This window comes from Scleropages formosus, chromosome 3, assembly GCF_900964775.1.
Source record: "Scleropages formosus chromosome 3, fSclFor1.1, whole genome shotgun sequence".
Lineage (NCBI taxonomy): Eukaryota > Metazoa > Chordata > Actinopteri > Osteoglossiformes > Osteoglossidae > Scleropages > Scleropages formosus.
In genome coordinates this window covers 30,300,052-30,371,077 of record NC_041808.1, presented here as the reverse complement: position 1 = coordinate 30,371,077, position 71,026 = coordinate 30,300,052, and the positions used below count along the sequence as shown (strand labels likewise).

Genomic DNA, 71,026 nt, shown 5'->3' with positions numbered 1-71,026 from the left:
GAGGCAGCCACAAGCGCAACCCCAATCCTGACCACCACCCCGTCCTTGCCCCCAAGCCCGTGGATGACGCAGTCGACCCCCAAACACTGCCCCGGTCAACCAGTTCCCGGTTCCCCCTTTCCCCCCCTTTTGTCTTCCCCTGCACTGCCCTAAATAAAAGGCGCCGATAGGCGAACACCTGACCTATTCTGCCTCCTCTGTTACAGTGTACCTTGATGATATTCTGATCTGTTCTTGCACAAGGGATCAGCATATACAACTAGTGAGCCAGGTTCTGTGGAGACTGCTAGATAACCGCCTCTACGTAAAAGGAAAGAAATGTCTATTCCATCGGAAGCAGGTCACCTTCCTCGGGTTCATCTTGAGGGGTGATGGAGTTGCTATGGACCCCAAGAAAGTCCAAGCAGTTCTGGACTGGCCTCGACCCACATCCGTGAAGTCCCTGCAGCGTTTTTTGGAATTTGCCAATTTCTACCTCAAGTTCATCAGAGATTTCAGCTCGGTGGCCACCCCCATTACGGCTCTGCTGCGGGGAAAGGGAACGAGACTGGGGTGGACAGGAGGCACACTGAAGGCCTTCCAGACCTTCAAGGAACAGTTCACGATGGTACTGATCCTACGACATCCAGACCCCTCGCTCCCATTCATGGTGGAGATAGATGCCTTGGAGGTAGAAGTCAGTGCAGTACTGTCCCAATGAGAGGGTACACCACCAAAGCTCCTCCCCTGTGCGTATTTCTCACGTAAGTTAACCCCAACAGAGCGTAACTATGACATCGGTAACCAGGAACTGTTGGCCATCAAGTTAGTTCTGGAAGAGTCGCGACACTGGTTGGAGTGCACCGAGCACCCTTTTCTCGTGCTCACGCAACAGCAGAACCTCGAGTACCTGCAGACTGCGCAGCATCTGAATCCACACCAGGCACGTTGGGCACTATTCTTTACCCGGTTCAGGTTCACCGTGTCGTATAGGCCAGGAATAAAGAACACCAAGGCCAACGCCCTGTCCCAAGTCTACAACAAAGATCCAGGCCCGAGGGTACCCAAACTCATCCTACCCGAATGGCTGGTGTTGGCACCTATCCGATGGCAGTTTCAGCAGGTGCTCCAGGGAGCCCAAGAAGGAGGTCCAGGGCCAGCGGACAAGCCGGCAGGTAAGAAGTATGCTCCTGACAGTCTTCAGCCATCTCTCCTTCAGTGGGTGTACGGCTCCCCAATGGTGGGACACCCAGGCTACCGATGGACCCTCTCCCTCCTCGAAGGGCGGTACTGGTGGCTGTCCATGTGGGAAGACATACAGGAGTACGTAGAGGCATGCAAGACGTGCACCCAGGCTCAGGCCTCAAACCAGAAGCCCGAGGGGTTCTTCAAGCCCCTACTAGTCCCGATGCGGCCCTGGTCCCGGATATCGATCGACTTCTTCATGGAACTCCCAGTCTCCCAAGGTAATACCATCATCCTCACTGTCCTGGATCAGTTTTCAAAGGTCTCTCAGCTAATCCCGTTACCGCAGCTTCTGTCCGACTTGGAGACAGTGGAAGCCTTGTTTCATAATGTATTCCGCCTCTGTGGTCTCCTGGAGGACATAGTGTCCAATAGAGGCCTGCAGTTCACGTCGCTGATGTGGAAGACATTCTGGAGAAAGTTGGGAGTGTTTGTGAGTTTGACATCCGGATACCACCCACAGGCCAATGAACAAGTGGAAAATCTACACCAAGACCTGGTTAGGTTCTTAAGGAACTACTGTGGCCAAAAACAACATCAATGGGCCTGGTTTCCTCCGTGGGCAGAATACACCCATAATTCTCTCCCACACACCTCTACCGGACTCACCCCGTTCCAATGTATCCTAGGTTATCAGCCTCCCCTATTCCCCTGGCCCCCCGAAATCACTGAAGTCCCAGCCATAGATGCCTGGTACCGGAACAGTGAAGAGACATAGCAAGTGGTGACTGCTCATCTGCACTGAAGTGTGCACCAATACAAGCAGCAGGCTGATCGTCACCGTCGCCCTGTCTCCTTCCGTCCTTGCCAGTGGGTCTGCTTATCCACCAGGGACCTGAAATTACAACTCCCATCCAAGAAGCTCATCCCGCAGTACATCGGCCTGTACAGGATCATCCAACAGATCAACCCTGTCACGTATCGATTGCACCTGCTGCTGAATCTCGAGGTCTGTCTTTCCTTCCACATCTCCCTCCTCAAACCATATACAGTGTCTTCCCTCCAGGTTCCTCGTGGACCAGCACCTCCCCCACCTGTGCAGGTGGATGAGGCTCCGGTATATGCGGATTGCAAACTCCTGGACTCCCCGTGCTGTCACGGTCGTCTATAGTACCTGGTGAATTGGGAAGGGTATGGCCCAGAGGAGCACTGTTTGGTGCCAGCAGCGGACGTCCTGGACCTCGACCTTGTGTTGGCCTTCCACAGGGACCACCCGGCTCTCCGGCACCAGAAGTGCCCGCCCAGGCCCAGAAAGGTGGCTGGAGCCACCCGTGGGGAAGGGGTACTGTCACGCCCACACCCACTGACTCAACGACAGCACCTGTTGCTGATTAGCACGGCCTGGTATAAAGGCAGTGCCATCACAGCAACAGGTGCGGAATCTACAATGCCCGTCCTTTGGCTTGTGCATTCAGCGTTTTGTTTTCCCAATACTCTATTCCCTGTTCAACACTCCTGCTTCTCCTGGTTTTTGACCTTGGATTGTTCACTGGTTTCTTGAGTATTGCTTTGCCCCTGAAACGACGTTCGCATCTCGGAAGATCCTCACCTGTCCCCGACCTCAGTCTCTGCTCCCGTGTTTTGGCACCAAAACAACAGCACCCCCACTTGGGTCCAAACCCTACCTCCCATCTCCTGTCCGCGACTGTTACAGTATGCACCTTTCTGGGGTACTGATTATTTTTGTAAATTGAGCGATACCAGTTAGTTATATAAGATCCAGAAACTGCTAGGGCTGGGACTGAGTGCCGCATTGTGCAATTGGATCCTGGATTTCCTCACCAACAGACCCCAGCGCGTGCGGATTGGCAGTAATACCTCTTCCCCACTGATCCTCAGCACTGGCACTCCACAGGGAAGTGTCCTGAGCCCAGTGCTATACTCCCTGTTCACACATGACTGTGTGCCCAGTCACAGCTCCAACACCATTATAAAGTTTGCTGACGATACCACCATTGTGGGTCTGATCACCAACAACGATGAGACAGCTTACAGAGAGGAGGTGAGGCTCCTGGCAGAGTGGTGCCAGAACAACAACCTGTCTCTAAATGTCAGTAAAACTAAGGAGCTGGTGATTGACTTCAGGAAAGAGGATACAGTTCAGGCACCCATCTACGTAGGAGGGGACATGGTAGAGAGGGTCAACATCTTCAAATTCCTCGGGGTCACCCTCACTGCCAAACTCACATGGACTGAGCACACAGCATCGACCATCAAAAAGGCCCATCAACGCCTCCACTTCCTCAGGCTTCTGAAGAAAGCCAGGATGTCCACTACAGTCCTCATCACTTTATACAGGTGTGCTGTGGAGTCTGTCCTCACAGGGTGTATTACATCCTGGGGTGGCAGCTGTTCCATACAGGACAGAAAAGCCCTACAGCAGGTGGTCAAAACAGCTCAGGAAATCATCGGCACACAGGTACCAGCAGTCAAGGACACCTACACCACACGCTGCCTCAGAAAGACGATGTGCATCATGAGAGATCACAGTTACCCTGCATGGGCACTTTTCTCTTCCCTGCCATCTGCAAAACTGCTTAGATCTATTCGAACCCACACAGCTAGGTACAGGAACAGTTTTTACCCCACTGCTGTAAGACTATACAACTCTAACCAATGTGCCACCTTTAGTAAGTAGAGTTGGACTGCTCCACCCAAGCACATTGGTAAATTACACTGTCACTTTAAGCATTCTCATTCTCTCGTTCTGAATTCTCTGACTGCTACCATTATTGTTACGACTGTTACCATTATTTATTGTTATTGCTGTTATTGCTGCTATTGTTATTTACTGTCATTGACACTGTTTTGTTTGTCATTGTTTTGCCTGTGCAGTATTTCTGTTATCCTTGCCCATAGTCTGTGGAGAAGCATTCAGGAAGATTTTCATGATACATATACATGGTACTTGTATCTATGACAATAAACAATAAACTTGAAACTTGGAACTTGAAGATATACAAAAAACAGCAGAAAAGTGCCAAACGCACCCGAAAAGTTTCAGCTTTTCTGTAACACAACCACACTATGCATACAATTACAGCTTAATGAAAATTGAATAAATAATAAGTTTTTTAGCATGGACAAACAGTTAAGAAAACTGAGTTAGGGACTGAGTGAGCAAGTGATCAGACCTACAGTTAATTTATTTAAAATTCATTACAGCTTTATCTGAGGTTTTACATAACTAAGGCATTGAATAGAATTTGTGTCATTACATTTTTATTGATCATGTTAACACACATTATTAAAGGACTTCTGGTTCCAAATCTGTTTGTGAGCAGAAGACCCAGAGTTCTGTCTTTTAGGGTAATATGGTGAAGCTTCTGCAGTGCATCTGTAGCTGGTTATTTATTCTCTCTCTCACCTCTAGAGGTAGACTTATGTTGGTGCTGTTCATAATGTCTTGCTGGATGCTGTTCAGCATGGACATCTGCAAAGCCTGGGCCTACAGACAATGAGGACAGGTAGAGCAGGTCAACAACATGCCCTGTTGTATTCCTGGTTATCCCTTTCTTACCACTCACTTTGCCATTAGTGACTGAACACTCACCTGTTGAGGCGTAAGTGAGTCAATTTGCGAGTTTAAACCTGTAAGTAACAAAACAGTGAGGAATGGGATGAAGATATTAGGGAAAATGAGAGAAGAACTGTAATTTTCAAAGAGTTTTGTAACACAGTCAATTTTTAATCACAGTTGCAACAATCAACACTGATGTCACACTTACTCATGCACACAGTTGTCCCAAACTGCCACTGAAGCCCAGTTGAAGAGAGAAAACCCCGTGAACAGTAGCACTGGTAACTGCCCACAGTGTTGGTACATACTGCATTGGCGCCACATGTGGCTGGGTTTTGGACACACTCATCAATGTCTACAAGAGATGTGAGAAAAAGTCCTCGTCAACTGATCCATATCCCATGTGAATTACAGTAGGAGCACACAAATGTCACAGAGTATGAAAATGCAGGATGAAGAACATATACACTTCACAACTCCCAAGCAACTAATAAATCAGGTCCTGGCTATTTAGTCTCACACAGAGCTGGAGAAACTCGGACCTTGGCAGGGGTTAGTGGCACTGGCCATGGATCCCGCTGGACTGACGGAGTATCCCACATAGCATGTACAAGTGTAGGACCCTACAGTATTTTCACAGACCGCCTCAGGACCACAGATACCTGGATCTGTTTCACACTCGTCAATATCTGCAGAGAGAAAGGAAGGCAAAACAGCAGAAAGTAGGGAGCACAACCCATGTAACAAGCTATAAACCAATCAAGAGTGAAAGAAGGGCTGGACATTCTCTAGCCATTCACTTTATCTTGGAATGACACTAGAGGTTTTGAAACAAAAGCCTTGATTAAGGCATCTCTCTCGACACATCCACTAAGGAAAAATACTCAGATTTCTATCCTGTATTTTTCAAAACACATACTGTACAATCCTGCCAACAACAACAATAGCAATAATAACCTTTATTTTTGGTAACTGGTCCCAAAAATGGACTGGTGTCCCATGCAGCACGTATCCTTCACTAGTCTTGAATTTAAAGTTTAAAATTTTCAAAGACAGATTTCTCCTTACCCTGGCAGCCGAATGAGTCAGGGGTGGGCAAGTATGTGTCAGGAGCCATATACCCCTGTTGGCAGAAGCAGGCCCCATTGACGCATTGCGACAGGGGACCACAGACTGTTTCATTGCAGACACTATGCTCTGCAGACAAGATAGAGCACACTCGGTCAGTCAAAAAGTCTACTTTAAGCCACATGAGCAGACGACATCTATTTCCCAGAGATATATTGTATTCTGAATACTCAGAAACCATTATCCATGGCACTATGTTAACAGTTGCCCAAGCCTCCCACTCCTCCTGAACCCCAGATGGTAACTACTGGGGTATATGTCTAATCAACTGGTCACAAACACTGAACAGCCTGCAGTTTTTTTGTGGAGTAACAATGCATCATACTCACTGATAGCAAAAGGACAGTAGCATATCAAATTAGGAATATTATACACGTAGTAGCCACCTGGACATGCCAGAACTTCTGTATTTGCAAAGGTGAGGTAAGAGCAGCTTCCTTGCCACATTCCACGGACATTTCCTGTTTTTATCCCCTCCCCCAGGTTTGGGTGAGAGAAGGTCAGATACAGGGGACAGTGCCCCCCACTGTGATACGAGGGAATACAGGTTTCTGACATGACGTCACCCCCAATCCCTGTGAAGCGTAACCACTGTCCTTTAAAACTGGACTCGCATTTTGGGAAACCAGGGAAGCGAGTAGAGTTGAAGCCAATGTTCCTCCATGGGTCTGACAACTCTTTGTAACTCACACAAGGGTCTACATGTGTCAGGTGAAACAGAAAGAAAACATGAATGAGGCAATGAACTCAGAGTTAAACAAGGACTTGTACTAGAAAATGTAAAGAAATTGGCAACAAAGAGCATTTGTCTTTAAGTTACATATTTTTCCTAGTTTCTTACATTGTATTAATTCTTTCCTTTTCACTTTCCAGTTCCATTTAAAGTTATTTTTGAAAACTATGTTCAATCTGTCTGTTTCATTGAACTGTGCTTTTCTCTGAATATTTATATTATCTAAATTATGAAAATTTCTGTGACTCTGAATCTGTTAATACAACAGTTTAGTAATGATAATTTGTTGATCTAATTACAAAAGTGCTTGCAGTTAATATTACTGTTCAGCTTAACATTGATGCCTCAATGACTGAATAAGCACATTTAACGCATTACGAAGTCAGGATGAAGTGTTGTGAGGTGGGGTGCAAATTGTGGACCTACATTTTCATCAGCTGTGGCAGATTTCAAAATGATAAAATGCTTTTCATTCTCTAAACTTTTTCACATTTTACAATTCTGCAATATTTTAAGTTTTTTATAGATGTAAAATCCATTTAACGTTAATATTCAATGATGCATACAATATCTCTAGCAGATCCCTTTTAAAGATATTACTTTTCAGAAAAGTAATTGTACCTATAATACCAGTTCTCTCAAAAAAACCAACCATCAAACTTCTGACATAAAAACATATTAACAAGAAAACTTTTTCCTTACCGATGCAGTATCCCAGGTGGAACAGGAAACCTGAAAGTTAGCAAAACAATAAGGTAAACAGAACTGTCCAGAGAGAAAGAAGAGAAATGACAGAAAGGATTCTGTTTCAAGTACTAAGCTGAAGCAGCAGAATGTACAGTCAGTGTTCCACTCCAGCCCAAATCAAAAAAGTGTAAAATTTGGAAAATGCAGAAATTTAATACAAACAATTGTGTTATTAAACAATTGCTACTTACCAAGTAAAAAAAGGAGGTGATAGGGATTCATGTGCACAGATCCTTTGTTACTGGACAAGAACAAGGCCAGCAGTAAACTGCTTAGTGAGACACTTTGAAACACCTGTTCATGTGAAGAATGTTGTGCAAAAGGTAATATTACTGTATTTGCATGTTTCGTGGTATCCTTCCTGACAAGAGCAAGGACAGCAGGGAATCATTTGAGTGCTGCCAGTTTCAAGGTCAACTGACAAGCAAAGTTTAGAAAATAGGCTCAGTCAAGGTCCTTTGGAGGTCACCCGGCAACTTCGTAGAGCCATTTCACATTTCTTTCTCAGTCCCTTCCAAAGAAGGGCAGTTGACATTATGAACAAGATCAATTAAGAGGCTCCTTTTTAAAATACATGAACTACTCTTGTGCCCATAATCTGCTGTGAATATCCTTGTTGTATGATGTGGAGGAGTGGTGAAGCTGTAGGCACAATGACATTGCCTTTGGGTTAGTCTTTAACAGATCTTTTATGGCGCTCTCAGGAAACCAAGCTGATGGACTCAAGTGTGGGAGCCTTATTCTGATAGGGAGCAGACAAAGAACATTGTCAGGGACAGGCAAGGGTCGGTCAATCTTCGTATGTTGTTCAGGGGATCACAGAAAAGCCAAAGTCTTGGTCACAGAGCAGAGGGTCGATGAGAAAGAAAAACCAAACAGTAGGAGCACAAGATGGGGAAACAGAGAAAGAGACTTCACTGAAGACCATTCTGAGCTGCAACTTCTCAATATAAGGCTCCAGAGTCACGTGTTTTTGAGCTGCCTCTTTATACCCTGCCTGCTGAATTGCTCACAGGTGCAGTTGTCAGGCATGCAGTCGGGGTGTGACAAGATCATCGTGCCCCTTGACCTTACTGATTTTTCACCAGTCCAGCTCAGTTAAAGACAATGGTCATATATCAGTATACTGTGTGTGTGTGTGTGTGTGTACACTAATTTCTTATTTTTCCTTTAAATGCAGGCTTCTGACCAAAAGGTTAATTTAATATCTTCATCACAGCAGACCAGTCACGTGGAGATTTGAGACAGTTAGAAAAATGCTCCAAAGTTGTCTCTACCCGCTCTTCTGTTATGTTTGTCCCAAGGCTGGTGCTTGATTTACACTAAAATGAACTATAAAAGGATTTCTGTGTTTGGACTCATCACCCACCCTTTAGGTTCACAATGGTACAAGAACACTAAAACCCACCCACACACATACACACACACACATACTGTCTGAAGCTGCCTTTCCCAAGTCACGGGGAACCGGAGCCTAACCCGGCAACACAGGGCGCAAGGCTGGAGGGAAGGGGACACACCCAGGATGGGACACCAGTCCATCACAAGGCACCCCAAGCAGGACTCAAACCCCAGACCCAACAGAGAGCAGGACCTGGCCAAGCCTGCTGTGCCACCACACCCTCCTGCACTAAAACCACCCATTAAAAAATTAAGAAAATTTATCTTTGTAAATCTCCAGAAATTGTGGACCATTGTAGGGCAGAGACAGCCACAGAGCAGGAATCAGGGAAAACACTGCAGTGGTACAGTAACAAAGGTTTTATTTAACTATTAAGCAAGTTCAAAAGACAACTCAAATCAGTGTCTTGAGTCCAGTGACCTTCGAAATACAAACCAATAGGGAAACCATCACCAGGTTCTCAGCTCAGCAGACCCTTCAAACACAGACTCCCGCCAGGTCCTCATCCCAGTTGCCTTTATGGTCCCTCGAATCAGCAAGTCTGTTATTTTTCTGCATGATTTTTTTTAAAAATTAGATGTTATGTTCTTGAGATATGTTTGGGACAATAAAACGCCTCAAACAAAACTTTAAAAACCTTCCAGAAAGATGGGAGAGGCCTTTTTACCAAATACAAGATTTTGTTAATGGGCTACAGCAATTAAATTAACAGTTGCCTCCAAGGTAGGCTGGAAACTCTGTAGGTCAGTGTGTGTCCTACAATCTTAAATTTTTCAGAAATTTCATAAAACTGCAATTTATAAATTATCATGGTGAATGTCAAGACATGTGGATAGAACCAAGAGCAGTTTATTGGATGCTGCAACCAAGAAGCTCTTGCAGGATGGAGCAGTGCTGAGGTAGGGAACAATGCATTGTAGGGTGCTGGAGCAGAGACCAGGTTCTGTACAGGGATAAGGATGAGCAAGGTCTGTTTTCATTAGTGGGGTTTAATTCCGAAATTCTGTCAAGGGACAGACCAAATTGTGGTCAAGGTCAGAGGCGAGGGTCAAGTCCATTGTCCGAGGAAGAGCAGGTGTCAGGTTCAAATCGTTATCTGAATCAGAGTCAACGGACTGAGCCAAGCTCAAGCATATGGTTTGCTGAAAGGTTTTGGGACTGGAAAAGATCAGAAGGGAGAGATATATTCTTTAACCACAATCTTTCTGCAGTTGTTGGACTTCATTTATTCCACTTCCTTGATTATGCAGAGGGGGCATAGTGGTGCAATGGGTTGGACCAGGTCCTGCTCTCCAGTGGGTCTGGGGTTCGAGTCCCGCTTGGAGTGCCTTGCAGCGGACTGGCATCCTGTCCTGGGTGTGTCCCCTCCCCCTCTGGCCTTACACTCTGTGTTGTCAGGTAGGCTCCGTGACCCCGTGTGGGACAAGCGGTTCAGAAAGTGTGTGTGTGAGTAAGATTATGTGCATGTGAGGTGGATGGATCTTCTATGTTTGATTGTCTGGAGGCATAACACAGATTAATACATTTAAATGTCTTATAAAGTTGTGTCTGCCCTCCTGTGAATTGGAAAAAAAAAATGCACTTTAACATACAATTAGGTTTAAGGAAATTTAATTACATGACATGTAATTATGAAAGTAACATATGAAAATAACATTTTCATAGCAAGACCAACAAGAGGTTTTCCAGATATTCCAGAATTCACTGGGGTTTTTCAAGTGGAGGTAATTTAAACATTTCAGCCATTCACATTTTTACAGAGGGAACATCAGGTGTAGACCACAGCATTAAAATACATTTCTTTGCCAAATATATAAGAGCAGTTAGTCTACATACCATAATATCATAAAGAAAGGAGTTAGGGTTGTGATTTAACAAGAGAAGAGTTGGGGAGAAATCACGTTTTTGTCAAAGGTTTTTTGGACGGTAGCATGAACTCTAGTCAAGGCAGTTGGTATCTTATTCATTCTGTCGTCTCCGTGCCGTCTAATGCTTGAGCTGATAGCAAAAGAACTCCACTTGACTTTTTGTGCTGCTGCTTTGGGGGCTGCCTCCAGAGTCAGTACTTTACTCTTCAGCTCTCTTTGGACTGTTATATGCCAGGCCTCTTTGGTTCTCCTACAATTTTTTTTTTCCCCAGGGGTGTCCAACGTAGTGCTACTCTGGGTAAAGAGCTTGGTCGCATATGGCTAAGAGTGTCACTGCTATGGTACCCATCCCTGTCCCGTTCCTGATGTCTTTGTTGGAAATGGTGTTTGGCCAGAAGATCTTGAGGATACACCACAGGGACTTGGTCTAGAATACCACAAGTTTCCACACAATAGTGGCCGTGGTCTTCCTGCCATACGGGAGGATGCTTAGGATGCTGATCTTGAAGATTCTGATAATGACTCTGATAATAATGAGAAAAGTAGATTAATCAATTTAGAGGATTCAGTCTCATTAATCTGTTTTACTGAGTCTTTTAAAACTCCACAATAGTGTCCAATCTCTCTCTCTCTCTCTCACACACACACACACACACACACACACACACACTTTCTGAACTGCTTGTCCCATATGGGGTCACAGGGAACCAGAGCCTACCCGGCAACACAGGGCGTAAGGCCGGAAGGGGAGGGGGGACACACCCAGGACAGGACGCCAGTCCGTCGCAAGGCATCCCAAGTGGGACTCGAACCCCAGATCCACCGGAGAGCAGAACCTGGTCCAACCCACTGCGCCCCCTTAGTGTCCAATCTGAACAACAAATCAATTCCAAGTTTTTATGAAGCAAAAACCAAGATAAGCTAAAGATTGTTCAATAAAAATAAACACAAAAAATAAAGAACACAGAACTACATTTCTACTTTTTTCTTCCTTTGAGTACAAGTTGATGTTTAAACATGTTGACTCAAATGTCCAGTCTTTCTTTACTGCTTTGGAGTTGATTCCTGTGCATCCACATTCTTCTCTTTGTCACTCAGGTGTTGATTGACCTGTCTTGAATACAAATTTGAATTGTTTTCAAGTCACATTCCTGGCTTATACATGTACACTGTGAAGCCAACTGGAGATGCTGTTTCTCTTTGCTCCCTCTGATACTTTAACAGCACAGGATGTTCAGTACCACAAAACGCACACGGGTCCTTACCACAGAGTCACTGACAGAATTTGCACAGACGGAGGGGTGTCGACTCATCTGGCCTCTCCACTCTGCACAGGCGTGAGAACCATGCCACCTGCTTCTCTCGCACCTGTGTGTCAACAACCATAGGTAGCATTAAACTGTGCATTCTACATCATCCAGAGGGTTGTGAGTTCAAATTCAGTGAGGCTGATGATAAACCCTTAAAAACACATAAAATTTAGTTGCTAAGTCTGAGCTCCCCCCAAAAGCAACCCACAATTTTACCAATTACTGTAATTAGGCTGGAAATTTTAATTAGAGGTTACAGTAGCAGAGCCCTGCATGGAACTTGCACTGTAAATCTTCAGTTTAACATGACTTACTGTATATGCAGGAGAATCTCCATCAAGTAGGAGGAGCTACCTCCTTGCTGAACGAACAGTGGATGGTGAAGATGAAGGTCCCTTGCTGCGAATTGAAAATGACAAAGCGGTACTGCAACAGAGTGCTGCTCTGGAAGAATCCCAGGATCCAAGCACAGCCAAAGATGATGGACTGGACCAGGATTTTGAAAACAATCAGTCTGAAAGATAATTCTGGAAAACTAGTTTAGTATGTGGCCGGTCACTGTGGTCACTACTCATTTAGTTGCACGAGAACACACCAAATACATACACACACTTGGTATCCTTTGCCTGGGAAAAGCCACTCTTCATACTGCTTAGTGTTGGCTGTAGGGTCCAGAGAATTACACAGAACAGGACGCAGTTAACCTGCACAAGTTGGACACAGCAGATATGTTCAGTATTTACAAATGTATACATTGAACATTTCTGTAAACAGTGAGTTATAAATCTCTAGTAGGGATACTTACACAAAGAATGACACATACTGGACCTAAGAAACTCTACATGAAGCCCTTTTCAGTGTTCAGCCAGCACCTGAAACAAACAGGATACTTTTTGAAATTCCTTGTGTTTGTGTGTAAAATATACATCATCGCCACAGCTCCGCATTTAATGCTGCTGACCTCGTTCGTATATGTCTTATTTATCGGCTTCAGGCCTTTATCTACTTTATCATCTACACAATAAAAGCTTAATAGAACATATCTGTCTGTATATTTTTAGGGGTAAGATTCTGCAAAAATCTTGAGCTTCATTGAAAAACCTATATAATGACTGTAAATAAAAATAATTCTTCAGAAGAAACTGAGGAATCTTGACAGTTTCATCCCAGAAACGTGTAACATTCCCACCCTTTATTATTTATCACTGAGACTCTGGAATACCAGACACAAGCTGTATACACCGTAAACACTTTAAAATCATATAAAATGATGGTGGTCTCACAATCCTATTCCGTTTCCATGCATTTTGCAGTCAACCAAAGGCAGTACATTCACACACGTTCTCTGAACCGCTTGTCCCCTATGGGGTCACGGAGCCTACCCAGCAACACAGGGTGGAAGGCCGGAGAAGGAGGGGACACACCCAGGACAGGACGCCAGTCCGACACAAGGCACCCCAAGCGGGACTCGAACCCCAGACCCACTGGAAAGCAGGACCTTGGTCCAACCGACTGCACACTGCTCCACTGCGCCCCCCGCACACTACATTCAAACAGTGTTAATTTTACTTCACAACAGACAGAAGTGACAGAAAGCAGAAAAGTGAAGGAAATACCATTAAAAATCATAAACTGAAAAATGTAAGTAATTTAAAAGCCTTGTATCACAAATGTTACACGAGAGGAACAAGTGTACTAGATGCATCATAATCCAACAAATACTTCTCTGGCTTTTAATGCTGCATTTTCATAATTTTGTATGTATATTTAAAACAAAGAAAGGACATTTCTTTTATCAACGTATAGACAAAAAAAAAAAACCTCTTACTTTTCGGCACTTCCATAACCGGAAGGTAAGACTCTCGCCGAAACTCCCACCACAACTAGGGGAGTACCATAGCCTATGAGCAAAAGGTAACGCTTCTTCAGCCCCTCCTTCTGGATGGCCTGTACCTTGGTCAGACCCCTGACCAATAGGAAGAGCTGCAGTGTCTCCAGGAGCATCCACACAAAGCTGGACAGGAACAGAAAGTGCAGCAGCCCAGCTATAGCAGAGCACACAAGCTGAGGAACAGCCAAAGGGAGATGATCAGTCAGACAATCAAACACTTAACATCTACATGCTGGGAAAAAGGGCAAACTGCTGTCTTTTTAATGAAAGTTTGTTAGAGGGATATTGATTTTGACCTGGATGGAAGACTCAGAGCCCTTACTGCATTATTTGTGCGATTCAGGCCCACCAGGAAGAGCAGGTAGGCCAGGAAGAGGGTGAGACTGAGGTGGAGACGAGCTGTATTGTTGACCTTTGGGTTCCAGGTGCAAAAGAGGAAGGTGAGGACAGCAAGACCAAGGAATGTCAGGCCAACACACATGCAGACCAGGTTGACCCACTCCAACAAAGGGTCCTCTTTTTGCACTGCCTGGTGGAAGACACAAAGATGGTGTGAAAGGCAACACTAATCACGTATCCACCTGCCCGGGAAAGAGGGCCGCACCTTCTCAGTCTGCAGGATGACAGCAAAGGTAGAGAGGTGGGTGCAGGTGCAGATGGTGCTGTTTCCATCCGAGACGATGGCCATGCAGCCCTCTGTGGACCAGCGCTTCACATCACCACTCTCTTCCCAGTACACACAAGTCACCAGTCCCTGACCAGAACAGATCATGTGAGTTTAAGGATTAATGTCAATTGCAGTGAATTATCAAGTCAGACAGCCCATTGCAATAAAAGTGAAATCAACACTACCTTGTGGTGGAGAGTGAAGTTGACAGGCTCTGGAAGGCCTGTGTTATTTGTCCAAAGTAGGGTGGCAGAAACGACATCAGAGTACATCTGCGTGGCATTCTCGGATTTAAAGTACTGGGCACTCAGGAATGTATCTAATCCAGTCAGGGACATGAACATCAGAGCTGCTGATCCTTGGAGATGAACAGAATAAAATGCAAAGGTTGCTCACCATTATCATCTTCATTTTAGATGTCCAGATTTTTTTTTTTTTCTTTTTTTTCCATTTTTTTCCATTTCTGTCCATAAACACCCACCATTGCTTTTATCTGCAACTGCTGAAAGGTTAATTGACACTATGTTTTCCTTCACCGCAAGCAAATGAACTGCAGTCAGGTTCGAAGGTCTTTCTGGACCTATAGCCTGAATGTCAGCTTCTGCAAAGCACAGACACACACATTTCAGTACGAAACATTACAGTTAAATAGAACTGCCCCAATTCCACTGCAGTCTTACCCAAAACAGGTGTCTTCATGATCTTGTTGTCCTGGGTCTTGGTGTTTGGTGCAAAGGTGGACACGAGTTTCTCTGAGATCTTCAGCAGCACACTGCCTACTTCTGCACTTCCACCACCCTCCCCACTGTTACTGACAATGTTGGCTGACATTTTCACAGCCATTTCCAAGAAGAAGATGTTGCTTACAGCCTTAGGGGTGAAGCGATGAAAATGATATGAAAATAAGTGCACAGCTGCTGTGATACTCTGATTCAGCTGCTCAGTGTAGCAGACCCACCCGAGTCACGGAGTGAGACTTGACTGATGATGGTTTAGTTGATTTATTGAAACTAACTTGACAACCTCCACCAACGTAAGAGCTAGTGTAAAAAAATAAAAAAAAAAATAAAAAGCACAAATATTTAGCATTTAGCTTCCGATCAGTCCTTCGGCAATATTAATTATCAGAGTACGTCGTTAACAACAGCCGTAACATGATGATAAACCATCTCATTTCCATGGACAAAACAAGTACAATTACATGGGGGGGAACATTTACAGCAATATACATGTACAAACCTTGGCTTGTGCCTCTTCGGAGAGCTGCGAATCCTTATATTAAACAAATTATTTAGTTCTTGCAGCACGCAGCTAACCACAAGCTGGGATAAGTTATATCTGCGCGCCAACCGCATTAACTAACTCGTCAATCTAGGCGCAGGGCTCTTGGGAATACAAGACCGTGTCAAAATAAAAGCCCCCTTATAATGACCGTATGCCATTGCAATTATATGACAAAATAAAAGTACAAACACAAAAGGAAAAATTTAGCAAAGCAAAGGTATTCACAAAGGAAGACAAGTTTTAAACATCTTGGGTCCTTTACACACTGTATCTTACCAGTTAAGGAAAAAAAAAAATCATGTGACAGAGACAGATCTACCACAATGAATCGATCTTGCTTGTATAAAAAGATCACTGTTCTCTCATGTATGAATTTTGAAATAAGTTTCTTTCATTTAGTTTCAGCAGTATTTTCTTCACTTGTCTATTTTCAAAAATTTGTTGCACAGCAAATATCCCCTACATGTCCACATCCAGCCAGTAAAAGGCAGTAAGCAGTATCAAAGCAGTGTACGAGCATGCGACCTGATAATTCAACAGGGCTCTAATTATTTACAGCTAGTATTTTTGAGGAACGTTGTAAACAAAAGTTTGAGGCAATGACATTTTCAGGTGTCACGTCCACACTCATACCGCAATCCACAGTACGTGATGCCAATCAAGCACCTGACGGCAATCAGAACACTTGACTTTCAACGAACCTCCTCAGCCTCTATGCACTGGCGGAATCTCACCGAGACAACCGTCCCTCTCAACACCTACAACCTTCGCCTGTTCGTCCCCATCCCCTGTTCTTCGTTGTCTAGCTTCTGACCACTCGCCTCATCTGCTGACTTCTTCCATGGATCCTCGCTCCCACTTTGACCGCTGTTTGATCGACTTTTCGCTCATCCCCAACAAAAAGAACTTGTTTAATCCCTCAGTTCTGACTAAATGATCCTGCACTGAGGTCCAGCCTTCCCTTTGTCTTCTGTTCCGCATGACATCAGGTAATTTAATTTAATTTTAATTATAATCTAGCCCAAAGTTCATAAAAACTTAAGAGCATACTTTATCATACTCATATCCAAGGCTTTTACAGAACCTCTCCAGAGAATGCTCAGAGCTATACTTTCAGCGTTATGCTTTTATTGCTGCCTGAAAAGCAAAATGAAAGTGGCCAGATGCTGACGAATGTAGTACAAATTGTTTTGAGATGTTAAAAGTCTTGCAATGAACTGGTGTTCCACCCATGGTGCTCTCTGCATGGTGCCCTACGTTTCCAGAATAGGATTCCAAACACAGAGAACTGTTGTGCTGGTACACAGCACTTGCTGGTATTTGCAGCACTGCTGTGTTTATGTCTTATATGCCTTTAAACCTGTAAGTAATAAACCAGTGAGGAATGGGATCAAAATAGAATGGAAAAGGAGAGAAGGACTGTGATTTTCTAAGAGTTTTAGATAAATTTATCAAAAAAAGTAGGGGGGCGCGGTGGCGTAGTGGGTTGGGGCGGGTCCAGAGTTCGAGTCCCGCTTGGGGTGCCTTGCGACGGACTGGCGTCCCGTCCTGGGTGTATCCCCTCCCCCTCTGGCCTTACGCCCTGTGTTGCCGGGTGGGGTCGTGGGGAACCGGAGCCTATGTGGGACACGCGGTTCAGAAAATGTGTGTGTGTTAAATTCGACAAATTTTTAATAACAGTTGCACAAATCAACATTAATGTCAAACTTACTCATGCACACAGTTGTCCCAAACTGCCACTGAAACCCAGTAGAGGAGAGAAAACCCAGTGAACAGTAGCACTGATAAGTGCCCACAGTGTTAGGACATACTGTATTGGCATCACATATGGCTGGGTTTTGGACACACTCATCAATGTCTACAAGAGATGTGAGAAAAAGTCCTAGTCAACTGATCCATATCCCATGTGAATTACAGTAGGAGCACACAAATGTCACAGAGTATGAAAATGCAGGATGAAGAACATATACACTTCAAAACTCCCAAGCAACTAATACATCAGGTTCTGGGTACTTATTCTCACACAGAACTGGAGAAACTCGGACCTTGGCAGGGGTTAGTTGCACTGGCCATGAATCCCGCTGGACTGACGGAGTATCCCACATAGCATGTACAAGTGTAGGACCCTACAGTATTTTCACAGACCGCCTCAGGACCACAGATACCTGGATCTGTTTCACACTCGTAGATATCTGCAGAAAGAAAGGAAGGCAAAACAGCAGAAAATAGAGAGCACAATATATGTAACAAACTATAAAGCAATCAAGAGTGAAAGAAGGGCTGGACATTCTCCAGCCTTTCACTATATCTCGGAATGACACTAGAGGTTTTGAAACAAATGCCTTAATTAAGGCATCTCTGTCGACACATCCACTAAGGAAAAATACTCAGATTTCTATCCTGTATTTTTCAAAACACACACACACACACACACACACTTTCAGAACCGCTTGTCCCCTACGGGGTCACGGAGCCTACCTGGCAACACAGGGCGTAAGGCCGGAGGGGGAGGGGACACACCCAGGACGGGATGCCAGTCCGCCGCAAGGCACCCCAAGCAGGACTCGAACCCCAGACCCACCGGAGAGCAGGACTGCAGTCCAACCCACTGCGCCACCGCACCCCCCGCCCTTTTCAAAACACATACTGTACAATCCTGCCAACAACAACAACAGCAATAATAACCTTTATTTCTGGTAACTGGTCCCAAAAACGGACTGGTGTCCCATCCAGCACGTATCCTTCACTAGTCTTGAATTTAAAGTTTAAAATTTTCAAAGGCAGATTCCTGCTTACCCTGGCAGCCAAATGAGTCGGGGTGGGCAAGTATGTGTCAGGAGCCATAAACCCCTGTTGGCAAAAGCACGCCCCATTGAAGCATTGGGATAGCGGACCACAGACTGTTTCATTGCAGACACTATGCTCTGCAGACAAGATAGAAAGCACTCGGTCAGTCAACAGGTCTACAGTAGGCCACATGAGTTGATGGCATCTATTTCCCAGACAGATATAGTCTCAATACTCAGAAACCATTATCCATGGCACTATGTAAACAGCTGCTCAACCCTCCCACTCCTCCTGACCCCCAGATGATAAGTACTAGTGTATATGTTGTCTGAGTAGTTTTGTGTTTCGATTAGGACTCTCAGCCCTCGACTCCTTAAATAGCGTAGAAGTCGTTGGTCCTGCTCATTGTGCATTATATTTTGCATTGGAGGTCCATCGCTGCAGTTTGTCGTGTTTCGGGTAAGTTTATTTGTTGCTACTTCTTTATTCTGATGCACATTCTTCTCGTGTAGTTGTGCTGATAAATAGAAGCAATCAGATGTGTGTTTATCTAGTTGTCGGTTGTATTTATTTATTTATTTATTTTATTTATTTATTTATTTGTTTATTTATTTCATAGTATTTGCGGTTTGGTAGGGTGAATGCATAGCTAAGAATTCTGTGTGCCGTACTGTAAAGTGAGTGTGATTCAGTCGATCAATTAATCGCATCTGTTTGTCTGTTTTGGTTACCATTGTCGGAGTAGTTTCAGTTTCGATTAGGACTCTCAGCTGACATGAATTAGCCTTGTTTAAATAGCAGCTGGTGACCCATAGTTGGTGCAAAGACTAGAGGTGCAAAGACAAGGGAGTCTACCTACGGGAGGCTGCCGCCACTACATGAATTCTGTTATCACCATCACCATCACCATCACCATCACGTTCCGTGAGGGATCTTGTGGCAAACATGTGGAATGTCAAATTTGTCTATGGTAACTGAACTGTGCAACACCACCGCCAAAGACTCAGATGCTCCTGCTGCCACAGTAACCTGGTTTATCCTTGTCTGTCAAACCCTCCATCCAGCTTCATTTTTTCCATGGGTGTCTGGAACTGCCAGTCTCCTGTGAGGAAAGTTGACTCCGTAACAGTCTACACCTCCCATCTCTCCCTGGACCTTCTGGTCCTAACTGAAACCTGGATCACCCCAGACAACACAGCCACACCTGCAACCACAGTTGTGGTTGTTCTTTATTGCCTTCCTGGCCCTCCCAGCTGCTTCCTGGATAACCTCAACATCTTGTTGAGCTTTCTCCCAGAGGACAATACTCCAATGATTTTCGTGGGTGACTTCAACCTGCATGTTCAGGACATTCATGCAAGCGCCCTTCTGTCTATGGTAACCTGTTCCAGTCCCATGCTACTCACGAAGTAGGCAATTGCCTTGACCTTGTTTTTTCCCATAACAATGGCTGTCCCGTCCTCTCTGTTACTCCAGTGCATGTCTCTGACCACATCTTCATCTCCTTTCAACCCTGCCTCACAACTAATCCTTCTCCTTTTCCTGCACCCATTGTCACATTCTGCTGTAACTTAGAATCTCTCTCGCCTTCCTGCTTTGACTTTGCACACTGTCTGCTCTCCCTTCTGCTGTACAATTCTCAGATCAATGGACAATGCCACTAACATTTTTCTCTCTGCCGTGTCTTTCTCTCTTGACTCTCTCTGTCTACTATCTTCCAGACCAGCACACCCTAGTGCCACCCCATAGATGACTGATACATTACGTGCTAATAGGAACATACTTTGGGCTGCAGAGCACACAGACACATTTTCAGAACTGCTTGTCCCATACGGGGAACCAGAGCCAACCCAGTAACACAGGGCGTAAGGCCGGAGGGGGAGGGGACACACCCAGGACAGGACACCAGTCCATTGCAAGGCACCCCAAGCAGGACTCAAACCCCAGACCCACTGGAGAGCAGGACTGTGGTCCAACCCACTGCGCCACCACACCCCACTGCAGTCTAAATCATTTCAGTGCTAATTCTGACAAATTTTATAGTATTTGTATTTTCTTTTATTTTGTACCACGCCCCCCACGGCTGCGCAACAGGGAACACCTGATTTAACTTAGCAAGCACAAGCTTAAAAAAGGGCTGTGGAACACAGCCCCATGCGGAACCTTGTTCAGCCTTATTGATCACTCACGCTCCTAGTCTCAATCCTCGCTAATCGCCCTGCTCTTCGTCTCTGACTCACTGGTTTGCCTGATCACTCGCCTGTTTCTTGGATTTGCCCCTTTGCATTCTGTTTGTACATCGGTGACCCTTTTCCTGATAGTAAACCAGCTGACACGGAAGGATGCATCCCGCAAAGTGCTCATGCAATCGCCGCAGATGGTGGCTGCGCTTATGCGTACCATGCAGAACACCAACGACATGGAGTCGGTTCGCTGTACGGCCAGCATCCTGCACAATCTGTCACACCAGCGCGAGGCATCCCAGCCCTAGTGCGCATGCCGAGGTGAGACCCTTGGTGCAGTTTGCCTGGGTTTGACCGCATACTCCAGTCCATCACAGGGTCATTTTCTCAACATATTTTTGAAAGTTTATTAATAAAAAATACTGGAAATAAGTTAAATGGAGGGAAGATCCCTTGATTTAAAGTGATTTGCAAGAAAACAGTTCTGAATATATAATGGTAAAAATATTTGTTGGAAATGGAAGGTGGTGAAAGTGACTTTGGAGTAATGAGCAGATGGAGTCATGAACAGACACCCAGTGGTAGCTGTGTTTGCAATCAACTCTGTCTTTGGTAGCTCCCCGATGGAGCCTGTGCTCTTCTATGCCATCACGACGCTGCACAATCTGCTGCTGCACCAGGAAGGGGCCAAGATGGCTGTGCGCCTTGCTGACGGCTTGCAGAGAATGGTGCCCCTGCTGAGGAAGAGCAACCCCAAGTTCCTGGCCACCACCACGGACTGCCTGCAGCTGCTGTCCTATGGCAACCAGGAGAGTAAGGTGGGTGCAGAGCTGTTGGTGGGAGGCTCCACTGGAAGTGAATCATCATTTCCCCTTTACCATTTCTACACTGTGGGTTACTGCAATCCAGCACATGTTTGAAGCAGTCCGTGTCTGTTGATCCTGCACCCGCCGTGATGTTTTACACCATAACAGTTTAGGGTTAGTAAACGTGCTGCTTGCTCTGCATCCCATGAGCGCATGCCCCACTGGACATGTGGTTTTCTTCTCAGCTCATCATCTTGGCCAGTGGTGGTCCAGAAGGTCTTGTGCAGATCATGAGGAACTAAAGCTACAAGAAGTTGCCGTGGACCACCAGTCGGGTGCAGAAGGTGCTGTCAGTCTGCCCCAGCAACAAGCCAGCCATCGTTGAGGCTGGTGAGTGACACCGTACTGCATCTCTCCGAGGGGTCCTCCCTAATAATTATTTCAACTTCTTCGCTGCTGCTCCTGGCAAGGTGACATTGTGACTTATGCTCTCTATCCTCCAGGTGGAATGCAAGCTCTGGGGAAGCACCTGTCTGGGTCCAGTCAACATCTCATGCAGAACTGCCTGTGGACTCTGCGCAAGCTGTCTGATGCTGCCACCAAGAAGGTCAGCTTTGCACCTCATTCAACATTTGATGATGTCGTCTTACGATTTCACATGTTCCTCTCAGAATAGTGCAGTACGACAGCACACCTGGCAGGAGTCGTTATGCTTCTATAAGGTTATTTTAGCCTCATGTTCTATCTCTGTGACGTGTTGGCTGTAAGAGATTAACGTGCATGCTTCCCTTGCACGCAGCACAATTTTTTTTCCTACTTGTTAAAGTGAATTCTCATAAAATGAACTTCTCGTTACTGTTAAATGGGGAAAAACAGTGGTGCTGAGTGACATCCATCCCTTTTATTTTTTAAACCTACTGCTTTATCTTATGATCCATAGCATCAGAACACTATGGGATGAGGGAATTCTTATACTTACTGTAACACTTTTAAACCCTCACTCCTGGTCCCTTTATAAAGTGTTATTTGCAATAAATAACACATCATACGAAGTCATCCGTAATGATACTGAAATTAAAACTTTTATCACGTCAAGTTTTGGATAGGTGCTACAGATTTTCTGTACATTTAGTGGTAAATTGTTTTCGCCCATATCTGAGAAGTTGGTCAAGCGAATGACTCCTGTCTCGTGCCGACTCCTTTCTTACTTCCGTCTCACTGCCTTATCTGACCCCTTCTCATCCTGCCTATGCCCTCTGATGCTCCGTCTCCAGGACGGCCTGGATGGCCTGCTGCAGATGCTCGTGGGGCTGCTGGGGTCGGACGACGCGAACATGCTGACGTGTGCCACGGGCATCCTCTCCAATCTGACATGCAATAACAGCTGCAACAAGTTGCTTGTGACCCAGACCAATGGCGTGGAGGCACTCATCCACTCCATCCTACATGCTGGAGAGAAGGAGGATGTAACTGAGCCGGCTGTCTGTGCCCTGCGCCACCTCACCAGTCCTCACCCTGATGCTGAAATGGCCCAGAATGCCATGCGTCAGCACTATGGCATTCCCGCCATCGTGAAGCTTCTCAATCAGCCATACTACTGGCCCGTCGTCAAGGTGGGAAAGATGCATGGAAGCGCTTTGCCTCGAACATTCCTTATTTTCTTTGTTGCTTGAAATATAAATTGTGGTCTGTGCAAAAAGTGTGAATAAATCGATTCAGTGTGAAACTCCACTGCTAGAGGAAGAGTGGTTGAGGTTAGTGTAAAAAGAGGAACTGGTCTACATGGAATTTTCAAAAAATGTGAGATGTATTTGAAAAGGAATTATATGGAGATGAAGTGAGCAGAGCAGTTTTCTAGAAGAGGACTTCCTATTTGTTCACACGTGTCCCCCTTGTAATCTCCTGTTCCTGAGGCCACGGTTGAACTGATCTGCAACCTGGCCCTGTGACCAGCCAACCAAGGGCCCCTGAAGGATGCAGGCACCATTCCTCGGCTGGTCAGTTTGCTGTTGAAGGCCAACCGGGATGCGCAGAGGCAGGCCACATCCAGCACACAGCAGACCTACCAGGTCAGTCAGCAGCAGCAGGAAAATGACCTTTACTGCGCTACTACGATGTGTCCGCCGTGTAACTTGTATGAGCAGCGCTGTTATTACAGTGGAGGTTAGGTTCGATACCCTAGTTGCATACCATAGAAAGGGGCAACATGTCTCTGTGTGCTGATGGACAGACATGTGGTTTGCTGTGTCACGTGTTTGTCTCACGCTGGCACAATCTCAACTTTTCTCCAGCACATCTGTGAGTTGCTCTTAGTTGAGCCGATGTTGCTGCAGCAATAGTATAAATAGTGTACTGTCCAAGTGACCTTGAGTGATCAGCGATGGAAGACTGTCATGGGGGGTCATCACCCTGAACACTTCTGAGCAATCGGAGTGTAAACTGCTTTGAACAAAGACATTAATTAAATAAACAATAAAAATAATGAGAAGTGTTCCCCTTTTAAAGAATCCTTTTGAGTTGTCTTTTCCCAGGACAGGATTTGGGTCCTGCCCTGTAAAAGAGGCTATAAAGGACTCCTGAGCCTCCAGAGCGACCAACCTCGCTGTGTGTATTTTTAATACTCAATACTCAATGATGTGGATATGTGGGAAGGTGGAGTTCTGTACTTCCCTTATTGTTATATCAGTTAATTCCCCTGCAAGGAGTTGGCAGTGAAATGTGTGTTTACGGCATCTATCCATTCCTCACTGCGGCTGCACCTTGTACTGCGTTTTCCCTTTCACGGGACAGGATGGTGTGGGCATGGAGGAGATCGTGGAGGGCTGCACAGGTGCCTTGCACATCCTGGCTCGGGACCCTGAAAACAGGGCTGATATAGCAAGCATGCAGACATTCCGCTCTTTGTACAAGTAATGCTTTTTTCCTGCAAGAAATGTGTTTGACAGGTGGTTTTTGTTGAAGTGCTTCTCGTAAAATTTGGCCTCTGTCTCGTTCTGTGGCAGCTGCTCTACTCACCTATTGAGAACGTGAAGAGGCTGGCAGCTGGTGTCCTATGTGAGCTGGCGCTCGACAAGCAGTCAGCGGAGCTCATCGATGCTGAAGGAGCCTCGGCACCTCTCATGGAGCTCCTGCACTCCAGCAATGAAGGCATTGGTGGGGACAGTGGCACGGGGCTGCGTTGGGGGAGGACGAGGATGGAGAAAGGCGCGTTAAACTGATGACCCATATTGAACATGCAACGGGACCCGACAGAAAAGAGTGATAAGGGCAGTTCGAACAAGTGCACAAGGAAGGCAGGAGAAAGAAAGGGAGGGGAGCATTGTGAGGCTCAGGTGCTGGGTCCAGTTCTTGGACATGACTGGTCGCAGGACTGTCTTTTCACTGACTTTAAACGGTGTCAGAAAGGCCCAGACACTCAATGTACTTTCCTCGGGCGCCTGATAGCGCTGGCCAGCCCACATAGTCTACCTGCACAGGCTCAAAACACCATGGTACTGAGGGCAGGGAAAGTAAAACCAAGGGAAAAGCCCTGTGATTGATGATTTTGATGGCTTTGATCTGTCTTCTGTGAGAGGAGGTAACTGATGGTAATCGTAAAAAAAAAAAAAAAAAATTCCAATACATAGAATGTTAAAAGAATAAATGTAAGTAAACATACTCATAAAGTACCATTATTATAAATGAACTGTAGGCACTAATAGTTCTTAGGGTTGTGTGCAAATGTGTGAATAATTTCTGTACTTTAACTCCTGGAATTGTCAGTATGACAGAACATGGACCCGCAGCTTCATGTGTTTTTCTAAACTTTAAAACGTGTGGAAACAGTGAAGTCTGTGTGGTCCATCGAAAACGGCACACAGGACAGCAGTGGTGTGAACTAGAATGCTGAGGGTTCAGGAAAGGTGTGACTATAATTATTCTGCTGTTTATACGTCTAGATGACCACTCCCTTTTATTAGCCCCTAGTTCAATAAATGAAAAGTAATACTGAGAAACAACCCTTTATTACGTTAATGCTTTTCTGCATGACACGGAACTGTGACTGTGTGCAGAGCTGTGTTCCTCAAAGCCGACGTGAACTTGCAGGGCCATGTTTTCTCACACCCAGTATTGTTTCCATTTGTCATGGACTTGTGAGATGAGTGTGTGACTCAGTGCTCTATGTCGAGACGCGTCTCGGCGTGACACATAGGCGCTTGGGTCCCGCCTGAGCCGTGTTTGTTACCACGAATGGACTTAATGAACGACAGTAACAGTGGCACTGAGTCTTTTAAAATGAGTTTAATACAATGTTGACAGGAGAAGTCTAAGTAAATTATTCCTTATTCATTAAAGCTATCCTAATCTTATTGGTTGTGTGGATAATGAAGTTTCTGCTCCCAGGTGTACTTGTAAGTTGAGTGAGGTGCGGAACTGTCCGTCTACTCCGTGTTGTACTGCAAAGCTCTGTATGTCTTTACCTGAAATGTTCACTCCTAAGAGCCACTCATACTGTGCGTCCCTCCAGCCACGTACGCTGCTGCCGTCTTCTTCCGCATCTCCCAGGACAAGAATGCAGACTACCGGAAGCGCGTCTCCGTGGAGCTCATGCACTCGCTGTTCAAGCATGACCCTGCCGTCTGGGAGATGGTGCGTGTGCACCTTGCATCCTCACAGCCCTGACTGAGCTCAGAGAGCTCATCTCTCACACTATTTGTCGAGCCCCACCGAGGCTTTGTGGTTCCTTGTCCCACTTGGCTGCTTTCTGTGGGTTCCGGGTGTTTCTGGAATGGCCCAATGTAAAAGTGTGTATTGGCCTGTCAGTGTGGAGTAAAAACATAGTATTAAACATGATGTTTTCCTTTACAGGCCCACAATAGCGTGCCCATGGATGTTGGATACGTACACGATGGTGAGTATGGCACCACAGAACTTCCACAGCTTGACTGAGGGTTCGAATTGTAATAGTAAGTAGTTTAATGCTATAAGTTGCTTTGGAGAAAAGTGTCAGACAAGTGAATAAACATAAATGTATTGCTGTATGTTTCAAAACTGTCCACATCTGAAGTCCTCTGAGACAATGCACTTTTTAATGCACTATTGCTTTACGTTTTGAGGAACCAGTTGCTAGTAGTGCTATAAATGATTACATAATTGAAGTTTTAATAATAAAATCGCACTTCACTGCTACAGAGTTGATTATTTAAGACCTTTACAATTATAATGTAAAGCTCTCAAATAAGAATAAACTCAATTTTACTTAACCAGTTTGCTGGTTACAAAAAAGGTTAAATTAAAATCACTTTATGCATTAAGGTTCTGTTACTTCACTGAGAAAGTATTTATTTTGAGTGTTGGTGGGAAGAGGGGTGTGGTGGTGGTGCAGTGGGTTGGACCAGGTCCTGCTCTCCAGTGGGTCTGGGGTTCAAGTCCTGCTAGGGGTGCCTTGTAACAGACTGGTGTCTTGTCCTGGGTGTGTCCCCTCCCCCTCCAGCCTTACACCCTGTGTTGCCAGGTTAGGCTCTGGCTCCCTGTGACCCCAACAGGGACAAGTGGTTCAGAAGGTGAGTGAGTGTGTGAGAAACCAAAACCAACCATTTTGGGCTGAAACACACACATGATGATTTAGACATGTTGATAAACTGCAGACGAAATGGTGAAGAAATGACAATATCGATAAAACTACATTGTGTCGGTCCTTTTGGTGCTTGTAGGAAATGAGCAAATTCGGTTTACAGTTAGTGATGAAAACAGGTGGTCGTGTAGAAGGCTGTCAAACTGTTGTCTCTGTGTGTGTGTTTTAGAGCTAGACGGAGGCTACCCCCGCATCTGTACAGCGCAGAGATGCCTGGGGAGGGGCTGATGGATGATTACAGCACAGGCTTTGACACCTTGCACAGACAAGGCTATAGTGACAACTAGTAACACACACTGCTCACTAGATGAGTGTTGCAAGGCCACAGGTACACGTGTGTTCACTGAAGAACCCTCACTACACCTGTCGTTTGCATCTAAAGATTCCTTGGAGGGGGGGAGCTTGACAGCTTTTGAGAGCCCGTCCTTTGACATCTGATGTTCCAGTGCTTGAAAAAGTCCTAAAGGACACACAGCGGCCTGTCTTTTGATGTTGACCTCAAGGCAGCACCTACAGCATCTTTCACCTTTTCATCAGATGAAAATTTCCTTTTCCGTCCCTGCAGTTTTTTTTTCTCTGTTCCATGTACTTCACTCAACATCTCAGGAGTCTCCTGAGCACTTTTCCTGAGCTTTCTGCAGAATTCGGTAGCACATGAGTGTCCCACAGCTAAAGGAATATGACTACCGGCACAAAACAGGTTCAATTATTGGCCGCATTGTGGTGTTTTACCCCTCAGAAAGAGGGGTAAATGCCAGCTAAATTGCACTGAGTGATGGAGAACCATAAGAAAGACACTTTCTCAGTAAATACCCTTAAATTCTGGAATTACGGTTCTGAATTGTCATTTTGACATTTGTTTGCATTAACTAACAGGTTCCACTACTGGTGTGCAGTCACAAGGCCTCCATTCCTTAACAGCAAATGGGACACGTGTGGTATAGTCAGCCTCGAAGCTCTCAGCCACCCTAGTACATGTAAAAGAAAGAAGTCTGCTCTGGAGGATGTTGGAAATGAGGCTTTCTGCTTGTGGGACTTGAATGTCCAAAGGAAGCTAAACTGAGTGACACAGTTGGAGTTTCTTCTGAAAATTCCATCTGTGACATGTTTGAAAATCCAAGAACTTTTCTGCACAACTAATGTTTAAAAAAACATAAAGCCCTTCTTTTGAAGGCCTCTTGCTCCCTCCTTGTTCTGCTGGGAGAGTCACCTCCCATTTTGTCCAGAGCTTCAGGTGTCACTGAATGAAGTAATGGCCACAAAGCACTCGTCCCGCACAAAAATTCACCAGCCGAGTAGCTCATGCTATATGTTATAGTGTAACATGTAACTGAGTTTGAGAGGTCGGTGCCTACTGTCCCCGTTTTTAGTTATTACCATGTCTTTGTCTATATTGTGCTTGTAAAATATGTCTCTTCATGTATGTAACGTCTGTAACGATCTGGCTAAGGAGTTAGCCTAGATCCTCACAAGTATTCCAAAAAAAAGGGTATATAAACCCAGATGGACACGGAAGAATGGAAGCTCTTCGTTTAATATGTTGTAGGCAACTATGGGTGGCTTGTATTTCACACAGCTGTCTTCACGATAAAATAAACAACATTAAACTCCAAAATGGGCGGGGCACAAATGTGTACATGTACAAGTCTAACAGCCAGCGCGCGCGCGGGGGGCAGAGAGAGAGAGAGGGGATGGTGTGTGTCCTTATGACAACTCGTGACCCTGATGATAAAAGTCACAGTGCTGTTGTCCTGGAGTGTTTGTCCAGCCTGTTATGGATGTTGCCCTTGATCATCACACTCACCTGCACACACTCCTAAGCGTGGTGTTTGTAGACTTGGATGCATCCACATAAACTGCTCTGGCTAAAGTTCTTGTGTTGACTGATTTATTTTTATTTTTTAATGTACTGCGTGTCTCAGGTGAACTAACTTACTAAGGTTAGGGCTGGAGCTAGGGTTAGGGCTGCAGCTAGGGTTTGGGTTCAGCTAGAGTTAGTGCTAGGGCTAGGGTTAGGGCTGCAGCTATGGCTAGGGTTAGGGTTGGAGCTAAGGTTAGGGTTGGAGCTCTGGTTGGGGTTGGGGCTAAGGTTAGGGCTGGAGCTAAGATTAGGGCTGGAGTTAAAGTTAGGGTTGGAGCTAAGGTTAGGGTTGGAGTTAAGTTTAGGGGTGTGGAGCTAGGGTTAAGGTTGGAGCGAGGGTAAGGGTTGGAGCTGGGGTTAGGGTTACAGCTAGGGTGAGGGCTACAGCTAAGGTTAGGGCTGGAGCTAGGGTAAGGGTTGGAATAAGGGTTAGTTTTGGGGCTAGGTTTAGGGCTGCAGCTAGGGTTAAGCTTCTAGCTAAGGTTATGGTTTGGAGCTAAGGTTATAGTTGGAACAAGATTTAGGGTTGGAGCTAGGGTTAGGGTTGGGGCTAGGGTTAATATTGGGGCTAGGGTTCGGGTTGGGGCTAAGGTTATGGTTGGGGCTAACCTTAGGGTTGGAGTTAGGGTTAGGCTGAGGAGAGTTATGGGCTTCGTATACACTATTGTGTTTCGGTTGATCTGGCAACACCGTGCTCTCCTCCAGGTTGTTACATGTCCCTTTTGTTTTAGGTGTGTTTTTTTGCGTGGCAGAGAGATGTTGGCGAAGGAAGCATTGCTGGGAGGTGTATAAGAAAGTAGTGTATGTATGTCCATGTGTGTGTCTGTCTCTGTGTGTCCAGTTATGGGCTAGAGGTGGATCAAGGGTCCCACGTGTTGTCAGAGAATTTTTCAGTTTCTTTGTTGCTGAGTAATGTCTCCCTCTTATGGGTCTAGTGTGTAATTGCAGGTGGGGATGAAATTTCTTTGGTTAATGTGTTGTGGTGTGTCTGGGGTTTAGGTATGCAGGGCAGGTATCAATGTTAGGATCAGAGTAGGCTGTGGATGGGAGATTTTTTTTAGGGTCAGGGTCAGGAGTAGGATTAGGGTTAGGGGTTCGGGTTAGGGTTACAGCTAGGGGTAGGCTTGTAGCTAGGGTTAGGATTTGTGCTAGGGTTAGGGTTGGAGCTAGGGTTAGGGTTAGGGTTGGAGCTAGGGTTAGGGTTACAGCTAGGGTTCTGGTTGGAGCTAGGGTTAGGGTTACAGCTAGGGTTCTGGTTGGAGATAGGGTTAGGATTACAGCTGAAGTTAGGGTTGGAGCTAGGGCTAGGGTTACAGCTAGGGTTCGGGTTCGAGCTAGAGTTTGTGTTACAGCTTGGGTTAGGGTTATAGTTAGGGTTATGGTTGGAGCTAGGGTTAGGGTCACAGCTTTGGTTAGCATTGGAGCTAGGGTTAGGGTTACAGCTAGGGTTAGGGTTGGTGCTAGGGATAGGATTACAGGCAGGGCTAGGGTTACAGCTAGGGTTAGAGCTGGAGCTAGGGTTACAGCTTGGGTTAGGGTTTGAGCTAGGGTTAGCGTAGGAGCTAGACTGTATAGGCTACCTGTATAGGCTTATGTTTAAGGTTGAGAGCTACAGGTAGCCTATAGGGTTCAGTGTTCGGACTTCATATTTAGGGCAATCGTAGAAGGTTCAGACTTACAGTTAAAATAATACTTTCAGTCATGGTTTAAGTTAACAGTTCTGGATTAGGATTAATTAATTGGGTAATTGTTTAAGATTGAGGGCTATAGGTAGCCTATACAGTCTGGCATTAGGATTCCATGTCTAGGGCAAAAGTAGGGGGTTTAGCCTTAGGGTTTTGGGCGACGGTTAGAAGTTCTTTGTTAGGGTTAATTAATAGGGTAATTGCTTAAGACTGAGGGCTACAGGTAGACTGTAAGGTTTAGCGTTGGGACCTTATGTTTGAGGCAATCGAAGGGGGTTCAGGCTTACGGTTAAGATAATACTTAGAGTCTGGGTTTGGGTTGACAGCTAGTAGTGCTTGGTTAAGGCTAATCAATAGGGTAATTGCTTAAGGTTGAAGGCTACAGGTAGTCTATAGGGTTTAGCGTTAGGTCTTCATGTTTAGGAGAAAAGTAAAGGATTTACAGTTACCTGTAGCCCTTAACCTTAAGCAGTTAGCATATCAATTAACCCTAACCCCAAGCTCCTAACCATCGTCCGAAATCTTGACAATAAATATTTTTCTATTCCTAAGCCTAAATCCTTTACTGTTCGAAGAGTTTGAGTTCCGAAGCATTTGACCCTAACCCTAACTGAATTGTGTATTGGAAACAATGCTGCATTGTATAAACCTTTAAGTTCTTGGAAGATAAAAAAGTACACCTATTTATAGCACGGGGGCGTGGTGCCGCAGCGAGCTTGGCCAGTTCCGAAGAATTCGAGTTCCGAAGCGTTCGGGATATGAGACGTTTGAGTTCGGAGGCTCACTGTACTTGTCATATACTGTAATGTGTATTATAAATATCCTGCAATGTATACACATTTAAGTTCTTGGAAAAATGTGAACTTTTTTAAAGAACGCCGGGAGCGTGGTGCCTCAGTGGGATTGGCCGGGTTCGATGAGTACAAGTTTGGAAGCGGTCGAGCTTCGAAACAGTTGAGTGCAGAGGCTCCACTGTAGTTGCCATGTACTGTACTGTGTATTATAAATATACTGCAATGTATACACGTTCCCCTCCGCGAACCACCACCTTAACGTGGTAGAGGGATTTGAGTGCCTGAATGACCTCAGGAGCTATGTTGCCTGGGGCTTTACGCCCCTGGTAGGGTCTCCCATGGCAAACAGGTCCTGGGTGACAGACGAGACTAAGCGCGGTTCAAAAACTCCCTTATGACTGTAAAATCAAGGCTCTCGTTCACCCCGCCTGGTATGGGGTCACCGGGGCCCCACCCTGGAGACAGGCCTGGGGGAGGGGTTCACATGCGAGCACCTGGTGGCCAAGTCTATGCCCATGCGGCCTGGCCGGGCTCAGCCCGAAGCCAAGACGTGGAGCCACTCTTCAGTGGGCTCACCACCTGCTGGAGAGGCCCTAAGGGGCCGGTGCCTTGTGATTTGGGCGGTGGTCGGGGCCAGGTGCCCAGCCGACCCAAACCTCGGGCGCCAACTCTGGTTTTTGGGACTTGGAATGTCACTTCACTGGAGGGGAAGGAGTCTGAGCTAGTGCAGGAGGTTGAGAGATACCGTCTAGATATAGTCGGGCTCACTTCCACTCACAGCTTGGGTTCTGGAACCACTCTTCTCGACCAGGGGTGGACTCCCCACTATTCTGGCGTTGCCCAGGGTGAGAGGCGGCGGGCGGGTATGGGCTTATTAATAGCCCCCCAGTTCAGCTGCCATGTGTTGGAGTCTACCCCGGTGAATGAGAGGATCGTCTCCCTGCGCCTTCGGGTCAGGGAACGGTCTCTCACTGTCGTTTGTGCTTATGCGCCTAGTGGCAGTGCAGAGTACCCGACCTTTTTAGAGTCCCTGGGGGGCATGCTGGAAAGCGCTCCCACTGGGGACTCTGTCGTTCTACTGGGGGACCTTAACGCCCACGTGGGCAGCGACAGTGACACCTGGAGGGGCGTGATTGGGAGGAACGGCCTCCCTGATCTGAACCCAAGTGGTGAGTTGTTATTGGATTTCTGTGTTAGTCATGGTTTGTCCATAACGAAGACCATGTTCATGCATAAGGGTGTCCATCAGTGCACTTGGCACCAGGACACCCTAGGTCGGAGGTCGATGATCGACTTTAGTCGTTTCTTCTGATCTTCGGCCATATGTCTTGGACACTCGGGTGAAGAGAGGGGCTGAGCTGTCAGCTGATCACCACCTGGTGGTGAGTTGGATTCGATGGCGGGGGAAAAAGCTGGACAGACCTGGCAGGCCCAAACGCATAGTGAGGCTCTGTTGGGAATGTTTGGCGGAGGCCCCTGTCAGAGAGGTCTTCAACTCCCACCTCTGACAGAGCTTCAGCCAGGTCCCGAGGGAGACTGGGGATATTGAGTCAGAATGGACTATGTTCCACACCTCCATTGTCAGGGCGGCGGTTCGGAGCTGCGGCCGTAAAGTCTCTGGCGCCTGTCGCGGCAGCAATCCTCGAACACGGTGGTGGACACCAGAGGTAAGGGATGCCATCAAGTTGAAGAAAGAGTTCTATTGGACCTGGCTGGCTCATGGGACTCCTGAAGCAGCTGACGGGTACCGGCAGGCCAGACGGAAAGCGGCTCTGGTAGTTGCCGCGGCAAAAACTTGGTCCTGGGAGGAGTTCGGTGAGGCCATGGAGGAAGACTTTCGGTCGGCTTCAAAGAGATTCTGGCAAACCGTCCAGCGACTCAGAAGGGGGAAGCGGTGTTCCGCCAACACTGTTTACAGTGGAAGTGGTACGCTGCTGACCTCAGCTGAGAATGTCCTCGGGCGGTGGAAGGAGTACTTTGAGGATCTCCTCAATCCTTCCGACACGCCTTCCGTAGAGGAAGCTGAGGCCGGGGACTCGGAGGGGGACTCGTCCATTACCCTGGCTGAAGTTGCTGAGGTAGTCAAAAAACTCCTCGGTGGCAAGGCTCCGGGGGTGGATGAGATCCGCCCCGAGTTTCTCAAGTCTCTGGATGTTGTGGGGCTGTCTTAGCTGACATGCCTCTGCAGCATTGCGTGGAGCTTAGGAACGGTGCTTCTGGACTGGCAGACCGGGGTGGTGGTCCATCTTTTTAAGAAGGGGGACCGGAGATTGTGTTCCAACTATAGGGGGATCACACTCCTTAGCCTCCCTGGGAAAGTCTATGCCAGGGTACTGGAGAGGAGAATCCGACCGATAGTCGAACCTCGGATTCAGGAGGAACAATGCGGTTTTCGCTCTGGTCGTGGAACACTGGACCAGCTCTATACCCTCACTAGGGTGTTGGAGGGTTCATGGGAGTTTGCCCAACCAGTCCATATGTGTTTTGTGGACCTTGAGATGGCATTTGACCGTGTCCCTCGTGGCATCCTGTGGGAGGTACTTCGGGATTATGGGGTTCAGGGCTTTTTGCTACGGGTTGTTCGTTCCCTGTATGACCGGAGCAGGAGCTTGGTTCGCATTGCCGGCAGTAAGTCAGACCTGTTCCCGGTGCATATTGGACTCTGCCAGGGCTGCCCTTTGTCACCAATTCTGTTCATTATCTTCATAGACAGAATTTCTAGGCGCAGCCAAGGAACGGAGGGTGTCTGTTTCGGTGGCCGCAGGATCTCGTCTCTGCTTTTTGCGGACGATGTGGTCCTGTTGGCTTCATCGAATCAAGACTTACAGCGTGCACTGGAGAGGTTTGCAGCCAAGTGCGAAGCGGCGGGGATGAGAATCAGCACCTCCAAATGCGAGGCCATGGTTCTCAGTCGGAAAAAGGTGGATTGCCCCCTCCGAGTTAGGGGGGAGTTGCTCCCTCAAGTGGAGGAGTTTAAGTATCTCGGGGTCTTTTTCACGAGTGAGGGAAAAATGGAGCGGCAGGTTGACAGACGGATCGGTGCGGTGTCCGCAGTAATGCGATCATTGTACCGGTCTGTTGTGGTGAAGAAGGAGCTGAGTCGTAAGGCGAAGCTCTCAATTTACCGGTCGATCTACGTTCCTACCCTCACCTATGGTCATGAACTCTGGATCATGACCGAAAGAATGAGATCGCGGATACAAGCGGCAGAAATTAGTTTCCTCCGCAGAGTGGCCTTAGGGATAGGGTGAGAAGCTCAGTCACCCGGGAGGAGCTCGGATAGAGCCGCTGCTCCTCCGCATCGAGAGGAGTCAGTTGAGGTGGCTCGGGCATCTGTTCCGGATGCCTCCTGGATGCCTCCCTGGTGAGGTGTTCCAGGCTTGTCCCACTGGGAGGAGGCCTCGGGGCAGAGCCAGGACACGTTGGAGAGACTACGTCTCCCAGCTGGCCTGGGAACGCCTTGGGGTTCCCTCAGAGAAACTGGAGTAGGTGTGCGGGGAGAAGGAAGTCTGGGGGGCTCTGCTCGGACTACTGCCCACGCCACCCGGTTCCAGATAAGCGGAGGAAGCAGATGAGATGAGAAGATGTATACATGTTTAAATTCTTGGAAAAAAAGTGAATTTTTTTAAAAAAATCCATTTACAGCATGCCGGGGGCATGGTGCCTCAGCGGGCTTGGTTGGGTCCTATGAGCATGAGTTTCGAAGCGGTTGAGCTTCGAAGCGGTCGAGTGCAGAGGCTCCACTGTAGTTGCCATATGCTGCAGTGTATACGTGTTTAAGTTCTTGGAAAAATGTGAACTTTTTAAAAAAAATCCATTTACAGCACGCCGGGAGCGTGGTGCCTCAGCGGGATTGGCCTGGTCCGATGAGTACAAGTTTCAAAGCGGTCGAGTTCCAAAGCAGTCGAGCGCAGAGGCTCCACTTTAGTTGCCATGAACTGTACTGTGTATTATAAATATTCTGCAATGTATACACATTTAAGTTCTTGGAAAAGAAGTGACATTTTGTAAAAAAATCCATTTAAAGCAAGCCGAGGGAGTGGTACCTCAGCGGGCTTGGCCAGGTCCGATGAGTACGAGTTTCAAAGCAGTCGAGTTCCGAAGCGGTTGCGTTCCGAGACTCCACTGTAGTTGTGTATTATAAATATTCTGCAGTTGTAAGCCTGTAAATACATTGCACAATATATTACATGATTAGCAAATTTAACATAAATTAAGGGAAATAACTTTATGAAAGAGAGGAATTTTTTTACTCTTAATTTCTTAAAGAGTTGATTGACTGTTTCAATCATCCAATAGGGTGGGAGCACAACTGGAAGTCCCGCCTTCCCACATGAGTAGCGCTGACAATCGAAACATTTTCCTAGTGGGATACAATTGAAGAATTTGAGAGAATCGTTCCACAATTGTTTCAGTTGCAGAGGGATTCGGTCAGTTTTACTTTTTTTGTTTTTTTTTTTTTTTTTTTAAATTCTCCCCCCCTTCACTCCCCACGGAGCAACAACGAACTTCTACGCGAAGACGTAGATGGCGAGCCACCCGAAGAACCTTAGGCATACCCAAGCTAACACTTTGACAACTGGAGTTGAACACAACAGTGTGAAACAAACAATCACCAGTTCAATATTAACAGTTCAAATATTAATAGTTATAGCACCCTAGTCTAACCCTTAGTTGCTACAATTTGTATGGTGTGTATTGTGTGTAAATTATTTTTTCCTTGTTGCTTTATCAGAGTTCACACACACATTTCCAGAACCGCTTGTCCCATACGGGGTCACGGGGAACCGGAGCCTACCCGGTAACACAGGGCGTAAGGCCGGAGGGGGAGGGGACACACCCAGGACGGGACGCCAGTCCGTCGCAAGGCACCCCAAGCAGGACTCGAACCGCAGACCCACTGAAGAGCAGGACCTGGTCCAACCCACTGCGCCACCGCACCCCCTATCAGAGTTCAGTTTCATGTTTTTAAGGTAATGGTTTACTGAAAATAATGTATATATGAGAAAACAAGAGAAAAACAGTTTTTGGTAAAGTTTAATAGTTAATAATTGCCCAAATCGAGTGGTCCTTTATTTACCCCTCCACAGACGTACCTACTGACCTAAGAACAAAACATTACACCACGTGTTACACAATGTATACACATTTAAGTTCTTGGAAGAACTGTGAACTTTTTTTTAAAAGAAAAATTTATTTACAGCACGGGGGCGTGGTGCCGCAGTGGGCTTGGCCGGGTTCGAAGAGTTCGAGTTCCAAAGTAGTTGTCATATACTGCGTATTATAAACTATGCTGCACGTTTAAGTTTGTGGAAAAAATTTGAACTTTTTTAAGAAAATCAGTTTATAGCATGTGGGGGGGCGCGATGGTGCAGTGGGTTGGACCGGATCCTGCTCTCCGGTGGGTCTGTGGTTCGAGTCCCGCTTGGGGTGCCTTCTGATGGACTGGCGTGTGGTCCCGTCCTGGGTGTGTCCCCTCCCCCTCCAGCCTTACACCCTGTGTTGCCGGGTTAGGCTCCGTCTCCCCGTGACCCCCCGTATGGGACAAGCGGTTCAGACAATGTGTGTGAGACAATGTATTGTTAGTGGGTTGGCTGGATGGCTGGCTTGTTGGGTTAGGCTTGCTTTAGGCCTCCCTGGGACCCCGTATGGGACGAGCGCTTCAGACAATGTATGTGTACTAGCCCACACACCTTATTCACCAAGGTGACTATGCTACTAGATACACTACTTACAAGCACTCACTCTGTGACACTCACACACACTAAGGGGGAGCCTGAACAGCATGTATTTGGCCTGTGGGAGGAAACCAGAGCACCCAGAGGAAACCCACGCAGACAGAGGGAGAACATGCAAACGCCACACAGACTGAGCAGGGATCAAACCCACGTTCTGTCACACCACCCAGGCACGAGAGGTTGGGGCTAAGGTTTTGCCTGGAGCTGGGGTTAGAGACAGCAGCGCTACTCGCTGAGCCACCGTGTCGTGAATTCGTTCTGAACGGATTCTGTGGAACCTGATCAGCTGCAATTTTATTATTCCTTTGAATGTGTGCTTAGGGTTATAACTGGATTTGTGTAGCAGAAAATGTTTCTGTTATTTTGAGAAAGACCTTAGTTTTTTGAGATTTAAGGCCATTCTGAGATTCACTGTAATATACAGTGGTGTCCAGGAAGTTTACTTCCCGTGTGTCCCAGTGTTGTTTTACTGCTAATTTTGGGTGGTGTGTGTTCATTATAGCTGTGAAAGTGTTGAAGTCTGCGAGGCTGTGGTGCCAGACTGTGAAAATGTCATCTAGACATCTGTAGTAGAGAAGTGGTTTGATTGGGCATTCGTCAAATAATGTTTGCTCCCAGTCTGCCATATATTATGTATATGTTAGCATAGGTGCTGCAAATTTCTTGTTGTGCCCTGGATCTGTAATTAGCTTTTGGAGTCGAATACAAAGTCATTTCTGGTTAGGCTTATGTCCAGTAGTTTTTAGTATTTCCACATTTGGTCTATTCGGGTCTGGATACTTGTTGAAGAGTCTCCTTACCGCTTCTAGGCCCAGATCTGTGGCAATGTTTGTGTACAGGCTGTTGATGTCAACAGTGAATAAAATTGCATCCTCTGGAACGGAAACGTTCTCCAGCTTGCTAATGAAGTCGTATGTGTCCTTCAGGTAGCTGGGATGTAGCTGGGACTGAGGGTTCAGTCAAGTTGCTTGTGCCCAAGGACTTCCACCTAGAAATACCCCGAGTGGTTCAGTCCATCTAGTTTGCAATACAGGCTAACCAGCACAAGAAAGATGTTAAACTGCTGAAGGGTAAGCAAAGAAACTACAGAAATGATCCTTGAAAACTGCAGTAAATGTGTTTACTTTTAACAACCACCTGCGTGATGTACTTGTCATAGTTTAATTTAAGAAAAGTTAATAGTTAAGAACAAACGGATACCGGTAGGCCTTTCCGCCAGCACCCAACCTGGTTCAAACAGAAAATGTTAAGTGAAATACTGGAGCAAAACAAACAGTGTAACAGCACAAAGTGAAATGCATGTGAACAGGCAGCAGCAACAGCAAGAGTCAGTATTTCACTGATGGTATTTTTGCTGGCATCTTACTGATTCTTTGCTACCAGCATCCTGAGCTGTGACAGTCAGAGTTGGAACTAGGGTTAGGGATGGAACTTTCCGCTTTCTTGGGCTTGTTCTTTTCTGGGGATTTTGCAAACACGTGAACCTTATTCTGTTTCCCGCACTTGATGCAAACGCGTTATCTTTTTTGTCTCCAGCTTTGGGTCACCGTGCCCCGTTTCAGTCTCTGCTTGTGTATGAGAGCATCAACACAACAGCTTTCTCACCCAGTTTGTTAGTTCCTGCTCCTTCATACAGCATGCAGCGTTACAGCTCTCCTTTAGAGAGCGAGGCAGAGCGTCCAGAGCGAGGAGTGGAACACCGATAGCCGAGACGGCGTCTTTCGAAAGAATCGATTCCCTGTTCGACGTAAGTTCCATCTTGAATGTATCGTCTGACGCCAGAACGCGTATCGCCATCGCTCACGCTGACTCGGACAGGTAGGAGCCGTGTGGGAGGCGCACCTGGCCAGGTGAATGTTTCCACCAGTCTCTCCCTGGTCTCACAAGTTGCGTGTTTCTCACAGCCTGGAGGTGGACAATGTTCCATCCCAAGAACGGAGTCCTCTGGCTTCGCAGGCGAGTCCAGGTCTGCAGCTGCACCCCTACTTCCCACTGAGCCAGCGGCGCGAGTCCTTCCTGTACTGCTGGGACTCCGACTACGACCCGTCTCCCAGGGCCATGTCCCGCAACTCCTCTCTTACCAGCGAAGGGTAAGAGGCTCCCTCTCCATATCTCTGCACAGTCTCTAAACGCACTGTGTATCTCACAAGCTCACTGACTAGTCCTCGGAACTCTCACCTGCAAACACAACTGGGGCCCCATGTGTGTTCAGAAGTCTTTTTTGTTTGTAAGTCCAAAGTCATTTTTCACCACCGAGTCACAATACATGGAAGGTTAATTGTTATTGAGGTGTCACTTGATTGATTTGCTGATTGGTTTCTGCAAATGTCTCAGATAGCTATAATAGGTAAAAAAAAAAAAAAAACCTTTAGAGACATTAATATTTTTATGCACTTCAAGCTGTGTTCCAATAGAAAAATGATCCACTTCACCTTTCTTGTTGTTAAGCACTTGGCCAGTTTGGGGTCCCGGTGGTCCAGAGTCTGTTCCAGAAGCACAGAGCCCAAGGCTAGGCAGGGTACACTCTGCATGTGATGACACTCCGTTGCAGAATTTAACAATGACTCAAAATATGACTGAACATTGGTTCATATGGTGGATAGAAACAAACTAAATGTACTTAAGAATCACGCGTCTTTCTCCTAATGTAATGAACACATTGTATTTTCTCTGGGATGTACGTCGCCTTGGAAAAAAGTGTCTGCTAATTGAATAAATGTAAATAAAAATATGTGACCTCCACAAGTTCCCATTGAATGCCAGGTAATGACTGATTGATTGATCCCATAAGCGTACGTAGCGTTCCTCATCTTGCTGTTGATCGCTGACACTCAGGATCCCCAGGCAGGAGCTGTAAACACTGTGGAAGTGAGCTGAATTCAGGTGATCCCACACTCCTCTTCCATTTGGCTGCTCTTTACTGCCATCTCTCAGCTCAGAGGGTAAATGCAGGTCATATTTGTTCCTCCACAGATGTTTTTAAAAAAAAGAGTTAAAGAAAAGTGCAATCACAAATAAACTGGAAGATGTTTTCGCCTTTAACAATTTGTGGCTCAGACATCCAAAACCTGAAGAGCCTGTGCGTAAAATGCTTAGTAATCACTTCTTCTCCAATACTGTGTATTTCATTCACTGTGACTTTGAAGTCCCATTGTTTGTACCTTCACATGCCATCACCTTCCTCATTCTTGACCTTTCTTTGGACTTTTCTCACGCATGCGCTGATGTTCAGAAAGGTCAGTTTGTAGTTCCCAGCTCACCTGAACAGGATGTCTTTGCAGTGTGGGAGGAAATTTTATGTACTCTGTTTTATTCACGGGGGGCACGGGGGCACGGTGGCGCAGTGGGTTGGACCGCAGTCCTGCTGTCCGGTGGGTCTGGGGTTTGAGTCCCACTTGGGGTGCCTTGCGGCAGACTGGCGTCCTGTCCTGGGTGTATCCCCTCCCCCTCTGGCCTTACGCCCTGTGTTGCCGGGTAGGCTCCGGTCCCCCGTGACCCCCTATGGGACAAGCGGTTCTGAAAGTGTGTGTGTGTGTGTGTGTGTGTGTGTGTGTGTGTGTGTGTGTTTTATTCACTAATTGTTGTTTGCACGCTTGACTTTTATGTTCTTGTCATTCCTCTCCTCAGGCTCACGGAAGACTTCATTGTCCCCCCCTTTTGCTCAGGTGAGGCTGTTTTGCACACGGAGTCGGTGATCCGAGCCTCTCGGTTCTTGAGCCCTGAATTCCAGCTGGGTTTACCCCTGAGGATGACTCATCCAGCCTAGAGCATCGCTCACAATCACTCATCGGGCTCTCCTCTCTTTCCAGGTTCTGGCAAGTCTGCTATCTGTAAGAAGCAACTTTTCCCTCCTCGCCAACGTCTCGTCACCCACAGTCAAGTCGGTGTCTCGCTTTCGCTGAAACCTGCCAATCCAAACTGTCACTGCAGTCAGTGAGAACCATGTTACCACCTCCTCTGTGAGTGTGTGAGAGCGTGTTTGACAGAGTGTGTGTTGTGAGTAGCATTGGGTCACTGAACTGTGAAAGTATGATTCTTTGTGTGGCTCCTCGAGGGTGGTGAAGCCTTTTTTCCATCGGCCTCAAAATAATGTTGCGTTCCCCACAATGGTCAGTAGGTAGTGCTGTTCACGTATCCCTGTTGTAACATGCAGGAGGTCTCCACTGGGAATGCAGCAAACCACTCCCAGGACAGTTCGATACCCTTTGCATCACACACATTCACACTCGCGCTCATTCTCACACAAACATCAGTACAGTCATGTGACCTTGATATTGCCTTCATGTGTCCTCACAGAGGAGACCTACCAGCAGCTTGCTCGCGAGACCTTGGAGGAGCTGGACTGGTGTTTGGACCAGCTGGAGACCATCGAAACGCACCGCTTCGTCAGTGACGTGGCCTCGACCAAGGTGCAGATCTCACCTGTGCTGACTGACACTTGTACCGCGGCACCGACAACCACCATGTGAGAGTGTGTGACAACCCCCCAAATGTGACCTGCGGTCATCCTTCCACTGTGTGTGTTTTCTCACTCAGACTGCCCCCCCATCTATGCGTCGCGTCACTTAGATTAACACCCAGCTGTGTGTGGTGCATTTCCCGCTGCTCTCCAGCTAGGCACTCTTTGTGCACTTTCTTAGAGATGCCCGCTGAGTGCTACCGTGTGTGGTGTCTCTCTCCAAGTCTCACTGCTGTAGGATGTATGTCACGTCTCTCCATCTGCTCACCACTGTGGTGTTTTTCCAAAACGCCAACACTGATCCTGAACAATGTGAAGATTCGGTTGCCATGGAGACTGGTTATGAAACGCTGTGGGTCTGTGAGGATGAGCATGTAGAATGGACTTCACAGGGCTGTGTGTGTGTGTATTCACTGTGAGAGAAGGATCACAAAACAAACACACTCTCTCATCCTGATTGACTCCGCCCACAGTTTAAGCGGATGCTGAACCGAGAGCTCTCCCACCTGTCTGAGATGAGTCGCTCTGGAGTCCAGGTGTCTGAGGACATCTCCAGCGCATTCCTTGGTGAGTGCAACTGCTGCACTTGGACAAGGACTCCTGTGACACCAAGCCCACCTGTGCCTGAAAGCTACTCATCTGTCTGCTTATATTTACGCACTCAGACACACACCCTTTCATTCTTACAGCAGCTAATATCTAATATCACAGCTAATATCTTCTGATCAGTTACATTTTTATACATGTAGTTTTCTCTTTTTCTGAACACTGAATGCAACGAAAAGTAACTTTACTGCAAATGCGTGACTTTCCAGAGATTCAATTGGTACTACCTCTGTGGATCACACACACACACACACACACTTTCAGAACCGCTTGTCCCTCACGGGGTCACGGGAAACCGGAGCCTACCCGGCAACACAGGGCGTAAGGCCGGAGGGGGAAGGGGACACACCCAGGACGGGACGCCAGTCCATCGCAAGGCACCCCAAGCGGGACTCGAACCCCAGACCCACCAAAGAGCAGGACTGCGGTCCAACCCACTGCGCCACCGCATCCCCCCTCTGTGGATCATTCCACCTGCATTTCCTCTTCCTGTGATGGCAACAAACGTTTGTTTACTGACTTCTGCACAAATTGATTTTTATGCTGCGTGGTTCAATGCTCCACTGAAAGTTTAAAAGATGAAGCTATGAAAAAACACACCTTACTGAAGGTGTGTGTGTGTGTGTCAAATTTGGTGAGCGCATTGATTTTTCTCTAATTTCAATTTATTGTGCTTTAACACAGAAATGAACACAGTCTTCGGGTTCTGCGGAACTATTACATTCACTCTGTGACTCCTGTTTCTCACACTTGCATTATTCTTTCAAATTCCTCCTTCACAGAAGGATAGAACATCTGCAGACTTCTCATGTAACTTGGCACATCTTTCGTTGCACCACTTGCTGTGGCTGCACTGATGGAGGTGAAGCCGATGCGAGTCATCCGTGGCCGTCTGCTTCTTGTGACACTTCCCTGTTTCATCATCCCCTTAGGTGATACTTGGAGTTTTTAAATAGTGGTGACAAGTGACACGTCTAACTTCTCCAGGAACTGGGAAATCTGGATAAATGCAACTTCAACATTTTCACTGTGGCTCAGCTGTCCTGTAACCGGCCACTCAGCTGCATTATGTTTGCCATCTTCCAGGTAGGTGTGTGTGGAGATTTGCAAGATGACCAGTCAAAGGTAGGCCTCAAGTCAACTTGAATGGATGTCCATCTGCTCCAGCTACAATTTTATTTGTATCATTATTGATTTATTTTCTATTTTTCAATTGCCAGTTAGTTTTATCAGCATTTATCTGTGCTGATGTGTACTTCACTTTATGTTCAATATATAAACTGACTCACTGTCAAAGTCAGTACTTCAGAGAGAGCAGGATGAGAAGGAGCTCCTTCAGCCCCTTGGGATTGCAGGCATCTGTTTCATTCCAACATCTTCAATGGACCTTGGCCAAGTTTATGTGGCTCTGTGTGTGTTTGCATGGCTGTGAGAAGGAAAGGGATCTCATGAAGACCTTCCGAATGCCAGAGGACACATTGATGGCCTATGTGATGACCGTAGAGGACCACTACAACGCGAGTGTGTCCTACCACAACAGTCTGCGTGGAGCAGATGTTACGCAGTCCACTCATGTCCTGCGCTCCACGCCTGCCCTCAAAGTGAGCAAACATCTCATTAAATGTTAACATTCTAATGCTGGACAAAAAATGCTTTCCAGCACCACACAACAGCAATATGTGCTCTTTTTTTTTTTTTTATCTCACCAGTGTCCGGATGTGACAGGTGGACACCTTATTCTTCTATGGCTGTCTAGAGCACTACAGTAGGGACAATCCGCCGTGGACAGTGGTGTCCACTACACCACCTGATGTCCTTTCTTTCGTAATCTCTGCTGGGACAAACACTCTGCCTGCAGTCCATGCGATATCACACACTTCTATTTTTTTCCACTAGAGTCGTTAGCAGACCAATAGCTTCTTATCAAGACCTGAAACACCCACCAGGAAGGATCTGCAGGCACATGCCATGTTGGTGCTTCTTTTAAAGAGGACCCCTTGAATGAACATGTGTGAATGTGTTTTGTTCTCCCCCTCCCTTTGTTAGGCAGTCTTTACTGATCTCGAGATTCTCACTGCTCTCTTTGCAGCTGCCATTCATGATGTGGATCACCCTGGAGTCTCTAAGCAGTTCATCAACAACACTAGTGAGACACTTTTCTACTGCAGTGAAACTCTACAATGTGCATAAACAGAGCACAACAAATCAACGCAACAACAGTGCGATATTGGACTCTGGGCACGACTTTCTTGTAACATATACTGTAAATTACAAGCAAGGACTGCTGACAATACATCATATCAAACCAAAACTCTTGGTGAAGGCTTTAACTGCAGCTGAAAAATGCATGAGTCTAACAAACCACAGACTCCTGTCAAGAGGGTTACTTTGCTAAGCTGAAGGATTCAGCCCCAAAGAAACGAACCAGTGAAACTCCTGGGAATCAGAGTGCCGTCACTTTGGACTCGTAGTGGACTCACACTACTGAAAGATTGGTGGAATAGGGGATAAAGCAATGGACACCCAACTCATTTTACCAAAACACATAGCACAGAACCCAACAGCATATCGTCTTAAGAGACCAACATCAACCCAGCAAAGGAGGGCAGAGGGCACTGACATGTTAATGAAAGCATTTGTAGATGATTTGGATTATCTTCTGGTTCAGTTAATTGAAAAACTGTAATTTTCTGCTCCCCGTGTAGGTCCTAGCAACTGGTATGTCTAAACACATGAGTCTGTTAGCTAATCTGAAAACAATGGTAGAGAATAAAAAGGTGACAAGTTGAGGAGTGCTGTTACTGGACCATTAGACTCACTGCATAGAGGTAAGAATAGACCAGTAGACTGAGGACTACGGTAACCACAGAGAATGAGTATGGGCTTCTATGCTGTAACCTCTTGAGTGTGCTCTATGTGTGCATGGCACCTTTTGGCATCCCCTTCTTTGCAATGGGAGTTTTTTTTTTTTTTTTTTTTCTTTCCTGTTCCTCAGCTGCTAGCTGGTTCTTCCAAAGAGTTAGCTACAGTTTTTCCTGTTATACTGTATTTTTTTTCTTGACTTGAAACTTTGTTCAGTGCTCTATGATAAGAGCACTCTATAAAAATACATTGAATTGGATGGAATGGAACTGAATGAAACAACTTCAAAACTGTTATAAGACTGAAGTAACAATTCTGCTCTTGGTATGTGTATAAAAGTCATTCAGACATTTCATGTTTCTGTATTTTTATATGTAAATCACAATAACTACTATGGTCTTGTACGAGTGTGTGTCTGTATTAGGGTTAATGTGTATAAGGCTGTAATAACCACCGGGATCCTGTGGGGGGGCTCTTACTGCAGGATATCATGGTGCACTGTGCAGACCTCAGCAATCCCACAAAGCCACTGGCTGTGTACCACCAGTGCACCGAACGTATCATGGAAAAATTCTTCAGACGGGGAAAAGGAGCTCGAATGCTCAGAGAAACTAAGTCTGTTGAAATGAGTGAGAAAAATTTTTCAGTTCATAGTAACTAGTTTTGCCATGTTGAGCAGAGGCAGCTCTGAATGGATTGAGGAGCACAGACACTGAGTCAAGTGGAAACACCAGTCAAGGCAGAATAAAACAGGGATAAGTTAATCCTAAATTAGTTAGTAGGTTAACGTTTTTTAGTTCTGTTTTTTGCTCTGCTTTCATCAGAAATTCTAATGTACTATGAAACCAGAGTACTAGAAGTATTTTGTCTGTGTGATTAGCTCAGCTTTGAAAGCATAATTTCTGAATGCTGTAATGTGATTTCATAATCGCTCATCAGAGAAATATCACACTCGCTAGAAAATATTCCACCAGTGAATTAAGAAATAAGTTAAATTATTACTGAAAATTAAGTCTGTTCTCTCCTAAACTGGCATTTGTTGCATATTTCATATGTAAAATAATGAGAATTTGCACATAACATCTTCACAGATAAGTTTGTAGTGATCTGAGCCACAGGCATGTGTTCCGTGTAGACACAAGTTTTGGTCATTATTGAACAACTACATTTTCTTCACCAACAGGCTTGCCATTTAGCTAATTCCTGTTTATTTTTAATTTATTTTAACTGCAGGTTCTTCTCATGTCTGATCTTGGTGTGGTGCGGAACAGAACTTAACTTTTTGGGGACCCCATATTGTTTTGGTAAGTGCATTTAACAAACACTTCAAAGCTATACTGATGGCAGCAGTATTTCAGCAGTCATTCAATGTAAACAATGATTTAAACCACAACTACATAGATCTGCAACAGCTAATTGTGTGGTATCCATTTTTTCTTTCTTTACTGGTACCATGGTTATGGTATGGTAAATGACCATACAAAAAAGCTAAGCTGAAGGGAAAATATATAGGGGAGAAGGAGGAGCTTGACACGGGTAGGTCGTCATCTTATAATTCACATTGAAGACCTGTTACATTCATGCTGAAAAAAGTACTGGTACACATTTCTTTCCCTTTCTTCATCTTTCAGCTTCTTGCTAGATGTGGTTCTGTGTCTTTGGTTTTCCTCTAGTATAATAATGACTAATTGCAGCACAGAGCCAACCTGCCGCAGGTCATGTGTCGACAGCCTAACTCTTCATGTTTTGAGTGAACTGTTGGGATTTTAGTTCTGTTTACTCAGCATCATGTGAGATTCCATCATGGCCAAAAGTATATGTTACACTGAACAGATTGTATTTATTTCACCGCATACGGCTTTATGTAATCAAAGGTGATGCGGATCTCCGTGCCCCAGAGATCATCACTAATGTTTCATTTTTTTGTCCCTTCTCTCTCTTTGTTGTTTGTCTAGTTTATGTGGCAGTGTAAAGACTGTGGCACTGAAGTGTCCAGGGCTTAGGCGATCAGAACTTCTTAAACATTGCAGACTAAAACGTGGTCATTTCGGAAAAGGCCATCGTATTAAATGTGCATATCCTCATTGTCCATGTATTTATAAGACTTGGAATTCACTCTTGACACACTTGTCGAGGAATCATGCCAATACCTTAATGCACTCTGATATAGTTACGACATTCTCCTGTCATGCATGTGGCCGTAGTGAATTTGGAACAGAACGTGACTATTTTGTGCACATAAGTCATCATCTGAAAAACAATGAGACAGTCACTTGTATGTTTAAAGGCTGTCAATACATTTACATTAATTCGCTTAGCAGACGCTTTTCTCCAAAGCGACTTATAACAAACATTATGTAGTGTACTAGCCCACACACCTTATTCACTAAGGTGACTGCACTGCTAGATACACTACTTACAAGGAGCTACTCATCCATGCATCAGTGAAACTCACTCTGTGATACTCACGTTCAAGTCGCATAAAAGTCGGAAGCACAGCTTACGTTACATTAACCGTAAAAGGACAGCAGTCCTCAAAGCACTTTGCATCTATTTAGGTGAGGATGATGGACCTCTTGTTCAGGAGTATGCGGTAAGTCAGTGTCACATGTACTGTTTTCTATTCAAGAAAATGTTTTATGATTTAGGGGGGCGCAGTGGCGCAGTGGGTTGGACCGGGTCTTGCTCTCCAGTGGGTCTGGGGTTCGAGTCCCGCTTGGGGTGCCTTGCGACGGACTGGCGTCCCGTCCTGGGTCTGGGTGTGTCCCCTCCCCCTCTGGCCTTATGCCCTGTGTTACCGGGTAGGCTCTGGTTCCCCGCGACCCTGTCTGGGACAAGTGGTTCTGAGTGTGTGTGTGTGTTTTTTATGATTTAATGTCACTTGCCCACTAATCATTACAAGCTGTTGTGTCAGCACCAATAACTTTGGTTCAAAACTTTTGAATAGGTAGAAAAAATAGCTTTCACAATGTTATAAAGAGAGGTGCTTCTGTTATTTAGCCTAGCTTCATTGATATAAGTGGGGTGGTCAAAATAATAGAAACGCATGTAAGTAAATCCAATATAATTTAACAGCACCACGAACTGCAGCCTCCAAAATTACAATACAGCTGAATTACCACCTCTTTGAAAGTTTGAATAAAAATTAAACATTATAGCCATAATGAAAGTAGTATTTCATAACCATTGTATTAAACTGCATTGCTTTTAGCTAAATGTACCGAAGAAGCTGACAACTGAGTGTATATATAAGGCTTTGATAGACACATAATACTTGTTAGTAGGAGACATTCTTTATCGGTTCGGCTCTGCAAAAAAGACTTGATAGGAAGAGATATACACAATATCACCAGACTTATTTTTAGGGGTTGATAGGTATGTGAGCAAGTATACGTAATTAACATTAAAATAATTGCATGAATACATGCTTTCTTTTTTCTCCTGTTATATTTAAATCTACAGGACATTAATGGAGATGACATCCTAAGAGACCTGCAAAAATCTACAACGGGCATATATGTCGTCAACAAGGAGGGTGCAGAAACTGGACATTATGATGATATTGGCGTTTGTTGAAGGAGCTGTCATTCTGGAGAACACTGGATCTGTACCCTGAGCTTCTGCAATGATGCTTGGAGTCATCTATGCACTGAACATGGCTTACCCCAAATATCTGAAGTATTACTATGAATTTATTCAAAAAGTACTCTTTCGGATGGATAGTGAAAGGCAGTCCCCCAAAATCCTTGGTTTAAAGAACAAAATCAGTGCTGGACTGTAAGATTCTGTCAGCCGCACCCTGTAAAGCTGCAGTGGTATTTATGTTTTTTTGCTGGGGGGTGAGAGAGAACATATACAATGATGTGAAATGCAGTTTCAGAAGATCTTGTAAACTGAAGAACAAATTGGAAAAAAATGAATATTTAAAGGTGTCCTAGGGATTTTGAGGACTATTCATTAGAAATGAAAATTTGTGCTGTTTCTGTTGGTAGTGGTCAGGAATCGTGCTGTTACTTCTTATTAATGCTACTGGTGCATTTTGTTTTAAGATCTTAAGCCAATCAAGGGTTGAGAAAGTGACTTGCATTACAGGCACTCTTCTTTCTGAGAACAAAACTTGTGTTAGGTCTGGTCACGGTTCATGACTGACAAAAGCTTTCAGATTTGTCAGCAAGTAATTTATTTTAATGTTTCCGTTGCTTAGTAGAATCTGAGCATCATATTTCGTTTTTCTCCACTGTAAAAGATTCTTCTTTTATTTTCTATAGAAGCTTTTATGTAAGTCAGCTAAGGGTTTCAGTTCATGCAAGTGATACTTGTCGAAGAAATTATACTGTATGTTTCCTGCAGTCTTGGTTAATTAGATTGCACCCTTGAGAGATGTTTCTGAATTGCTTAATTCAAGTGCCACTAAGTCACAGTTGTTAAAATATACTGTCTCTTTTATTTGTCTGAATATTTAGTCTATTGAAAGTTAAGGTAATAATGGCTAGAAATGTTTAATTAGATGTAAAAATCTAACAATTGATTTGAATTAGAGTAAACTGTACTTAAAATGGGGGGGTGCAGTGGCGCAGTGGGTTGGACCAGGTCCTGTGCTCCAGTGGGTCTGGGGTTCAAGTCCCGCTTGGGTTGCCTTGCGGCGGACTGGCGTCCCGTCCTAGGTGTGTCCCCTCCTCCTCCGGCCCTACGCCCTGTGTTGTTGGGTAGGCTCCGGCTCCCCGCGACCCTGTATGGGACAAGTGGTTCAGAAAGTGTGTGTGTGTATTTCGTGCATCCTTTTGATATAATAAAATTGAGTAAATTCAAAATATCATTTTTTTTAGTGTATTTACAACACGGGGGAGTGGTGCCTCAGTGGGCTTGTCTGGGTCCGATGAGAACGACTTTTAAAGCGGTCGAGTGCAGAGGCTCCACTGTAGTTGGCATGTACTGTACTGTGTATTATAAATATACTGAAAGGGATACACGTTAAAATTTCATGGATAAAATGTGAACTTTTTTTTTTTTTTTAAAGAAAATCCATTTACAGCACGCCGGGGGTGTGGTGCCTCAGCGGGCTTGGCCGGTCCGATGAGTAGGAGATTTGAAGCGGTTGAGTGAAGAGGCTCCACTGTAGTTGCCATGTAATGTACAGTGTACTATAAATATACCGAAATGTATACACGTTAAAGTTCTTGGAAAAAATGTGAACTTTCAGCAGGGAGCTAGGGCTAGGGCTGGAGATAGGTTTAAGGCCGAAGCCTGGGCTATGGCTGGAGGTAGGGTTAAATCTGGAGGTAGGGTTAGGGTTAGAGAATGGTAAGTGCTGGAGCCCGGCTAAGGGTTTCGGCTTATTGCGGGGCCGGCGCTGTGGCTTGCGCAGCAGCCGGATTTAAGCTTGGAGTGAGGGTTAGGGCTGGAGATAGGGTTAAGGCCGAAGCCTGGGCTATGGCTGGAGGTAGGGTTAAGGCTGGAGCTAGGGTTAGGGTTAGAGAATGGTAAGTGCTGCAGCCCGGCTAAGGGTTTCGGCTTTTTGCGGGGCCGGCGCTGTGGCTTGCGCAGCAGCCGGATTTCAGCTTGGAGCGAGGGTTAGGGCTGGAGGTCGGGTTAAGGCCGAAGCCTGGGCTATGGCTGGAGGTAGGGTTAAGGCTGGAGCTAGGGGTAGAGAAGGGTAAGTGCTGGAGCCTGGCTAAGGGTTTCGGCTTTTTGTGGGGACGGCGCTGTGGCTTGCGCAGCAGCCGGATTTCAGCTGGGAGCTCAGGTTAGGGCTGGAGTTCGGGTTAAGGCCGAAGCCTGGGCTATGGCTGGAGGTAGGGTAATGGCTGGAGCTAGGGTTAGGGTTAGAGAATGGTAAGTGCTGCAGCCCGGCTAAGGGTTTCGGCTTTTTGCGGGTCCGGCGCTGTGGCTTGCGCAGCAGCCGGATTTCAGCTGGGAGCGAGGGTTAGGGCTGGAGATAGGGTTAAGGCGGAAGCCTGGGCTATGGCTGGAGGTATGGTTAAGGCTGGAGCTAGGGTTAGAGAATGGTGCGTGTTCCCTCAGGGGGGGTGTCCTGCTCCGATCAGTACGAGTTTCAAGGCAGTCGGGTTTCAAAGCAGGCGAGCGCAGAGGCTCCATTTAAGTTGCTATGTACGGTGCTGTGTATTATAAATGTACTGCAAAGTATACACGTTTAAGTCCTTAAATAAAAGGTGAACTTTTATTAAGAAATCCAAGCACGCCGGGTGCGTGGTGCCTGAGCAAGCGTGGCCAGCTCCGATCAGTACGAGTTTCAAGACGGTCGGGTTTCAAAGCAGGCGAGCGCAGAGGCTCCATTTAAGGTGCTACTTACGGTGCTGTGTATTATAAATGTACTGCAAAGTATACACGTTTAAGTCCTTAAATAAAAGGTGAACTTTTATTAAGAAATCCAAGCACGCCGGGTGCGTGGTGCCTCAGCAAGCGTGGCCAGCTCCGATCAGTACGAGTTTCAAGACGGTCGGGTTTCAAAGCAGGCGAGCGCAGAGGCTCCATTTAAGGTGCTACGTACGGTGCTGTGTATTATAAATGTACTGCAAAGTATACACGTTTAAGTCCTTAAATAAAAGGTGAACTTTTATTAAGAAATCCAAGCACGCCGGGTGCGTGGTGCCTCAGCAAGCGTGGCCAGCTCCGATCAGTACGAGTTTCAAGACGGTCGGGTTTCAAAGCAGGCGAGCGCAGAGGCTCCATTTAAGGTGCTACGTACGGTGCTGTGTATTATAAATGTACTGCAAAGTATACACGTTTAAGTCCTTAAATAAAAGGTGAACTTTTATTAAGAAATCCAAGCACGCCGGGTGCGTGGTGCCTCAGCAGCGTGGCCAGCTCCGATCAGTACGAGTTTCAAGACGGTCGGGTTTCAAAGCAGGCGAGCGCAGAGGCTCCATTTAAGGTGCTACGTACGGTGCTGTGTATTATAAATGTACTGCAAAGTATACACGTTTAAGTCCTTAAATAAAAGGTGAACTTTTATTAAGAAATCCAAGCACGCCGGGTGCGTGGTGCCTCAGCAAGCGTGGCCAGCTCCGATCAGTACGAGTTTCAAGACGGTCGGGTTTCAAAGCAGGCGAGCGCAGAGGCTCCATTTAAGGTGCTACGTACGGTGCTGTGTATTATAAATGTACTGCAAAGTATACACGTTTAAGTCCTTAAATAAAAGGTGAACTTTTATTAAGAAATCCAAGCACGCCGGGTGCGTGGTGCCTCAGCAAGCGTGGCCAGCTCCGATCAGTACGAGTTTCAAGACGGTCGGGTTTCAAAGCAGGCGAGCGCAGAGGCTCCATTTAAGGTGCTACGTACGGTGCTGTGTATTATAAATGTACTGCAAAGTATACACGTTTAAGTCCTTAAATAAAAGGTGAACTTTTATTAAGAAATCCAAGCACGCCGGGTGCGTGGTGCCTCAGCAAGCGTGGCCAGCTCCGATCAGTACGAGTTTCAAGACGGTCGGGTTTCAAAGCAGGCGAGCGCAGAGGCTCCATTTAAGGTGCTGCGTACGGTGCTGTGTATTATAAATGTACTGCAAAGTATACACGTTTAAGTCCTTAAATAAAAGGTGAACTTTTATTAAGAAATCCAAGCACGCCGGGTGCGTGGTGCCTCAGCAAGCGTGGCCAGCTCCGATCAGTACGAGTTTCAAGACGGTCGGGTTTCAAAGCAGGCGAGCGCAGAGGCTCCATTTAAGGTGCTACGTACGGTGCTGTGTATTATAAATGTACTGCAAAGTATACACGTTTAAGTCCTTAAATAAAAGGTGAACTTTTATTAAGAAATCCAAGCACGCCGGGTGCGTGGTGCCTCAGCAAGCGTGGCCAGCTCCGATCAGTACGAGTTTCAAGACGGTCGGGTTTCAAAGCAGGCGAGCGCAGAGGCTCCATTTAAGGTGCTACGTACGGTGCTGTGTATTATAAATGTACTGCAAAGTATACACGTTTAAGTCCTTAAATAAAAGGTGAACTTTTATTAAGAAATCCAGGCACGCCGGGTGCGTGGTGCCTCAGCAAGCGTGGCCAGCTCCGATCAGTACGAGTTTCAAGACGGTCGGGTTTCAAAGCAGGCGAGCGCAGAGGCTCCATTTAAGGTGCTACGTACGGTGCTGTGTATTATAAATGTACTGCAAAGTATACACGTTTAAGTCCTTAAATAAAAGGTGAACTTTTATTAAGAAATCCAAGCACGCCGGGTGCGTGGTGCCTCAGCAAGCGTGGCCAGCTCCGATCAGTACGAGTTTCAAGACGGTCGGGTTTCAAAGCAGGCGAGCGCAGAGGCTCCATTTAAGGTGCTACGTACGGTGCTGTGTATTATAAATGTACTGCAAAGTATACACGTTTAAGTCCTTAAATAAAAGGTGAACTTTTATTAAGAAATCCAAGCACGCCGGGTGCGTGGTGCCTCAGCAAGCGTGGCCAGCTCCGATCAGTACGAGTTTCAAGACGGTCGGGTTTCAAAGCAGGCGAGCGCAGAGGCTCCATTTAAGGTGCTACGTACGGTGCTGTGTATTATAAATGTACTGCAAAGTATACACGTTTAAGTCCTTAAATAAAAGGTGAACTTTTATTAAGAAATCCAAGCACGCCGGGTGCGTGGTGCCTCAGCAAGCGTGGCCAGCTCCGATCAGTACGAGTTTCAAGACGGTCGGGTTTCAAAGCAGGCGAGCGCAGAGGCTCCATTTAAGGTGCTACGTACGGTGCTGTGTATTATAAATGTACTGCAAAGTATACACGTTTAAGTCCTTAAATAAAAGGTGAACTTTCATTAAGAAATCCAAGCACGCCGGGTGCGTGGTGCCTCAGCAAGCGTGGCCAGCTCCGATCAGTACGAGTTTCAAGACGGTCGGGTTTCAAAGCAGGCGAGCGCAGAGGCTCCATTTAAGGTGCTACGTACGGTGCTGTGTATTATAAATGTACTGCAAAGTATACACGTTTAAGTCCTTAAATAAAAGGTGAACTTTTATTAAGAAATCCAAGCACGCCGGGTGCGTGGTGCCTCAGCAAGCGTGGCCAGCTCCGATCAGTACGAGTTTCAAGACGGTCGGGTTTCAAAGCAGGCGAGCGCAGAGGCTCCATTTAAGGTGCTACGTACGGTGCTGTGTATTATAAATGTACTGCAAAGTATACACGTTTAAGTCCTTAAATAAAAGGTGAACTTTTATTAAGAAATCCAGGCACGCCGGGTGCGTGGTGCCTCAGCAAGCGTGGCCAGCTCCGATCAGTACGAGTTTCAAGACGGTCGGGTTTCAAAGCAGGCGAGCGCAGAGGCTCCATTTAAGGTGCTACGTACGGTGCTGTGTATTATAAATGTACTGCAAAGTATACACGTTTAAGTCCTTAAATAAAAGGTGAACTTTTATTAAGAAATCCAAGCACGCCGGGTGCGTGGTGCCTCAGCAAGCGTGGCCAGCTCCGATCAGTACGAGTTTCAAGACGGTCGGGTTTCAAAGCAGGCGAGCGCAGAGGCTCCATTTAAGGTGCTACGTACGGTGCTGTGTATTATAAATGTACTGCAAAGTATACACGTTTAAGTCCTTAAATAAAAGGTGAACTTTTATTAAGAAATCCAAGCACGCCGGGTGCGTGGTGCCTCAGGCAAGCGTGGCCAGCTCCGATCAGTACGAGTTTCAAGACGGTCGGGTTTCAAAGCAGGCGAGCGCAGAGGCTCCATTTAAGGTGCTACGTACGGTGCTGTGTATTATAAATGTACTGCAAAGTATACACGTTTAAGTCCTTAAATAAAAGGTGAACTTTTATTAAGAAATCCAAGCACGCCGGGTGCGTGGTGCCTCAGCAAGCGTGGCCAGCTCCGATCAGTACGAGTTTCAAGACGGTCGGGTTTCAAAGCAGGCGAGCGCAGAGGCTCCATTTAAGGTGCTACGTACGGTGCTGTGTATTATAAATGTACTGCAAAGTATACACGTTTAAGTCCTTAAATAAAAGGTGAACTTTTATTAAGAAATCCAAGCACGCCGGGTGCGTGGTGCCTCAGCAAGCGTGGCCAGCTCCGATCAGTACGAGTTTCAAGACGGTCGGGTTTCAAAGCAGGCGAGCGCAGAGGCTCCATTTAAGGTGCTACGTACGGTGCTGTGTATTATAAATGTACTGCAAAGTATACACGTTTAAGTCCTTAAATAAAAGGTGAACTTTTATTAAGAAATCCAAGCACGCCGGGTGCGTGGTGCCTCAGCAAGCGTGGCCAGCTCCGATCAGTACGAGTTTCAAGACGGTCGGGTTTCAAAGCAGGCGAGCGCAGAGGCTCCATTTAAGGTGCTACGTACGGTGCTGTGTATTATAAATGTACTGCAAAGTATACACGTTTAAGTCCTTAAATAAAAGGTGAACTTTTATTAAGAAATCCAAGCACGCCGGGTGCGTGGTGCCTCAGCAAGCGTGGCCAGCTCCGATCAGTACGAGTTTCAAGACGGTCGGGTTTCAAAGCAGGCGAGCGCAGAGGCTCCATTTAAGGTGCTACGTACGGTGCTGTGTATTATAAATGTACTGCAAAGTATACACGTTTAAGTCCTTAAATAAAAGGTGAACTTTTATTAAGAAATCCAAGCACGCCGGGTGCGTGGTGCCTCAGCAAGCGTGGCCAGCTCCGATCAGTACGAGTTTCAAGACGGTCGGGTTTCAAAGCAGGCGAGCGCAGAGGCTCCATTTAAGGTGCTACGTACGGTGCTGTGTATTATAAATGTACTGCAAAGTATACACGTTTAAGTCCTTAAATAAAAGGTGAACTTTTATTAAGAAATCCAAGCACGCCGGGTGCGTGGTGCCTCAGCAAGCGTGGCCAGCTCCGATCAGTACGAGTTTCAAGACGGTCGGGTTTCAAAGCAGGCGAGCGCAGAGGCTCCATTTAAGGTGCTACGTACGGTGCTGTGTATTATAAATGTACTGCAAAGTATACACGTTTAAGTCCTTAAATAAAAGGTGAACTTTTATTAAGAAATCCAAGCACGCCGGGTGCGTGGTGCCTCAGCAAGCGTGGCCAGCTCCGATCAGTACGAGTTTCAAGACGGTCGGGTTTCAAAGCAGGCGAGCGCAGAGGCTCCATTTAAGGTGCTACGTACGGTGCTGTGTATTATAAATGTACTGCAAAGTATACACGTTTAAGTCCTTAAATAAAAGGTGAACTTTTATTAAGAAATCCAAGCACGCCGGGTGCGTGGTGCCTCAGCAAGCGTGGCCAGCTCCGATCAGTACGAGTTTCAAGACGGTCGGGTTTCAAAGCAGGCGAGCGCAGAGGCTCCATTTAAGGTGCTACGTACGGTGCTGTGTATTATAAATGTACTGCAAAGTATACACGTTTAAGTCCTTAAATAAAAGGTGAACTTTTATTAAGAAATCCAAGCACGCCGGGTGCGTGGTGCCTCAGCAAGCGTGGCCAGCTCCGATCAGTACGAGTTTCAAGACGGTCGGGTTTCAAAGCAGGCGAGCGCAGAGGCTCCATTTAAGGTGCTACGTACGGTGCTGTGTATTATAAATGTACTGCAAAGTATACACGTTTAAGTCCTTAAATAAAAGGTGAACTTTTATTAAGAAATCCAAGCACGCCGGGTGCGTGGTGCCTCAGCAAGCGTGGCCAGCTCCGATCAGTACGAGTTTCAAGACGGTCGGGTTTCAAAGCAGGCGAGCGCAGAGGCTCCATTTAAGGTGCTACGTACGGTGCTGTGTATTATAAATGTACTGCAAAGTATACACGTTTAAGTCCTTAAATAAAAGGTGAACTTTTATTAAGAAATCCAAGCACGCCGGGTGCGTGGTGCCTCAGCAAGCGTGGCCAGCTCCGATCAGTACGAGTTTCAAGACGGTCGGGTTTCAAAGCAGGCGAGCGCAGAGGCTCCATTTAAGGTGCTACGTACGGTGCTGTGTATTATAAATGTACTGCAAAGTATACACGTTTAAGTCCTTAAATAAAAGGTGAACTTTTATTAAGAAATCCAAGCACGCCGGGTGCGTGGTGCCTCAGCAAGCGTGGCCAGCTCCGATCAGTACGAGTTTCAAGACGGTCGGGTTTCAAAGCAGGCGAGCGCAGAGGCTCCATTTAAGGTGCTACGTACGGTGCTGTGTATTATAAATGTACTGCAAAGTATACACGTTTAAGTCCTTAAATAAAAGGTGAACTTTTATTAAGAAATCCAAGCACGCCGGGTGCGTGGTGCCTCAGCAAGCGTGGCCAGCTCCGATCAGTACGAGTTTCAAGACGGTCGGGTTTCAAAGCAGGCGAGCGCAGAGGCTCCATTTAAGGTGCTACGTACGGTGCTGTGTATTATAAATGTACTGCAAAGTATACACGTTTAAGTCCTTAAATAAAAGGTGAACTTTTATTAAGAAATCCAAGCACGCCGGGTGCGTGGTGCCTCAGCAAGCGTGGCCAGCTCCGATCAGTACGAGTTTCAAGACGGTCGGGTTTCAAAGCAGGCGAGCGCAGAGGCTCCATTTAAGGTGCTACGTACGGTGCTGTGTATTATAAATGTACTGCAAAGTATACACGTTTAAGTCCTTAAATAAAAGGTGAACTTTTATTAAGAAATCCAAGCACGCCGGGTGCGTGGTGCCTCAGCAGCGTGGCCAGCTCCGATCAGTACGAGTTTCAAGACGGTCGGGTTTCAAAGCAGGCGAGCGCAGAGGCTCCATTTAAGGTGCTACGTACGGTGCTGTGTATTATAAATGTACTGCAAAGTATACACGTTTAAGTCCTTAAATAAAAGGTGAACTTTTATTAAGAAATCCAAGCACGCCGGGTGCGTGGTGCCTCAGCAAGCGTGGCCAGCTCCGATCAGTACGAGTTTCAAGACGGTCGGGTTTCAAAGCAGGCGAGCGCAGAGGCTCCATTTAAGGTGCTACGTACGGTGCTGTGTATTATAAATGTACTGCAAAGTATACACGTTTAAGTCCTTAAATAAAAGGTGAACTTTTATTAAGAAATCCAAGCACGCCGGGTGCGTGGTGCCTCAGCAAGCGTGGCCAGCTCCGATCAGTACGAGTTTCAAGACGGTCGGGTTTCAAAGCAGGCGAGCGCAGAGGCTCCATTTAAGGTGCTACGTACGGTGCTGTGTATTATAAATGTACTGCAAAGTATACACGTTTAAGTCCTTAAATAAAAGGTGAACTTTTATTAAGAAATCCAAGCACGCCGGGTGCGTGGTGCCTCAGCAAGCGTGGCCAGCTCCGATCAGTACGAGTTTCAAGACGGTCGGGTTTCAAAGCAGGCGAGCGCAGAGGCTCCATTTAAGGTGCTACGTACGGTGCTGTGTATTATAAATGTACTGCAAAGTATACACGTTTAAGTCCTTAAATAAAAGGTGAACTTTTATTAAGAAATCCAAGCACGCCGGGTGCGTGGTGCCTCAGCAAGCGTGGCCAGCTCCGATCAGTACGAGTTTCAAGACGGTCGGGTTTCAAAGCAGGCGAGCGCAGAGGCTCCATTTAAGGTGCTACGTACGGTGCTGTGTATTATAAATGTACTGCAAAGTATACACGTTTAAGTCCTTAAATAAAAGGTGAACTTTTATTAAGAAATCCAAGCACGCCGGGTGCGTGGTGCCTCAGCAAGCGTGGCCAGCTCCGATCAGTACGAGTTTCAAGACGGTCGGGTTTCAAAGCAGGCGAGCGCAGAGGCTCCATTTAAGGTGCTACGTACGGTGCTGTGTATTATAAATGTACTGCAAAGTATACACGTTTAAGTCCTTAAATAAAAGGTGAACTTTTATTAAGAAATCCAAGCACGCCGGGTGCGTGGTGCCTCAGCAAGCGTGGTCAGCTCCGATCAGTACGAGTTTCAAGACGGTCGGGTTTCAAAGCAGGCGAGCGCAGAGGCTCCATTTAAGGTGCTACGTACGGTGCTGTGTATTATAAATGTACTGCAAAGTATACACGTTTAAGTCCTTAAATAAAAGGTGAACTTTTATTAAGAAATCCAAGCACGCCGGGTGCGTGGTGCCTCAGCAAGCGTGGCCAGCTCCGATCAGTACGAGTTTCAAGACGGTCGGGTTTCAAAGCAGGCGAGCGCAGAGGCTCCATTTAAGGTGCTACGTACGGTGCTGTGTATTATAAATGTACTGCAAAGTATACACGTTTAAGTCCTTAAATAAAAGGTGAACTTTTATTAAGAAATCCAAGCACGCCGGGTGCGTGGTGCCTCAGCAAGCGTGGCCAGCTCCGATCAGTACGAGTTTCAAGACGGTCGGGTTTCAAAGCAGGCGAGCGCAGAGGCTCCATTTAAGGTGCTACGTACGGTGCTGTGTATTATAAATGTACTGCAAAGTATACACGTTTAAGTCCTTAAATAAAAGGTGAACTTTTATTAAGAAATCCAAGCACGCCGGGTGCGTGGTGCCTCAGCAAGCGTGGCCAGCTCCGATCAGTACGAGTTTCAAGACGGTCGGGTTTCAAAGCAGGCGAGCGCAGAGGCTCCATTTAAGGTGCTACGTACGGTGCTGTGTATTATAAATGTACTGCAAAGTATACACGTTTAAGTCCTTAAATAAAAGGTGAACTTTTATTAAGAAATCCAGGCACGCCGGGTGCGTGGTGCCTCAGCAAGCGTGGCCAGCTCCGATCAGTACGAGTTTCAAGACGGTCGGGTTTCAAAGCAGGCGAGCGCAGAGGCTCCATTTAAGGTGCTACGTACGGTGCTGTGTATTATAAATGTACTGCAAAGTATACACGTTTAAGTCCTTAAATAAAAGGTGAACTTTTATTAAGAAATCCAAGCACGCCGGGTGCGTGGTGCCTCAGCAAGCGTGGCCAGCTCCGATCAGTACGAGTTTCAAGACGGTCGGGTTTCAAGGCAGGCGAGCGCAGAGGCTCCATTTAAGGTGCTACGTACGGTGCTGTGTATTATAAATGTACTGCAAAGTATACACGTTTAAGTCCTTAAATAAAAGGTGAACTTTTATTAAGAAATCCAAGCACGCCGGGTGCGTGGTGCCTCAGCAAGCGTGGCCAGCTCCGATCAGTACGAGTTTCAAGACGGTCGGGTTTCAAAGCAGGCGAGCGCAGAGGCTCCATTTAAGGTGCTACGTACGGTGCTGTGTATTATAAATGTACTGCAAAGTATACACGTTTAAGTCCTTAAATAAAAGGTGAACTTTATTAAGAAATCCAAGCACGCCGGGTGCGTGGTGCCTCAGCAAGCGTGGCCAGCTCCGATCAGTACGAGTTTCAAGACGGTCGGGTTTCAAAGCAGGCGAGCGCAGAGGCTCCATTTAAGGTGCTACGTACGGTGCTGTGTATTATAAATGTACTGCAAAGTATACACGTTTAAGTCCTTAAATAAAAGGTGAACTTTTATTAAGAAATCCAAGCACGCCGGGTGCGTGGTGCCTCAGCAAGCGTGGCCAGCTCCGATCAGTACGAGTTTCAAGACGGTCGGGTTTCAAAGCAGGCGAGCGCAGAGGCTCCATTTAAGGTGCTACGTACGGTGCTGTGTATTATAAATGTACTGCAAAGTATACACGTTTAAGTCCTTAAATAAAAGGTGAACTTTTATTAAGAAATCCAAGCACGCCGGGTGCGTGGTGCCTCAGCAAGCGTGGCCAGCTCCGATCAGTACGAGTTTCAAGACGGTCGGGTTTCAAAGCAGGCGAGCGCAGAGGCTCCATTTAAGGTGCTACGTACGGTGCTGTGTATTATAAATGTACTGCAAAGTATACACGTTTAAGTCCTTAAATAAAAGGTGAACTTTTATTAAGAAATCCAAGCACGCCGGGTGCGTGGTGCCTCAGCAAGCGTGGCCAGCTCCGATCAGTACGAGTTTCAAGACGGTCGGGTTTCAAAGCAGGCGAGCGCAGAGGCTCCATTTAAGGTGCTACGTACGGTGCTGTGTATTATAAATGTACTGCAAAGTATACACGTTTAAGTCCTTAAATAAAAGGTGAACTTTTATTAAGAAATCCAAGCACGCCGGGTGCGTGGTGCCTCAGCAAGCGTGGCCAGCTCCGATCAGTACGAGTTTCAAGACGGTCGGGTTTCAAAGCAGGCGAGCGCAGAGGCTCCATTTAAGGTGCTACGTACGGTGCTGTGTATTATAAATGTACTGCAAAGTATACACGTTTAAGTCCTTAAATAAAAGGTGAACTTTTATTAAGAAATCCAAGCACGCCGGGTGCGTGGTGCCTCAGCAAGCGTGGCCAGCTCCGATCAGTACGAGTTTCAAGACGGTCGGGTTTCAAAGCAGGCGAGCGCAGAGGCTCCATTTAAGGTGCTACGTACGGTGCTGTGTATTATAAATGTACTGCAAAGTATACACGTTTCAGTCCTTAAATAAAAGGTGAACTTTTATTAAGAAATCCAAGCACGCCGGGTGCGTGGTGCCTCAGCAAGCGTGGCCAGCTCCGATCAGTACGAGTTTCAAGACGGTCGGGTTTCAAAGCAGGCGAGCGCAGAGGCTCCATTTAAGGTGCTACGTACGGTGCTGTGTATTATAAATGTACTGCAAAGTATACACGTTTAAGTCCTTAAATAAAAGGTGAACTTTTATTAAGAAATCCAAGCACGCCGGGTGCGTGGTGCCTCAGCAAGCGTGGCCAGCTCCGATGAGTACGAGTTTCAAGACGGTCGGGTTTCAAAGCAGGCGAGCGCAGAGGCTCCATTTAAGGTGCTACGTACGGTGCTGTGTATTATAAATGTACTGCAAAGTATACACGTTTAAGTCCTTAAATAAAAGGTGAACTTTTATTAAGAAATCCAAGCACGCCGGGTGCGTGGTGCCTCAGCAAGCGTGGCCAGCTCCGATCAGTACGAGTTTCAAGACGGTCGGGTTTCAAAGCAGGCGAGCGCAGAGGCTCCATTTAAGGTGCTACGTACGGTGCTGTGTATTATAAATGTACTGCAAAGTATACACGTTTAAGTCCTTAAATAAAAGGTGAACTTTTATTAAGAAATCCAAGCACGCCGGGTGCGTGGTGCCTCAGCAAGCGTGGCCAGCTCCGATCAGTACGAGTTTCAAGACGGTCGGGTTTCAAAGCAGGCGAGCGCAGAGGCTCCATTTAAGGTGCTACGTTCGGTGCTGTGTATTATAAATGTACTGCAAAGTATACACGTTTAAGTCCTTAAATAAAAGGTGAACTTTTATTAAGAAATCCAAGCACGCCGGGTGCGTGGTGCCTCAGCAAGCGTGGCCAGCTCCGATCAGTACGAGTTTCAAGACGGTCGGGTTTCAAAGCAGGCGAGCGCAGAGGCTCCATTTAAGGTGCTGCGTACGGTGCTGTGTATTATAAATGTACTGCAAAGTATACACGTTTAAGTCCTTAAATAAAAGGTGAACTTTTATTAAGAAATCCAAGCACGCCGGGTGCGTGGTGCCTCAGCAAGCGTGGCCAGCTCCGATCAGTACGAGTTTCAAGACGGTCGGGTTTCAAAGCAGGCGAGCGCAGAGGCTCCATTTAAGGTGCTACGTACGGTGCTGTGTATTATAAATGTACTGCAAAGTATACACGTTTAAGTCCTTAAATAAAAGGTGAACTTTTATTAAGAAATCCAAGCACGCCGGGTGCGTGGTGCCTCAGCAAGCGTGGCCAGCTCCGATCAGTACGAGTTTCAAGACGGTCGGGTTTCAAAGCAGGCGAGCGCAGAGGCTCCATTTAAGGTGCTACGTACGGTGCTGTGTATTATAAATGTACTGCAAAGTATACACGTTTAAGTCCTTAAATAAAAGGTGAACTTTTATTAAGAAATCCAAGCACGCCGGGTGCGTGGTGCCTCAGCAAGCGTGGCCAGCTCCGATCAGTACGAGTTTCAAGACGGTCGGGTTTCAAAGCAGGCGAGCGCAGAGGCTCCATTTAAGGTGCTACGTACGGTGCTGTGTATTATAAATGTACTGCAAAGTATACACGTTTAAGTCCTTAAATAAAAGGTGAACTTTTATTAAGAAATCCAAGCACGCCGGGTGCGTGGTGCCTCAGCAAGCGTGGCCAGGTCTGATCAGTACGAGTTTCAAGACGGTCGGGTTTCAAAGCAGGCGAGCGCAGAGGCTCCATTTAAGGTGCTACGTACGGTGCTGTGTATTATAAATGTACTGCAAAGTATACACGTTTAAGTCCTTAAATAAAAGGTGAACTTTTATTAAGAAATCCAAGCACGCCGGGTGCGTGGTGCCTCAGCAAGCGTGGCCAGCTCCGATCAGTACGAGTTTCAAGACGGTCGGGTTTCAAAGCAGGCGAGCGCAGAGGCTCCATTTAAGGTGCTACGTACGGTGCTGTGTATTATAAATGTACTGCAAAGTATACACGTTTAAGTCCTTAAATAAAAGGTGAACTTTTATTAAGAAATCCAAGCACGCCGGGTGCGTGGTGCCTCAGCAAGCGTGGCCAGCTCCGATCAGTACGAGTTTCAAGACGGTCGGGTTTCAAAGCAGGCGAGCGCAGAGGCTCCATTTAAGGTGCTACGTACGGTGCTGTGTATTATAAATGTACTGCAAAGTATACACGTTTAAGTCCTTAAATAAAAGGTGAACTTTTATTAAGAAATCCAAGCACGCCGGGTGCGTGGTGCCTCAGCAAGCGTGGCCAGCTCCGATCAGTACGAGTTTCAAGACGGTCGGGTTTCAAAGCAGGCGAGCGCAGAGGCTCCATTTAAGGTGCTACGTACGGTGCTGTGTATTATAAATGTACTGCAAAGTATACACGTTTAAGTCCTTAAATAAAAGGTGAACTTTTATTAAGAAATCCAAGCACGCCGGGTGCGTGGTGCCTCAGCAAGCGTGGCCAGCTCCGATCAGTACGAGTTTCAAGACGGTCGGGTTTCAAAGCAGGCGAGCGCAGAGGCTCCATTTAAGGTGCTACGTACGGTGCTGTGTATTATAAATGTACTGCAAAGTATACACGTTTAAGTCCTTAAATAAAAGGTGAACTTTTATTAAGAAATCCAAGCACGCCGGGTGCGTGGTGCCTCAGCAAGCGTGGCCAGCTCCGATCAGTACGAGTTTCAAGACGGTCGGGTTTCAAAGCAGGCGAGCGCAGAGGCTCCATTTAAGGTGCTACGTACGGTGCTGTGTATTATAAATGTACTGCAAAGTATACACGTTTAAGTCCTTAAATAAAAGGTGAACTTTTATTAAGAAATCCAAGCACGCCGGGTGCGTGGTGCCTCAGCAAGCGTGGCCAGCTCCGATCAGTACGAGTTTCAAGACGGTCGGGTTTCAAAGCAGGCGAGCGCAGAGGCTCCATTTAAGGTGCTACGTACGGTGCTGTGTATTATAAATGTACTGCAAAGTATACACGTTTAAGTCCTTAAATAAAAGGTGAACTTTTATTAAGAAATCCAAGCACGCCGGGTGCGTGGTGCCTCAGCAAGCGTGGCCAGCTCCGATCAGTACGAGTTTCAAGACGGTCGGGTTTCAAAGCAGGCGAGCGCAGAGGCTCCATTTAAGGTGCTACGTACGGTGCTGTGTATTATAAATGTACTGCAAAGTATACACGTTTAAGTCCTTAAATAAAAGGTGAACTTTTATTAAGAAATCCAAGCACGCCGGGTGCGTGGTGCCTCAGCAAGCGTGGCCAGCTCCGATCAGTACGAGTTTCAAGACGGTCGGGTTTCAAAGCAGGCGAGCGCAGAGGCTCCATTTAAGGTGCTACGTACGGTGCTGTGTATTATAAATGTACTGCAAAGTATACACGTTTAAGTCCTTAAATAAAAGGTGAACTTTTATTAAGAAATCCAAGCACGCCGGGTGCGTGGTGCCTCAGCAAGCGTGGCCAGCTCCGATCAGTACGAGTTTCAAGACGGTCGGGTTTCAAAGCAGGCGAGCGCAGAGGCTCCATTTAAGGTGCTACGTACGGTGCTGTGTATTATAAATGTACTGCAAAGTATACACGTTTAAGTCCTTAAATAAAAGGTGAACTTTTATTAAGAAATCCAAGCACGCCGGGTGCGTGGTGCCTCAGCAAGCGTGGCCAGCTCCGATCAGTACGAGTTTCAAGACGGTCGGGTTTCAAAGCAGGCGAGCGCAGAGGCTCCATTTAAGGTGCTACGTACGGTGCTGTGTATTATAAATGTACTGCAAAGTATACACGTTTAAGTCCTTAAATAAAAGGTGAACTTTTATTAAGAAATCCAAGCACGCCGGGTGCGTGGTGCCTCAGCAAGCGTGGCCAGCTCCGATCAGTACGAGTTTCAAGACGGTCGGGTTTCAAAGCAGGCGAGCGCAGAGGCTCCATTTAAGGTGCTACGTACGGTGCTGTGTATTATAAATGTACTGCAAAGTATACACGTTTAAGTCCTTAAATAAAAGGTGAACTTTTATTAAGAAATCCAAGCACGCCGGGTGCGTGGTGCCTCAGCAAGCGTGGCCAGCTCCGATCAGTACGAGTTTCAAGACGGTCGGGTTTCAAAGCAGGCGAGCGCAGAGGCTCCATTTAAGGTGCTACGTACGGTGCTGTGTATTATAAATGTACTGCAAAGTATACACGTTTAAGTCCTTAAATAAAAGGTGAACTTTTATTAAGAAATCCAAGCACGCCGGGTGCGTGGTGCCTCAGCAAGCGTGGCCAGCTCCGATCAGTACGAGTTTCAAGACGGTCGGGTTTCAAAGCAGGCGAGCGCAGAGGCTCCATTTAAGGTGCTACGTACGGTGCTGTGTATTATAAATGTACTGCAAAGTATACACGTTTAAGTCCTTAAATAAAAGGTGAACTTTTATTAAGAAATCCAAGCACGCCGGGTGCGTGGTGCCTCAGCAAGCGTGGCCAGCTCCGATCAGTACGAGTTTCAAGACGGTCGGGTTTCAAAGCAGGCGAGCGCAGAGGCTCCATTTAAGGTGCTACGTACGGTGCTGTGTATTATAAATGTACTGCAAAGTATACACGTTTAAGTCCTTAAATAAAAGGTGAACTTTTATTAAGAAATCCAAGCACGCCGGGTGCGTGGTGCCTCAGCAAGCGTGGCCAGCTCCGATCAGTACGAGTTTCAAGACGGTCGGGTTTCAAAGCAGGCGAGCGCAGAGGCTCCATTTAAGGTGCTACGTACGGTGCTGTGTATTATAAATGTACTGCAAAGTATACACGTTTAAGTCCTTAAATAAAAGGTGAACTTTTATTAAGAAATCCAAGCACGCCGGGTGCGTGGTGCCTCAGCAAGCGTGGCCAGCTCCGATCAGTACGAGTTTCAAGACGGTCGGGTTTCAAAGCAGGCGAGCGCAGAGGCTCCATTTAAGGTGCTACGTACGGTGCTGTGTATTATAAATGTACTGCAAAGTATACACGTTTAAGTCCTTAAATAAAAGGTGAACTTTTATTAAGAAATCCAAGCACGCCGGGTGCGTGGTGCCTCAGCAAGCGTGGCCAGCTCCGATCAGTACGAGTTTCAAGACGGTCGGGTTTCAAAGCAGGCGAGCGCAGAGGCTCCATTTAAGGTGCTACGTACGGTGCTGTGTATTATAAATGTACTGCAAAGTATACACGTTTAAGTCCTTAAATAAAAGGTGAACTTTTATTAAGAAATCCAAGCACGCCGGGTGCGTGGTGCCTCAGCAAGCGTGGCCAGCTCCGATCAGTACGAGTTTCAAGACGGTCGGGTTTCAAAGCAGGCGAGCGCAGAGGCTCCATTTAAGGTGCTACGTACGGTGCTGTGTATTATAAATGTACTGCAAAGTATACACGTTTAAGTCCTTAAATAAAAGGTGAACTTTTATTAAGAAATCCAAGCACGCCGGGTGCGTGGTGCCTCAGCAAGCGTGGCCAGCTCCGATCAGTACGAGTTTCAAGACGGTCGGGTTTCAAAGCAGGCGAGCGCAGAGGCTCCATTTAAGGTGCTACGTACGGTGCTGTGTATTATAAATGTACTGCAAAGTATACACGTTTAAGTCCTTAAATAAAAGGTGAACTTTTATTAAGAAATCCAAGCACGCCGGGTGCGTGGTGCCTCAGCAAGCGTGGCCAGCTCCGATCAGTACGAGTTTCAAGACGGTCGGGTTTCAAAGCAGGCGAGCGCAGAGGCTCCATTTAAGGTGCTACGTACGGTGCTGTGTATTATAAATGTACTGCAAAGTATACACGTTTAAGTCCTTAAATAAAAGGTGAACTTTTATTAAGAAATCCAAGCACGCCGGGTGCGTGGTGCCTCAGCAAGCGTGGCCAGCTCCGATCAGTACGAGTTTCAAGACGGTCGGGTTTCAAAGCAGGCGAGCGCAGAGGCTCCATTTAAGGTGCTACGTACGGTGCTGTGTATTATAAATGTACTGCAAAGTATACACGTTTAAGTCCTTAAATAAAAGGTGAACTTTTATTAAGAAATCCAAGCACGCCGGGTGCGTGGTGCCTCAGCAAGCGTGGCCAGCTCCGATCAGTACGAGTTTCAAGACGGTCGGGTTTCAAAGCAGGCGAGCGCAGAGGCTCCATTTAAGGTGCTACGTACGGTGCTGTGTATTATAAATGTACTGCAAAGTATACACGTTTAAGTCCTTAAATAAAAGGTGAACTTTTATTAAGAAATCCAAGCACGCCGGGTGCGTGGTGCCTCAGCAAGCGTGGCCAGCTCCGATCAGTACGAGTTTCAAGACGGTCGGGTTTCAAAGCAGGCGAGCGCAGAGGCTCCATTTAAGGTGCTACGTACGGTGCTGTGTATTATAAATGTACTGCAAAGTATACACGTTTAAGTCCTTAAATAAAAGGTGAACTTTTATTAAGAAATCCAAGCACGCCGGGTGCGTGGTGCCTCAGCAAGCGTGGCCAGCTCCGATCAGTACGAGTTTCAAGACGGTCGGGTTTCAAAGCAGGCGAGCGCAGAGGCTCCATTTAAGGTGCTACGTACGGTGCTGTGTATTATAAATGTACTGCAAAGTATACACGTTTAAGTCCTTAAATAAAAGGTGAACTTTTATTAAGAAATCCAAGCACGCCGGGTGCGTGGTGCCTCAGCAAGCGTGGCCAGCTCCGATCAGTACGAGTTTCAAGACGGTCGGGTTTCAAAGCAGGCGAGCGCAGAGGCTCCATTTAAGGTGCTACGTACGGTGCTGTGTATTATAAATGTACTGCAAAGTATACACGTTTAAGTCCTTAAATAAAAGGTGAACTTTTATTAAGAAATCCAAGCACGCCGGGTGCGTGGTGCCTCAGCAAGCGTGGCCAGCTCCGATCAGTACGAGTTTCAAGACGGTCGGGTTTCAAAGCAGGCGAGCGCAGAGGCTCCATTTAAGGTGCTACGTACGGTGCTGTGTATTATAAATGTACTGCAAAGTATACACGTTTAAGTCCTTAAATAAAAGGTGAACTTTTATTAAGAAATCCAAGCACGCCGGGTGCGTGGTGCCTCAGCAAGCGTGGCCAGCTCCGATCAGTACGAGTTTCAAGACGGTCGGGTTTCAAAGCAGGCGAGCGCAGAGGCTCCATTTAAGGTGCTACGTACGGTGCTGTGTATTATAAATGTACTGCAAAGTATACACGTTTAAGTCCTTAAATAAAAGGTGAACTTTTATTAAGAAATCCAAGCACGCCGGGTGCGTGGTGCCTCAGCAAGCGTGGCCAGCTCCGATCAGTACGAGTTTCAAGACGGTCGGGTTTCAAAGCAGGCGAGCGCAGAGGCTCCATTTAAGGTGCTACGTACGGTGCTGTGTATTATAAATGTACTGCAAAGTATACACGTTTAAGTCCTTAAATAAAAGGTGAACTTTTATTAAGAAATCCAAGCACGCCGGGTGCGTGGTGCCTCAGCAAGCGTGGCCAGCTCCGATCAGTACGAGTTTCAAGACGGTCGGGTTTCAAAGCAGGCGAGCGCAGAGGCTCCATTTAAGGTGCTACGTACGGTGCTGTGTATTATAAATGTACTGCAAAGTATACACGTTTAAGTCCTTAAATAAAAGGTGAACTTTTATTAAGAAATCCAAGCACGCCGGGTGCGTGGTGCCTCAGCAAGCGTGGCCAGCTCCGATCAGTACGAGTTTCAAGACGGTCGGGTTTCAAAGCAGGCGAGCGCAGAGGCTCCATTTAAGGTGCTACGTACGGTGCTGTGTATTATAAATGTACTGCAAAGTATACACGTTTAAGTCCTTAAATAAAAGGTGAACTTTTATTAAGAAATCCAAGCACGCCGGGTGCGTGGTGCCTCAGCAAGCGTGGCCAGCTCCGATCAGTACGAGTTTCAAGACGGTCGGGTTTCAAAGCAGGCGAGCGCAGAGGCTCCATTTAAGGTGCTACGTACGGTGCTGTGTATTATAAATGTACTGCAAAGTATACACGTTTAAGTCCTTAAATAAAAGGTGAACTTTTATTAAGAAATCCAAGCACGCCGGGTGCGTGGTGCCTCAGCAAGCGTGGCCAGCTCCGATCAGTACGAGTTTCAAGACGGTCGGGTTTCAAAGCAGGCGAGCGCAGAGGCTCCATTTAAGGTGCTACGTACGGTGCTGTGTATTATAAATGTACTGCAAAGTATACACGTTTAAGTCCTTAAATAAAAGGTGAACTTTTATTAAGAAATCCAAGCACGCCGGGTGCGTGGTGCCTCAGCAAGCGTGGCCAGCTCCGATCAGTACGAGTTTCAAGACGGTCGGGTTTCAAAGCAGGCGAGCGCAGAGGCTCCATTTAAGGTGCTACGTACGGTGCTGTGTATTATAAATGTACTGCAAAGTATACACGTTTAAGTCCTTAAATAAAAGGTGAACTTTTATTAAGAAATCCAAGCACGCCGGGTGCGTGGTGCCTCAGCAAGCGTGGCCAGCTCCGATCAGTACGAGTTTCAAGACGGTCGGGTTTCAAAGCAGGCGAGCGCAGAGGCTCCATTTAAGGTGCTACGTACGGTGCTGTGTATTATAAATGTACTGCAAAGTATACACGTTTAAGTCCTTAAATAAAAGGTGAACTTTTATTAAGAAATCCAAGCACGCCGGGTGCGTGGTGCCTCAGCAAGCGTGGCCAGCTCCGATCAGTACGAGTTTCAAGACGGTCGGGTTTCAAAGCAGGCGAGCGCAGAGGCTCCATTTAAGGTGCTACGTACGGTGCTGTGTATTATAAATGTACTGCAAAGTATACACGTTTAAGTCCTTAAATAAAAGGTGAACTTTTATTAAGAAATCCAAGCACGCCGGGTGCGTGGTGCCTCAGCAAGCGTGGCCAGCTCCGATCAGTACGAGTTTCAAGACGGTCGGGTTTCAAAGCAGGCGAGCGCAGAGGCTCCATTTAAGGTGCTACGTACGGTGCTGTGTATTATAAATGTACTGCAAAGTATACACGTTTAAGTCCTTAAATAAAAGGTGAACTTTTATTAAGAAATCCAAGCACGCCGGGTGCGTGGTGCCTCAGCAAGCGTGGCCAGCTCCGATCAGTACGAGTTTCAAGACGGTCGGGTTTCAAAGCAGGCGAGCGCAGAGGCTCCATTTAAGGTGCTACGTACGGTGCTGTGTATTATAAATGTACTGCAAAGTATACACGTTTAAGTCCTTAAATAAAAGGTGAACTTTTATTAAGAAATCCAAGCACGCCGGGTGCGTGGTGCCTCAGCAAGCGTGGCCAGCTCCGATCAGTACGAGTTTCAAGACGGTCGGGTTTCAAAGCAGGCGAGCGCAGAGGCTCCATTTAAGGTGCTACGTACGGTGCTGTGTATTATAAATGTACTGCAAAGTATACACGTTTAAGTCCTTAAATAAAAGGTGAACTTTTATTAAGAAATCCAAGCACGCCGGGTGCGTGGTGCCTCAGCAAGCGTGGCCAGCTCCGATCAGTACGAGTTTCAAGACGGTCGGGTTTCAAAGCAGGCGAGCGCAGAGGCTCCATTTAAGGTGCTACGTACGGTGCTGTGTATTATAAATGTACTGCAAAGTATACACGTTTAAGTCCTTAAATAAAAGGTGAACTTTTATTAAGAAATCCAAGCACGCCGGGTGCGTGGTGCCTCAGCAAGCGTGGCCAGCTCCGATCAGTACGAGTTTCAAGAC

The 71,026-nt window shown here is 46.4% G+C and overlaps 2 protein-coding genes, 1 long non-coding RNA gene and 2 pseudogenes across 3 annotated transcripts in view; 2 read left to right on the top strand and 3 right to left on the bottom strand.

The window, feature by feature from the left end:
- Positions 1-8,408, bottom strand: part of LOC108925937 (adhesion G protein-coupled receptor E2-like) — a 15,515-nt gene extending 7,107 nt beyond the window's left edge. The window contains exons 1-11 of the mRNA XM_029250400.1: positions 8,366-8,408; positions 7,308-7,337; positions 6,325-6,570; positions 5,813-5,941; positions 4,953-5,099; positions 4,778-4,815; positions 4,592-4,672; positions 2,339-2,509; positions 1,238-1,276; positions 946-1,014; positions 476-526 (exon numbers count right to left, since the gene is read on the bottom strand). Coding sequence (XP_029106233.1) covers positions 476-526; positions 946-1,014; positions 1,238-1,276; positions 2,339-2,509; positions 4,592-4,672; positions 4,778-4,815; positions 4,953-5,099; positions 5,813-5,941; positions 6,325-6,570; positions 7,308-7,337; positions 8,366-8,408 — 1,044 coding nt within the window. The remainder of the gene's footprint in view (positions 1-475; positions 527-945; positions 1,015-1,237; positions 1,277-2,338; positions 2,510-4,591; positions 4,673-4,777; positions 4,816-4,952; positions 5,100-5,812; positions 5,942-6,324; positions 6,571-7,307; positions 7,338-8,365) is intronic.
- Positions 8,409-11,459: 3,051 nt separating this feature from the next.
- On the bottom strand, positions 11,460-11,972 carry LOC108925944 (uncharacterized). Its single transcript, XR_001965444.2, has 3 exons — positions 11,888-11,972; positions 11,671-11,736; positions 11,460-11,493 (listed from the first exon to the last, which is right to left on the bottom strand). It is a non-coding gene; the product is annotated as an uncharacterized LOC108925944 (long non-coding RNA).
- A 1,433-nt stretch (positions 11,973-13,405) lies between these two features.
- LOC108925943 (adhesion G protein-coupled receptor E3-like) lies at positions 13,406-15,522 on the bottom strand (the record flags this gene model as incomplete). The annotated part of the gene is made up of 8 exons (XM_018738316.2): positions 15,449-15,522; positions 15,171-15,360; positions 14,972-15,091; positions 14,676-14,848; positions 14,428-14,577; positions 14,146-14,352; positions 13,761-13,996; positions 13,406-13,475 (listed from the first exon to the last, which is right to left on the bottom strand). Coding segments are annotated over exons 2-8 (1,119 nt in total), but the record flags the coding sequence as incomplete, so codon positions are not given.
- Positions 15,523-21,568: 6,046 nt separating this feature from the next.
- Positions 21,569-24,316, top strand: LOC108925933 (junction plakoglobin pseudogene; annotated as a pseudogene).
- Positions 24,317-25,780: 1,464 nt separating this feature from the next.
- LOC108925935 (cAMP-specific 3',5'-cyclic phosphodiesterase 4A-like) lies at positions 25,781-48,745 on the top strand (annotated as a pseudogene).
- Positions 48,746-71,026: the final 22,281 nt, after the last annotated feature.